Source organism: Ambystoma mexicanum, chromosome 6p, assembly GCF_040938575.1.
Source record: "Ambystoma mexicanum isolate Mex_15411 chromosome 6p, UKY_AmexF1_1, whole genome shotgun sequence".
Classification (NCBI taxonomy): domain Eukaryota; kingdom Metazoa; phylum Chordata; class Amphibia; order Caudata; family Ambystomatidae; genus Ambystoma; species Ambystoma mexicanum.
Genome location: NC_090935.1, coordinates 117,791,402 through 117,863,490, shown reverse-complemented (window position 1 = coordinate 117,863,490; position 72,089 = coordinate 117,791,402). Strand labels below are relative to the sequence as shown.

The 72,089-nt window shown below is 45.4% G+C and overlaps 1 protein-coding gene across 1 annotated transcript; it reads left to right on the top strand.

Moving 5' to 3' along the window:
* The first annotated feature begins 18,020 nt into the window (after positions 1-18,020).
* On the top strand, positions 18,021-64,017 carry LOC138511267 (C-C motif chemokine 19-like). Its single transcript, XM_069626818.1, has 4 exons — positions 18,021-18,179; positions 45,353-45,473; positions 55,285-55,480; positions 63,077-64,017. Exons 1-3 carry the CDS (start codon positions 18,113-18,115, stop codon positions 55,463-55,465), a joined length of 369 nt encoding a protein of 122 aa, XP_069482919.1. The 5' UTR covers positions 18,021-18,112; the 3' UTR covers positions 55,466-55,480; positions 63,077-64,017.
* The last annotated feature ends 8,072 nt before the right edge of the window (positions 64,018-72,089 follow it).

Sequence of the window (72,089 nt, the reverse complement as noted above, 5' to 3'; positions counted from 1 at the left end):
TCGCTGTTCACGGCCCATCGCCTCACAAGCCAGATCCTTTGAAGTATTTCACCTCGCGACTTGGCGAGATTCCTTTTGTGCAGAGATGCCTAGAGCAGACATACATCTGAGGCCAAGAGCCTTACTTTCATAATGTTGGAATGGATCCAGTAAAACCATAACCGTAGCATAACTGACTTTGCTTGTCAATGTCTGCAAGAATAAAGGTTCACCTTTCCTCCCACATCTCTATAGGTATAAAATTAAGAGCAAAACATTCTCTCTCTCTTTCTCTCTCTCTCTCTCTCTCTCTCTCTTTGTCTCTCTCTCTCTCTCTCTCTCTCTCTCTCTCAATCCCTCTCTTTCTCTCTGTCTCTCTCTCTCTCTCTCTCCCTTGCCCCCTCTCTCTCTCTCTCTTTGTGGGATCAATATAATGAGTGTTTGCAAGAGCTACTCCAGCAACAAGGGCAGACAACAAAAGAAAACATGCTACTTATTACTACATTCTACTTATTACTACAAGAAAGCAGGGGTGCTGATTTCTTGTATGGTAACATGTAGAATGGGAGCAGCTGAGGCATCACCTCAGGTGGTGTTCAGCCTGGTATTTGGCAACATACATTAATATCATTTGTTCTGCAGCAATGTCGCCATCACATTGAAGGCCCACTGACCATACAGGAGAAGGTGAGAAGGAGGCAGATAGGCTGCGCGCATTGGAGACGCGTGCTGAACTCTTCCACTGTCTCGGTGGGATGCCTGATGGCACTGGTTAAATATATATCGTTTGTAGTCCCTGTTTGGCCGGATCATGAGTTTCTTGTTCAAAGCTGCCACTAGGTCATCGTAGGTTTTTCTCTATTCTGCCGGGTGTGTCTAGATGACAGCCATTGACTTACGTCCCTGCCAGATTGATGAAAATGTCCTTCAACACTGGTGACTTCTCCTCTGCTGCCGCTGTGATAAATCCACGCAGTTAATCTGGGGCCTCTGCAAGGCTGTGGTTGTAGGTTGAAAGTGCAAGGCATTCTCAGGAAAGCAATGCTGCTGCTGGATGGCTGTGCCACTGGGTATGCAGTGTAAACTAAAGGGTTCCTGGCAATTCTGAGATCGGTCCAGGTGGAAGGATAAATACTAAAAAAACAAATGATTATGACGAGTCCGAATACATTATGACCCCAGAACAAGGATTTTTTATGAGTTTCCTTATTTTAATTAGTTAGAAGGTAGACGTCACAATTTCATATGTCAAAATAGTGTAAAACATATACAAACAATGATTTTAACGAAGTGTGTCACAGGAAAGGACAAAATAAAGCAGCATTACAATGTGAGCATAGCAAAATTAGTTGTGTAAAAAAACTGCAAACATACATTTTTACAAAAGCAGGAGAGCCCCATTACATTTATTGGGAACCATTGGGTACCATAAGTCATTCTATTTGCTGATTTGCTGAACAAATCTGAAAAGATCAGCTAAATGGACAGTATGAACAATCCATAATGGAAGTCGGCACAGTTATGTTTTGGCCACAAGAAGCAGCTGGAAAATGCTGTTTGTAGGGCGGCCATCATCAGGACGGGTAAAATTGATCGGTATTCAGTTTTGAAAGTTCATCTGGGTATCTGCAAATAATCAAAATGTTTGATTTGTAAGTGCAAGAGGGGAGTCTGTATTCGATATTTTAAGCAGCATGATTTCTGTAAAGCTATTACTGCTTTTGATATTTCTAATTAAGAACAAAACCCTGTAAGGGCTTAGCATGTACGTGTGCCTATACATGGCTGTCAGAGTTCCGCTAGTACTCGTTTGTAGGGGACCTGTGAATATATAAATAAATAAATAAATAAATAAATACCAAAGTGTCTGTGTCACTACCATTGGTTAGGCACAATACCTGGAGGCGTGCGCGGCTCAGCAGTTCTTGGTGTTCAGGTTGCATAAAACTGAGCTTGCCACAGTCTAAAAGGGTTGTAGAGCGCACTTGGACAAAACTAAGGATGGAATGGTGAAACTCCTGAACATAAGTGCCACCATATATAGTAAAAGACTTGCACAATGATCATGTGTGCTTGCATGGATACTGTGGGCCACTAGAGAGACGAGTGTCCCGTCTGTGCCAATTTCATTACATGTTTGGCAATTTCTCTAAATCTTCCTGAAAATGGTTACCAACACCCTTCTCTGTGGTATGTCTCTATTCTCTACATGTATCAAAGTAGTGTGCATTTGGAGACGACACAACATTTGTTTACAGAATTTGCGGGGCTGGGCCCAGAGATTATGACCACATTTGGTAATTGTGTGCATTGCTATGAGGCCATCCAAACGGATGCATTTTGGGCATACTGCATGAATACCGATAATGTGAGCATGCATCTAGCTTTGTTTAGGCTATGGGGAATTATATGTACAAAGCTCCTGTATAATGGTAAAGAGTGGGGGTAACGATCTCTCTTTAACATCTAAAGGGCAGAACATTCAATACTCCCATTTGAATAATGAATTTAAAAGGGGTTTAATTGTCTAGACAATGGTCTAGCTTTTTACTATTTATTGTTTTAAATATTTCTATCATGCATTTAAACATTGGGCCTCATTACACGGACGTCGGTGGACCAAGGTGCTATTAGCACCTTGGTCCATGCCGGTAAAATACTGGCACCGCCTTGGTGGAAAGGGGAATTACTGCCCTATTCCAAGGTTGGTGGGGCAGTAATTCCCCTTCCCCCATTGCCCTTCCCCATTCCCATTTTTGCCCCATAGGGCATAATGGGAATGGGGAAGGTGCTAATTACGGCACCGCAAATTGCGGTACCGTAATTAGCTCCCTGGTCCCTTTGCGGGTTGGTTTTTAACGCCTGCAAAAAGCAGGCGTTAAATTCTCCAACCCGCAAAGGGACCTCGTAGTAAGGCGGTAAGGTTTTACCGGTACCGGTAAACCCTTACCGCCGTCCGTGTAATGAGGCCCATTGTGTTTTATACAAGACTCTAAAATGCATCATTTTTTAGTTTGGCCAATTGCGTGAATCTCCAATTTAATTTTTTTAAATATTTGGGACAATGTTACAGATGAATTTAAATGTGCCATTGAATGTGATTTATAATTTCTATGTTTTAGATGAATTGTATTTTGTAAAAGTTTTATAACTGATTACAAATAAATATAAATAAAATAAATAATTTATCAAATAACAGACTTATGAAAAATACTAATTCTAATACTAAATAATAAATACTAATTCATCATCTGAGTACTCATCCTTAAACAAATCCTCGTCTATCAAATCTGTAAGCCTGATCCTCCACTGAGGGCTATCACTATTCTCTATCCTCTTCCCTTACCATCTGACCCATGAAGAACGGATCAGGGTTGAAAGACCAAGGTAGAAATGTTCAAGGGAGAAAAGACCGAAGATTATTTTTCCGAAATAACCTTCGGTATTTTCTCCGCTGAGGATTTCTGACTTGGCCCAAACCCCTACCCACACCCTCACCCCCCTACTTACTGTCCTTCCAACTTGCTGTTTCCCTGCGATGCCTGTTCCCTTTCAATTCCGTGATCAGGAACCACGCTGCAGGGTCCTTTTTCTTTTTTTGTGTTTTTTTTGGGACGGCTGCAGGGGACACCCCTGCAACACCTGCAACCCTCCTTTTTATGGGTGAGGTTTCTGCAGGGAACATCCCTGCAAGCCCTGCTCACAATAAAGTGGCAATGGTGCAGGGGACGCCCCTGCAGCCCCCAGCACTGAATGAGTGATCTGGTCAAACTTTTCGGGCGTTCAGATTTTTTTCAAACAGCTGAGATTTTGCAATATCACGCATTCGGTCATTTTTTTACAGTCATTTTGGCCAATTCCATGAAGAACCACACTTTCCTCTCTGACCACTGCTACTTCTAACTCCAAGGCATTAATCGGCCCTTCTACATCATCCATAGGGATTTCCGGTCTGAACAACAACTCATCAGGTATTCTTAAAAGTTTACCTATCATTCTGCGCAACCATGATAATAAAACAGTCACTCCATACAAAAATACTTCTGGGTCCAAAGGGACCCCTCGTAATTCTTGCTGGTCTGTAAAGGCTAATATAAACTCTCTCACATTCATATAATGTATCCCTGGAGTTGAACACTATTCCTTTGTCATTAAAAGATATTGTCATGTTAAGTTTTGTCATTAGATTCCGCCCTGGTATGTTGACTGGCGTTTGCCTAGAATATAATAATGGCATCGACATGTCGTGTTCTCCTATAGAGATTGGTAATTCATCTGTAAAAGGAAGTAAACTCATTGCCCAAGTTAATCCCTGAACATTTTATTGCAATACCTAACATTGGATATTTCCCCTCATGTAAAATGAAAGTATCTTGCCTCCTATTGTTACCTTGATGCTGGTTCCTCTTGAGGGTCTGGTATCACTGATAGTACTGAACACATCAGGTCTCTCTGTGGACTGTCCTATTGTGGATATAAATGCATCCCTATACCTGAGAAAGGATTTCCTCCTACCACAGTCACACTCCCTAATTTGGTTGCAGGTGCTTGCTGGACTCATGTAGTCATATTCCATTGTGGTACCATGGACTGCTGTGTCTGTGCTTACAGTGTTTGTACCTGTTGTGTCTGCCTGGGGACTTGCTGTGATTGCCCTTGTGGCAAGTGCATTTGTAATGGCGCTTTCTGCATTTGCTGTGATTGCAACGCATATGTCTGACCCTGCGTGTGGACTTTGGAATAATATTCCTGTGGCTCTGTATTATACTGCAGAGTATAGCCCATCACCCCTCTTGGAGGTTGCCAATTTTGCTGGATGCCCCCTATGCTTCCACATATTCTGGCTATGTGTCCTATTTTTCCACAATTGTTGCGTCTGGTCTGTCCGCCTTTAAATCCTCCTCTTCCCTGAGGCTTTTAAAATCCACCTCGTCCTCCTCCACTAGGTCCATTCCCTACTCTTGGCCAGACATTGTACCCACTCTGATCGTGGGATACATTACATTTTTCTGCTGCACTGATTTGCGCCCTGGATGCCTGTGGGCTTTCGGCGCAATATAAATTCATAAATAAATAAATAAAATCTCCTGTGTCACCCCACCTTCATTACTTGTCAATACTGCTCCCTCCATGGCTATTTTTGAGAACTTGTCTCTGGACTAACTTTTCCTCTTCAAGCTTCCTGCACTCAGCTTTCTTCTTATTCTTTTCCTGCATCAATCAGCAGTGATGTACGGTTGTCAATTGGATTTCTGGCCATGGCTTCACTTCCATTCCCACCTGTTTCTTCAATTGCTGTTGCACTGGCTCGGGCAGTCTCTGACACAACATGTGGTAAAGTAATGCTACTGTTTTATCCCATGGTGCATGCGTCTCAAGGCACCATCTTTATTGACTATCTCGAATTAAAGCAACAGGGTCTTCATTCTCCCCCATTTTCCGAGTCATAATCCCTCCCATATCTGATGTATTAGGATATTGCACTCTGAGCATCCGCCATATATCTAATCTGCAATTATTAAATGGCGCTCCATCGTGTGTCGTGTTTTGTGCAGTCACACCTGCATATCCTGCTCACTTCCAAATGTCGTCAACTCCCTCCCCTATGATAGCTGTTAGCAAGCCTTTTATGTCACCTAGAACTAATATCATTCCTGATGTTATTCTCTGTAGCGCATAGATCCATTTCCCTACACCAGAAGTTAAACTTGGTCATTTACATCTTAAATTGCCTTTGTACATTTGTGCCCACAGTATATATTGTGGTCGTCCTTTCCCTTTCTCTAATAATGGGAATTGTGAGAATCCTGGTCTGCAATCATACCTGCCTACACTTCTCGTCTTCTAGGCAGGGCTAAACTCGCCCGTTTTTCTCTGTCCTGGTAGTGCCATTAATCTGTTTACATAAGGCATGGACACATCCCCTGTACTGCACTATCAGGCTTGTGGTCGCTCAATATATAGTGTCGATTCTGGTGTTCTCTCTTCGGGGTTCTCTACATCTGACCATTTCACCCCTTCTTCTACCCTCAATTCTTTTGAAAATCTGCATGAGCTTTCCCTTCTCGCTCTTTCGTTTTCTTCCCTTTCTTCATCTGACATTATTATACCCCAGCTTGTATGACTATTATCTTTTTCCATATCATCAAGATCCAGTCTACTTAAAGAAAGTGTTCTATGCTCATCTGTCATGGCGTTATCTGTCCTACCTACAGTTTCTCTCGAACAAAATCCTTCTACATTATCTTGGGTTTTATGCCCTTGTTTATACTCATTTGCCTATATAAATCCCCAATTATTTTTCCTATGTCTTCTTTATATCGCTCATCAGCCCATGTTGGTGTACTTGGTATCCCTTGCAGGTCCTTGCGGGTCTTTTGTGACCCTCTATCTTCTCAAGTCGTTCTTGTGCTTTGGTCCGGACTATGTTTTTATTATGAAGATAATCTATCTCATCATTTTTAGTCCCCTACTTCTATTCATTTCTGCGTCCCTTCTCATCTCCCTTAATTCATCTTCCACTCGGCTTCTTTTCAACCTGTGTTATTTTATTCTTTGCGCTTCTATCTCCTCTCATCTCTTCTCTTCTAGTCTCTCCTTTTCTTTCATCGCCTCCTACCTTCTTCGTTCTTCGTTCTTCCATTCGCCTGCATTCTCTTTCTTTCTCTGCTTTCCATGCCCTCTCTTCTCCCTTTTCTTTCTTTTCCCACACTTCCCTCTCTTTCTCAAACCCCATCAATGCCTTTATCATCAAGCTTGAGTAATATTTGTCCTCCATTCCATTTGTTCTGTGCTATTGTTATTCCCTTAGCTTTGTACTTTATTTCTTTCTGCTTCTTTGCTTCTTGCTCAAGGTCCATCAGTTTATCTTACCTATCCTTTCTCTCATCACCCTGTTTACTTTGATCGCGTGTTGAGATATATCTCTGCATTTACTCTCTTCCATATTGTCCTCACAGTTATAATTGGGGTGCTCGTATGTCGGATTTAAGTACCCCGCAGCTGCTCTCCATTCCATTAAAGGATAAAATCCGTTCTCCTCCGTATCTACGCTCTTGTTTTTAGGAGGGGAAGGGGGAGCCTAAGGCATTTTATCCTCCCCTTTATGCTGATTAAGCATCCACTCCTTCTCCACTGGATCTTCCTTCTCGCTTTAATACATCTTCCATAGCTCTAAAACTTCCAACTTTTTCTGTAACTTCTTTCCCTTATAGGTAGGATGCAAACACCTTGTCATATGCCGCAATACTGTTTTTGACAACGAACCCTTCTGAGGCCACGGCATGAGTGTGTGCCTTGAACCCATTCCGAATGATATTTCCTTATGTTTGTTGTATATCTCGGCAATGTCCTGCATAAGTTTAAAAGAGGAGTGTCCCCCATGAAGACAAGTCATTTTTGACTGTCTATACTTACCCAATTTTTTATTCTTCTCTTTATTTTTTCTAATGTACCACACTGATCAATTTGAGCAGGCACCATCAATCACTGCTTATTTATCCAAAAATCTAAATATTTTATCAGCTTTTAAAACGTATATGCAATGATGTTCTTGTTCCTTCGTTTACACTTTCCGTCAATTTTTTATTTCTCGTTGTTTTATCGTTGACATTTTAGGTCTCTTCTTTATTTATTTATCAGTTTCGTTCAATTTGTACCCTCATGATTGATGTCAATCTCTTGATATCTATTAGTTTACACCAACACAAGCTTTACACTGACATATTATAACCCCACACACATGTGCACTTCAACAAATGTTTCTGCGCACACCTTCCTTTACTGTATTTAGTAAATTTATCTCATCTTATTTTTGCTCCATTTTGGAACTTGATTGCACTGTTCTTGTTGGCCTTGCCTCAGGAACCTTAACACCCCTATCTGGAGTCCTTTTAGTGCATAACCTTCTGTCTCCTTGGAACTGGGAATCGAGGTATCTACTTCTCTTCTTTATAATCCCTGAAAAACCTGTTACATTTATATTAATATATATATTTACTACAAAGTCCCTCCCACTATTTTTTCCACGTTCAATGTTCTACTTACGTCCGTGACTCAGCTTGAGTCATTCAGCATCGATTCTCCCTCAACCAACCAGCTCGCCTTGCATCTATGCGGGGACCGGACAGGAATTTCATCAAAGGAGGTCCTGTCAACTGTATCTTCTTGCACATGCTTTTGCAGGCCTTTTTCCACAGGAAGCTCTGCAGTCTTCTGGTGTTGATGAAGTTTTCCAATCCAAGATGGTTTGTTGGTACGGATGTGACACGTGGGTGGTACCTACCTCATTCCAAAGCCTGATGTTGAGCCACGCCCATGACGTGGCCAATGCGGTCATAGGCGGTTTCACCACATTAGAAATCTTGCAAAATCTTTCATCGGGCCAGTGATTCGCTTCTCTGGAGGAATCAAATACATGTTGACCGTGATGTGCTTGTTTACCAAGTGGGTAGAATGTCTTCTGCCCCGAATTGTAAGGCGGCGACAGCTGCCGCACTAAAGATCAACCACATCTTCTCTCTATTCGGCCTTCCCCAAAAGATTGAGTCGAACTGACGAAGTCCTTTTACCAGCAAGGTGAGGACAAAGATATGGGAGATACTAGGGGTAAAGAGAAAACTCCACATTGCCTACCATGTAGCCTCAAGCAGGAGAGTTAAAAGGTATAATAAAACAATTGTGGGCATCTTGAAGAAGTTTTTGGTGGACTCTGGACCAAGTTGGGGGATCCGACTACCGCTTGTCCGAATGGCCATTAGGTCCACACCATCTTCTGCAACCAATGGTTCATTTGACTGGATGGAAATGGTGCTACCTCAGCATCTGCTCTACAGAACTCAAGAACAGACCCTGATCAACGCGTCCACTACCCGTGTGTCCATTGAGAATTTACCTTCAGCGCGCTTTTGCTTATGCTCAGCACAATTTAGAAATGTCAGCAGAAGGAATGAAACCCTACTAGGACTAAAAATGACCTAGAAGGAGTATGAAGTAGGAGACGGGGTCTATCTGTACAATTTCCAAAGAAGGAACCAGACCAATGAGTGGAGGTTCCTCACCTCTTGGTGCGGTGCCTTTCAAATTGTCGATAAAATCTCACCTGTCGCCTGTAGGATCTGCATCCCTAAAGGAGAACATATGGAAGAGCAATGGGTCCATATCAATCAGTTAAAGAGCTGTCACCCCAGACAGGCGCTATGACTGATTGAAGAGCCCAGTGAGGGTAGAGCCCAGGAGTCTTCTGAAGAATGCAAGGAAAGGATGGAAACCCGGCTGGCGAATATCGCACAATTTCAGGGAGTAAAGGATTTTACAATCACAAAGAATGTGTAAAAATCAGAAAAAATAAATAAATAATATGTGCAGAACTGTTAATGTAAGGGAAATAAATGTCAATGGGCCTCATTACACGGTAGGCGGTAAGGGTTGACGGTCACCGGTAATGGTACCGGTGACCGTTAACCCTTACCGCCTTACTACGAGGTCCCTTAGCGGGTTGGTACTTTAACGTCTGCTTTTAGCAGGCGTAAAAACCAACCCGCTAAGGGACCTTGGTGCTAATTACGGCACCGCAAATTTGCGGTACCGTAATTAGCACCTTCCCCATTCCCATTATGCCCTATGGGGCAAAAATGGGAATGGGGAAGGGCAATGGTGGAAGGGGGAATTACTGCCCCCCCAACCTTGGAATAGGGCAGTAATTCCCCTTTCCACCAAGGTGGTGCTGGTATTTTACCGGCATGGACCAAGGTGCTATTAGCACCTTGGTCCACCGCCTACCGTGTAATGAGGGTCAATGTGTTAGGTGATGTTGGCCTAATTACTGGGGAAAGAAGTACTGTATAATATACTTAATGTCTCATTTACTCTCTGCAAACTCAATAACACCTTACCTTCACAACCTCGGGGTAGGAAATTCAAAAGGTGAAGTGTTCCATGGCCAAACCTCAAAATCTAAAAAGAATGGGGTGCAGACCAGAGCAAATTCATGGATTGTGCCAAAGCAAAAAATAAAACAAAAACCCCACTCTCCCTTGATCTTTTCTACGGATCAATTGAGTCAAAGGCCTAGGGTGAGGGGTGAAAAGACAGCTCCAGAGCGACAGAGATGTAGAGGCCATGCTAGGCCCTGTCGTGAGAGTTAAGCTGGCTAATATGGAGTTCCATTAAAATAAAAAGAGCCAGTACAAAACAGTGATTATCGACATAAGGCCGTGTAAAATGGAACGAAATAGGCCTAGTCAACTCTACTAAAATGGACAAGTGCGCAAGTGAAGAGGAATCTACCCGAGAGCTTAAAACTGATGGATATGCCAAATGAATGGGTAATAACATGTGGTGCTGCCGATGCTGACTTCATGTAAACTGGGAAAATGCACCTATTGACAGGTTCAAAACTGCAGCAGCACACATGGGAAGATATACATGGAAAGGATAGGCATGTGAAAAATGCCAAGGTGGAATTGTGCCTTACACTTAAAAAGTGGAGCCAAGTGACATATTTCGATGAGAGGTACTTACTTTTCACAAATAAACTGACATTCAAATGGAAAAGCCAACTTGTTGGATGTTTCTATGTAACTGTGGCCTATGTGTGAATAATATCTGAAGTGAAGTTACATCTGTCCAAACCGTCTGTCAAATAAGATAGTAATTCAAACAACATGCCCAGCTATAATTTTTAAATGGTACATGTAAGCACATCTTGTTGATTTAAAGCTGTATTTTCTGAAGTATGGGTGCAGCTGGTGTTTTTCCCACTAAACGGAAATATCTGTGCCAATGAAACTTTGACCTCAAGACCTGTGGGCTAGGCCCACCTGGAAAAGCAGGCCTGGTTCAGTTATAAATGCAAAGAATTAACAGAGCATTTGATCAAAATTGTAGGAGTTGTAGATAACACAGCCAGCAGAAAGGACTTTTCAGGTCAGGCCTCCCCATTAACTGTGCATTAGTGGCCAACATAAGTTCCCTTTCATGGCTAACTCGACCTCAAGAAATGGCTTCAGAGCCACATATGGATGATCAAACATTGTGTATGAAACTGATTGCTGATAAGCAGATGTTCAGGTCAGGTGATGATCGAGAAATACAACTTAGGAATAGATGGGGCCTATGTGAAACTGAGGGACCCATGTGATGCCTTGCTATATGATTAAAATTAGGCCACCTATTCTTTAATTACAAGAGAATCGTATGTCCAAGTGAGCTCACCCCGGGCTCAGATTAAATGGGATACAAAGCCTGTCCGTACCATGTAAATATGAACCCTGTGTGATGTATACAATTTAAGTTATGAAGAAATGTATGATTCTGGCCTTCTCATAATTCTGAGGGAATAGAAAGTTGGTGTGGTGATGATAGGTTATGGAAGTAAGGTTTGACTCAAGAAGGGGCAGATTTTTGACTATTTCGGTTTAGGGCTAAATCGATAAAAACGTTCGCTCTGCTCAGGAAAGACGAGCCGAGATATGATTAGTTTTTTAGGACTCACCATAAAAAATAGAACTCAAAAATATATATGTGCCTGCAGTTATCTGAAAAATTAGGGTAGCTGCCATGTTGTTAGATTTTAAGGACACGGAAAAAGTTAAATCCACTTGTCATTTTGGGATGATGTATCTTTCTCCGCCTATAGCCTCCATCATTAACACCCCATAGCTCCTTGTCCTATTAGCAGGCAGTGGCCATTTTGGGGGGAGGGAGAGAACTGGCCAATCTGTAGCGTGGGAAGTATGCTAATAATGGAGTGTCATCATCCCTATAAGAGATTAGTTTTCAATTTGAGAGGGATCTTTCTTTCTTTGACTTTTTGACTCTTGGGACCTTTCTTTGGACTTGTGATTTTTCCCTTAACTTTCCCTCTCTATTGCTGGAGGCAGTCTGCTTCTGGATTATAAAGTACTATAGAGAGACAGGAAGGGCTACCAAGGCGTTAAACATTGCAAGAGAGGCATAGACTGGGAAATCTAGAAGCTAGCTGTGCCTGCCTTTTGAGGATCCAGAGGAAGTCTTGGTGCTGGGGACGACCCTTGACAAAAGCCTTTTTGGGATGCATTTATAGGCCCTACCAGAAATCCCTGTCACCTGAAAAACTACATTAAACATTGCCCCCACAAACGTCTGTTCTTTGTTCCCTGGCACATGGGTTGCAAGCATTTGAACCCTGCATTGCAGAATGGCCCTGCTTTTGCTGTATTTCATCTGAAGATGTGCTACTCTTTCATTGGCATAACAAGAAGTTATGCACTGCACTGAAGAATGGCCCTGCATCTGCTTATTGTTTTTGAATGTCAAAAAGTATGCACTACATCAAGAAAACAGCCTTGTCCGACTGTTAATTCACATGAAAGGTAAGATTTTGTTTCCCTTTCATGTAAACCGTGGCGCTCAAAACACTGCAAATGGGAAGAAATCCTGTGCAATTCCTTTCCGTGTCCATGAACAACAGTAATTGCAAACCCATTCAAAAGGTTAAACTAAAAGAAAATCCCATGACCTACAGAACGGCATTTCCATCATTAAATGAAATACGGCTTGCACACGTGTGAAAGAACATAAGGAAGAATTACGTTTGAAAGCCAATGTAAGACGATAGCTTTTGCTTGCACAGAAATGTCAGTGTGGGTGGGGGGTTGGCTACACATCTACTGTATTTTCTCCTCCCACAAGACTTCAATCCCCTTGAGACTGAGAATACCAGTAAAACCCGTTTTGGGTTGACTGGAAGGCAGCACTGGCAGGGGTGACAAAGAAGCAAGTGTGACTAAGAACTTGACCAAGAAGTGCGAGTTCCTTTTGCACCCACTCCAAAGGACGAACTGACTAATTCCAAAGGTTTTTTTTGCAAGCTTAGCTGGGGAGAGACAGTTTGCTGTGGGGGGTGAGGCATCACCCTCCCATCTGTGACAGATCATCTGAAATGACATTAAGAGACTGATTTATTTTACGAATTTTTCCCAGCACTCAGAATAAGAAAATAATGTTGTTTTATGATATTTTTCCATGCAATTTCCAGGTGTATGTTAAGAGGCTAAGTACATGTTTCTAGTACTTTGTGGACTGAAATGGCCCGTAAAAGCTTGTTCCTGGCTAATCTATAAATGGGACAAAGAAGAAAATATGGTGAACAGATGGGAAATGTGGTTATGAACATGTCTAATTAATTGCAGAATTATAACTATTAGGCATTCCATGAAAAGGGCAAAAATACACCAAAGAGCTATGCTACTTCGCACATAGTTGGCGATCGGACTGTCTAATTCCCTGTGGCCCACTGACATATACTTCTTATGGCATTGGCTAGTATAAGTTTGGAGTTATGATGCATAACTCAGTTTTGCTAAAAAGTGGACCTGAGAAACAAATAACTGTCATAAATGACCAAACAGACAAATGATGCTCTCTCCTCTGAACCAATAAGACCAGGATGCGGAGAGAGGAATGATAGACTGTCCAATCGTGGGGATAGGGATAATTCTAGAGTACTCACCTAGATTGTAAAAATGAGTGATGTAATTTGGGCTAAATAAGGGGGGGCTGTACCAGACACAGGACATACACAAAAAGATTCCAGGGAGACAGGAGAAAGGGGACAGAGGGAACCCTGAACCTTACCATCCATGAGTGCAGAGACCAGATCCCTTGCCTAGCTGATCCCATCCAGAGAGTCCAGAGATCTTGACTGGCTGTTCAGTGTCCTGAGCTCCAGCTGGCTGTCCAGAATCCCATCCTGGAGAGTTCAGAGACCAGACCCCTTGCCTAGCTGTCCAGATGATCCTGAGATCCTGCTGACTGTCCAGAATTCCAAACCAAGGCATACTTTGTAAGTAGCAAATCACCCCAGTCCCAAATTGCATACCCCTTTCCTTTTGCAACCTAACCCCATTGAAAATCCCAATGCAAATACCATTGAAAGTTCCAAATTGCCAGAATAATTCATTCACCCCTCCATAAAAGAATCTGTATTAGCCTGTGTGTGTTAGCATATTTATTTGATAAATATTTCAGTTGCCCGTTTAGGTTGTTAGTATCATTTTGAAATACATCAATTAATTCCCCCATTGAAACTCACGTTCACTATTGTCGCTATTCGAAATCAACAATTTTGTCGAGTTTTTCAACTAATTATCGTCATTAAAGTATTGCCTCAAAAGGATTAGTCTCCTTGTCACTGAAAACTGCATTTGTCTGCATTCCCCATGAAGTCCTATTTGCATCTGTACTATTAAAAACCCTAAACCGTAGTCCCATTGAGAGCAACCTCTTTTGCTAGAATCTTACCTGTTATGCGCCTCTGTTCTGGTCCGTGAAAACCGATTTCCGATTTTGACAGCTAAGCCCCTTTCCTTAGCTGTCTATAACTGCAGATCCCGTATAAAACCAATTTCCATTTACCGTTTATATTTGTCTTTTGCATTTGCTTTCTTCCCCAAAACCGATATTCCTACCGTGCTTCCACATTGCCCTGGTGTGCTGATTAATAGTCTTTAAGCTTCCTTATCTCCTCAAGCGTAGCAACACAAGTTTCCTCTCTAGCTGTCCCATAGCCGTTGTGGGTAGCTGTGCGAGCAAGCAAAATCTGATTCTGCCGTTTTGCTCATAAAACAGGTTTTAATTTTCTTTTCTGGCTTCCTATCTTGGTGTGGTGGGCCATATTCCAAATCTGTCTTTTCTCCCTCTATCCTTACTCCTTACCACTGCCTTCCATTCACAGGAAATTCAGTAAGCTGATGTTTGGGGGTGAGTGTTGCAGGGGGTGTTTAACATTGGTGCTATCTACTCCTTTAAAATTGTTTTTCCTGTTTTGTCATTAAAGATCCATGTGAACTATGTAAGGATTTTAAACCAATTGTTCTGTAGGAATCACTGTATTTGTGGTGCCACAAACGAGGTGGCTGTTGTAAAATTATATTTTGAATATTTTTCCTTTTGTATTAAACTATAAATTAATAAATATCTTATTGATACATAGCGTCCTGGTTCCTAGTCCATTGTGACGCGGGATGTTTTTGTAAAGGTGGGTGCGAGATGGGTAGAGGGCCTACTCAAAACGAATCTGTGGTTTATTCAAGATAAAAGAGCATCTTTTATTGTGCGCCACATTCATTGTCAAGGGAAGGAGTCCCTGGCTGGAGTGTGCTTTTTTATAAAACCGTGACACCTTTTACCAGATCTGTGCTGTCTTCAGAGGAGCCCTGCTGTTTCCCTGGATGCCCCATAAATAAGGCCTCCCATGTAAGTGGAACATGTGGTGGGAAATCTGCCAGCCTTAATTTCCATATTGCATAGCGGGTAGAGGGTGGAACTGGGGAGACCTTTGGCACATTTCATTAAATCCAACGCAAATTAATTCCACTATAGAAAATCATCCTATCCATTTAAATTGAATTGTGTTGGGAACTGCCTGCCTTAATCCTTTCCATTGAATTGTGGGGAGGGGGTAAACTGTGCAGATCCTTAGAGCATTGAATTGAAGGTAAATCAATGAATTCCCATATAGAAAATCACAGATAAGTATTAGAGTTCGAAACTAACAAATTTCATGGCCAGCGTGTTGGAGCCGGTATAGACAATAAAGTACTTGGGTGACTCTACCTTTCTGAAACCCCTGTTTTCTGTACCAAAAGGGGAGGTGTCCATAATCCCTAAATAAGTGACCCTAAAACACTGCAATTCAAGTGAATGCAGAGTGTGCAAAATGAAATGTCCCATTTATTTACGTGCATCCCAAATCGATTTTCCCAAGGCTGTGCATTCCATGCAAATAAAAAGCCCAAAATGATTTTCCCATTGAGTTCCTTTCTTGACTTTGCCTTTCAAATAAAAAATCCAAACAATTTCTTTTTAATTGTATCTATTTCTCAAACCCTGTCTTTTAATTAAAAGCCAAAACGATATTCGTACTTTATTCCCACTCCCTGCACCTTACCTTCTAATTAAAGGGTCATATATAACTGTTGCCTTGGGGTGGGTTTTGCTTGGTGAGAAGAGCATTGTGGTAACCCAAGCAATCACTGGGGCTTGTTCAAATTTAATAATTGTTAATGTGCAAGAAATCATCTGTGTGTGTTTGATGTACATTCTCTAAATGTTACATGTGTGTTGGAGTATCTGTAAGCTTATTAGAAATATAAATCAATCAATTGGTGCAAAAAATGTATTTGAATTTGTGATATTGTGTTGTGCCACAACATTGGTGGCTGATGTTTTGGTTGCTATTATTCTTTGTCAAACCTTAAATAAATATATATTCTTACTATGCACCGGCCTGGTTCCAAGCTCATTGGTGGTACAGAGGGTATTTGCTGAGGTGATGCGAAATAGGTTGGAGGCTTCACTAAAGTTGAATCTGAATAAGCTGAGTTGAGAGTAGCTGCTTAATAAATCGTGACAGTTACTATCTGAAAGAGTTACTGTTGACCTGCAAGCGTGCATTTGTGTGCTTGCCCCATCTCTTGACAATAGGAAAGGTCTGTGTGGACAGGACTGTGGAGGCTACTCGGTACCCCAGACCCTTACTACCCATGTATTTCCTTGGTGGGGCTAGCCCACGTCGATTAAGTAAATAAAAGGACACTGGGAGACCCGTGGGTGGCCATGATAGCTGATCTAATATCAGAAAGGAAGAGGATGGATTTTGGGTCATTAATGCAGATTTTGGGGATACATCGGGACAATTTCTGCTACATGTGGGCCTCCTGAGGAGACTTGGGGGAAGATAGGCTGCTCTCCTCGAAGGCATGGAGCCGGAGTAGGTTCTTTACACCATTTATGATGTACTAGAGGGAGGGCACGTAGTCTCCAGAGTGTATGAATTGGTTATAAGAAAGCTGGACACGTCGGAGCTGAAAGCTATGACACAGTGCAAATTGGACCTGGGCAGATCCTCCACAGATGCAGAATGGGCCTGGACTCTGCTTTACACCAAGAGAGTTTCTAGAAATGGCCAACACAGTACAGAGCATAAACGACTCTGCATACAATCTCTCAGTTTCAAGGGGTGGCACCGCAGTTTCGCCCTCGCTACACGGATGAGAGGGCAGATATGTTGCATATGTTCTGCCATCCAAAGCTTGGCAGCTTTGGATGGCAGTTGCAGATAAGGTTGTGCAAGGTGGTATGGGAATGCCCGGTTGGCCACCGGGGTCATGTTTGCTGGGGATGTTCCCAAGAACCGCAAAGCACACCACACCCCTCACCATGATGAAATATGTGGCTTGTGAGTTGGCCAAGCACAGGATTGCGATGGCCTGGAAGGCAAGTGAGGGTCCAAGCATAGATGCATGGTGGTGTGACTTGAAGAGATGGGCAGGTGCTCAGACGACTACCTGGAGCAGAGTTCTTTATAGGGGGTTATGGACAGACGTGACTGACCCGTGCACACCTGGGTCTGAGGCAGGCTCACATGTGACTGGCAATACCCAGAGCCTGATGCAACTTGGTTCATGACTGGGCCAGTTCTTGGTTTGACTGACTGTCATCCAGCCCGACTGAACTTTCCGAGATGCAAACATGCCTGGCATTGGCACACTCAATGGAGGACTTGCCTATAGGGAATTCTGGACATTTCCCAGTAGGTCTCTGCATCCTGGGCCTCTTTTGTGTAGTATTTCCAAATGTTTCCCCATGGATTCAACATGCAGAAAATGTGTAATATGGGGCCACTTTGAACATTATTTCCAGGGCCTCTATTGGTCCCCACTACACAAGTGTGCACACACCCAACTGCGGACACACCTCTATCGAGGCTGGGGGACTTTCCAGGATATGCCAGTGCACACGAGCTACGGGCTCGGCCACTTCATTACCCGCCCTCAGTGTATAGTAAAAAAAAAATAGAAAAAATAGTTTTCGCTTCACAGAAGTAAGCTGCAAAAGTCCTGTCAGAATGGAATCTAACAACAACGTCTTCCTGACAGGCGCCGAAGTCATAAATCAGATGTGAGTGGATTGTTCCGGTACAGAAAAAGGGCTGATGGCCAAGGGCACTCTGCAGGGAAGCCGAGGTCTGGGCTTGCCTTAAATAGAGGTCTGGGAACAGGCCGCCGTCAGAGCGTCCTCGAGCCTGCAGTGCAGTGAAGACAGGTGAGCCCAGTGACTGCAGACTGGTGGTGCAAAGAGAGAGCGCGGCATGCCGGTCCTGAAGCACGTCACGTGCCTCTTCCTGGCCGTGCTGCTATGTGTCATATCCGTCCACGGTAAGTGCGCCAACCGGGTTTACCCGGCCACACCTTGCGCAACGCAGACTTTAAAATAACCAACCCCTGTGCTCCGTGAGCTCAATGCTGTCCTCGGATATCTGCGGCAGTCAATCTCCAGCCAAGGTTTTCAATCTCGGCAGACTCAGTCTCCAACCATCCGCTGCGAAGACAGTGCTATAAAAATGGCATTGCGTGCAGTATTACAACTTGCCCCTCCACCACCATGGGAAACACTTCTATACCTTCCTGGCAAATTAGCCAACAGCATTATGGGACATGCAGTGCTTCCTCGTTCTATATAACTAAGAGCCTTCAGGACAGTGGTCTTAAAACAGGGGAGGTGAGAGGGAGGTATTGTACGGGACTTTTACGTTTCGACTTCCACATTTCAAACGTAGAAATCTCTAAATGATATGATATGATATGATATGATATGATATGGTATTTGTAATCTAACACTTCAAAGCAAACACGGGACTGGATGGCATTCTCGCGCGTGGGGATCGTGACAGGTCTCTACATGTGCGCTGGGAATGGTAAAGCAAGTAATATTGCACAAATACCACCTGTCTGTTTTACCATACACATTGCAGGTATCGGGGTCAGGGGTGGACTGGGAACGAAAAGAGGCCCTGGAAATAATTTTCCAAATGGCCCCATATTGTATTTTTTTCAGCAAACCCAGCTCTTTTCCTATAAGAACATGTGGAAATAAATTAGGTTACCACACATAAGAGCTCCAGAGTGCAGAGGCCTACCAGGAAATCTCCAGAGTTCCGTATTGGCCAGTCCATCCCTGCCGATGGTGCCGAGGCCTAGTGTGAAATCTCCAGAGTTCCCTATAGGCCAGTCCACTCCTGCCGATGGTGCAGAGGCCTACCGGGAAATCTCCTGAGTTCCCTATAGGCCAGTCCACCCCTGCCAATGGGGCAAGGACCTACCTGGAAATCTCCAGACTTCCCTATAGGCCAGTCCACCCCTTCCGATGGTGCAGTGGCCCACCAGGAAATCTCCAGAGTTCCCTATAGGCCAGTCCACCCCTGCCGATGGTGCAGAGGCCTAGTGTGAAATCTCCAGACTTCACTATAGGCCAGTCCACCCCTTCCGATGGTGCAGAGGCCTAGTGTGAAATCTCCAGACTTCCCTATAGGCCAGTCCACCCCTTCCGATGGTGCAGTGGCCTACCAGGAAATCTCCAGAGTTCCCTATAGGCCCGTCAACCCCTGCCAATGGTGCAAGGACCTACCTGGAAATCTCCAGACTTCCCTATAGGCCAGTCCACCCCTTCCGATGGTGCAGTGGCCTACCAGGAAATCTCCAGAGTTCCCTATAGGCCCGTCCACCCCTGCCAATGGTGCAGGGACCTACCCGGAAATCTCCAGACTTACCTATAGGCCAGTCGACCCCTGCAGGGTTGGACTGGCCTATAGGGAACTCTGGAGATGTCACACTAGGCCACTGCACCATCGGCTGGGGTGGACTGGCCTATAGGGAACTCTGGAGATTTCCCGGTAGACCTCTGCACCATGGGGTGGACTGGCCTATAGGGAACTCTGGAGATTTCCCGGTAGGCCTCTGCACCATCAGCAGGGGTGGACTGGCCAATACGGAACTCTGGAGGTTTCCCGGTAGGCCTCTGCACCATCGGCAGGGGTGGACTGGCCTATAGGGAACTCTGGAGATTTCACACTAGGCCTCTGCACCATCGGCAGGGGTGGACTGGCCTATAGGGAAGTCTGGAGATTTCACACTAGGCCTCTGGGATATTGTGTTTTTCCAAAAGAACACCTCCATTGCTAATACTAGCAGCATGCAAGGGGAAATACCACTATATAAATCTTCCAAATTGTGTGTCCACCACGGAGCGAGAGTAAAGCTTTTAAAATGTCCCCTAATGTGTTTAAATTCTTGTTGTTTTTGGCTACTAGGTGGCCCTTAAGCAGCATCTATAAGCCACAACTATTGCATTGGAGTAGAGCTAGGGCGGAGATGATATGTGAGGAGGGACACACTGCTTGCAGATGTTTTTATTTATCCATCCATGTTCTGCCCATGGCCATGCTAATCCCTACGGCCATTCCAACCCGTTCCTCTCCCCTCTGGGGACAAAACACCTCCAGCTAGGATGTCTTTGAGCTAGCTCTAGCGAGCAGTCACATCAAACATTGGCGGCCAGTGTTATTTTTCAGCAGTCTGCTGAGAGTAATGGCTTATTTACTGGCTGAATGGGCTACTGGTGTAATGCAAATGTTTTAAGGAAGTGTGGCTTCAGCCGCTTGATTCATGTCTGTTCTTTGCACTGAAGTTGTGTTGAAACAAGCATTGACAAAGCCTACAGGGTTGTCTTGTGTATAGGTATTAGCAGGTTTTAGCAAATGCTTATCATATGCCCAGCCACTCACACCATGTTCCAGCTGTTGCCAATTTACGGCCAGGTAGAAGCATTTTGATAGTGCTTGGCCAATGCTATCCCATGCCTACAACACAGCCAACAGTATTGTTTGTGCTCATTCTTGGTCTTCCCTGATGGAAGGGAAACACACGCACTTCCATCCCATACAGGCAAACTTTTTTCTTGGGGACTATAAAATAGGGCGGAGGAAGTAAATATTATTGATGCCCACTTTTTCGCCACCTGTAATGCATAAAAGATACAATGGAACACTTTTGTACATTCATTTTAATACAGTAGTGGCAGTTAAAGAAGATGACGTGTTTCAGTGAATCCACATCGACTACTGCACTGGGGGCAGTATTGCCATAATTGGGCAGATTTTCCAGATTACCACCACGGTAAAGGTAATTACAGCTGGTGCAATGTTAAATATCTAGCTATAATGTGCCCTCTTTCTGCAGAGGCAATGCAAGCACACCTGGAAGCACATCTGGAACATCACTCACGTGCCTACACACGCTGCTGAAATGCTAGCGCTAGTTTGCACGGTCCAGTGGGTGTGAGGCAGAGCTTAATGTGATGCTGGTGTCCAGTGACTTGAGCTTGGAGGGAGAGAGGGGGGTCGGAGCAGCGAGGGATCCAGCCTGGAGGGAGATTCCCTGTGTGTGACATGCAGGCCTGGGGCACTCGGGTGGTGCCCGCTTACCACCCTGGCTGCAATTCACCATTATCGCTTCAGGAAAGGGAGCTATTTTCCAACAGTTTTGTGGTATGCAGTAGACAGGAAGCAAGTGGGAGTCTGCATGTCGTCATAGCACGTTCTTTAAGTGCATTGTCACAAGTAAATATTACGTACAGAGCGAGACACACCAGCCCCCACCGCACAGGTAGCCAGCTCAAACTGGCACACACCCATGGAACCCTGGGCGGAGAACATTCCATGGGAGACCTAACCAACACGTGATATCACACCCTCCCAGCACAGACATACCACAAGTTCCAATCTGGAACAGTGCACGCCCCGAACTCTCTGTATAAGTGAACTGATTTCTCCCAAACATGGACCAATACTGTTTTGCTAAAGTTATGGACCGTGCTGTGTTATGTTCCGTGTTTCTTTTTAGAGTGCGTTATTGGGTGGCACGTGCGCCACCTGTAAGCAGAAACTATTGCATTAGAGTGCAGATAAGGATAAACGGCATGTGAGGATGGGCATACAACCTGCAGGTGTTGCTTGGTTATTTGCCCACCCATCGACTTCCCCAGGCCATGCTAAACCCTGTGGCCATTCCCACCCAGTTTCTGCCCCTCCCTGCCCAAAACACCTCCTTATGGGAACTTTTTGAACTCTCCTTATTCAAGCCTTACCATCAAACGTTGCACTCCGGGCTGCCCGTGGTTTTTCAAAGCAGTCTTCTGAGAGTTAATGACCTAAATCGAGCTGTAAACACGGTAATGGCATAACAAAAATGGCTAAAACAGGTCTGCCTTCAACCATCCGATTTACAAGCACTATGCATGTTCCTCACTGGCGTCCTGTTCAAAAGAAGCATTGGCAAAGCCAACATGTTTGGCTTGTGTGTAAGTATTCGACATTTGCCAGACACTGCTATTAGATGCGCAGGTACTTGCACCATTTTGCATCTGTTACCAAAATGGCCGGTTAATAACACTACCTCAGTGCTTGGCAAGCACCTTTCCCAGGCCTACTCACAGGCCAAACCGTTGGCATTGCCAATACTTCTTTAATTATTTGGGAACGTTGTCAAACGTTTGTGAAAATAGATGCAGGACTGGGACACGTAATAAAGCAATACCTAGAAGAACAAACTGGACTGCTGCTGGGTCAGATGATATCAGCACCATTTTGTAGGCCTGAGAAATAAAATGCCATTTGCGCAACTCTTGGAGCCATCGTTTTTCGGAACCATTGTACACAATACAAGGCATTACCTCAACGCAAGCAATATTCACTTGGTTGACTTTGAAAGTATTTAAGACTGAGCCGGAATGCTGCTGTTTGAATTTGCAGCTATCAGATTTGTGTCCGGATCCATGCAGCAGGTACTAACCTACTGAGTTATCTCACCAGCCAACTCTTTTCAGTACCATCACGTGGTCAGGAGTTTATTTTTATAGCTGCAGACATAGATATTTCTGAATTGGGAGTATAGCTCAGGTGCAACGCGCTCGCCTTCGAAACAAGACGAAGCAAAGCAACACAGGTTCAATCCCCGGGTTCGCGCGTCATAAAAAAACAATCAAACTGGAAAATTTAGTACAGATACAAACTAGTTATATTTGAAAAAACATACGCGTTTCTGACCCTCTCGTCCGTTATTCACTGTGTTTGCTTACGCTTAAAATAATGTAGTGAACAAGAACTTGTCTTTGCCCTTTTGTTGGCTGTGGTAAGTGTCATGACAGCAACGTCAAGAAAGCAAACGATTGCTCTTCTTGGCAGGCTAGTTATGTGAGTAAATATTTATGAAAAAGCTTAGGCTGCTTGTGGATTTATGGCAGCACGTTTAGGATAGTTAAGCTTTTGTTTTAGTAACTGGGGACACGTGTGAGCCTGGTGTCCTTGTTTATTGTGGCACAGGCAGAGCCGCCCTTGGAGATGGGATAGAACACATCTAGAGTATATGATATGATATGTTATTTATAACGCGCTTAATAACCAGAGGTTCCTAAGTGCGGACCCAGGGGTCGAACCTCTGTTCCTCCATGTCGTCTCGCTTCCAAAGCGAGCGCTAGGCTCTTAAGCTATCCTCCCAAGTAGTTTAGGCTTAAGTGAATGTTCTTTACGATGTAAAGTATCATGTATGTTATGGGGATGTTGCAAGACACAGAGGAGTTCTGTCCCCATTTGTGGTGTCCTTGTGCATTGGGAGTATATTATCCCTCATGATTATCCACCCCACCCCGCCACACAATACTTGATGGGCCTCATTACGAGTAGCCCGGTAACAGCGGGTTCATTACCGGTATGTAGGAACGTGCAAGTCCGTGCCCGTATGAACCTGCTAACAGCGGGTGATTACGAGTGCGCGAGTACGCGTGTTCCCCCATGCCGGTAGTGGCAAAACCGCCATGCCGGTAAAGGGCCACCAACCCCCCCTATACCGGCATTGCGGGTGCCGCCCATTGCGTAACCGCCTCATAACAACCCCTAAATACCGGCACGGTAATACCGCCACGGTATTACCGTGTTCGCAAAAAAAGGACCCCGCAATTACGTCATCGCACAGGAACGGGAAATGGGCCGGCGGCCATCTTTAAAAACACAATCCATTGCCATCCTCCATAACCACCACTTCCCTTGTGTTGTTGTGTGCCACAACAGAAGCAGGATGACTAAGGCCACCAAGAAGTCCTCCCAAAGGAAGAGAAAGCAGTGTTTTTTAGACGCAGAACTCACCATGCTTGCCAACACCCTTGCACAGCATGCAGATACGATCAGGAACACTGACCTGAAGCATGCGGCCCAAACCAAAATAAAAGAGGTCTGGCAGGAGGTCGCACAGAGGATGTCGGCAGTGAGGAGCACCCCAAGGAGTGTGCGTGACTGCCGGAAGCGGTGGGATGACCTCCGCCTCCGGGTGAGTAAGATCCTGGCGGAGAACAGGAGGGCCGCAATGGCGACAGGCAGGGGCCCACACTCCCCTGTGAAGTTGCCGGCATAGGAGGAGACCGCAAGTTCCTTCATCGACCCTGAATCAATTGAGGGAATTGGAGACCAGGAGGTTGGCGCTGCATCTACCACAGAGGAAGGTGAGTGAACCATCACATCCATGTAGACTAAACCATGATGTGGCACAGGGATGTGGAAGTGAGACTAGGCAAGGTAATGCATGTCCCAAGGCCACATCAACATATCCATTGAAGAATGAGTGCCACACCCTGCACCACATGCATGCTGAGTGCCAATCCCAATCCCAACAGAGGTGCAACATGACCCAACCATGCCCATGGAACTCACCACACAGACACCAAACCAATGCCATGCCACCAGCCATGCATTGATTGCCCACATGCCCCCTCAGAACACCAAATGCCACATCCCAGAAATGAACTGATGCCTGAATGTATGAACATATCACACCGCAATACATCATAGCTGCCATTTGACAACATCACAGATATCCTGCATCTCCTGCATCTCTTCTATCCCCCAGGCACCGATGAGGAAGATGGAATGCAGGACAGGGGTGCAAGCACATCCACTGCACGCAAAGGGACCAGGGCCACCGCCACCCCCCAGCCCAAGAAAATGCCTACATCAACAGCCAGTGTGCCATGCAAGGCAGTAATCCTGCAGGGGACACCTGCAGCCACAGCACAGCAGCAGGCACCCACAACAGGGAGCCGTTTCCATTGATACTCCGCCAGCCACCACGGACGTTGCATTTACAGAGGTGGATGATGAGGCTGAAATCATGTCTGGCACACCCACCCCAAGCCCCATTACCAGCCCCCCCCTACAGAGTCTGAGAGCATGGACGATCCGTGCCTCCATGACTCGGACCTAGGAGAATCTGACATTGGCATCTTTGAGGAGGACAGTGCCCTGGACGAGGGCCCCACGCAGGTGCCTTCCACCACCCTGCCAGCCACCACCCTGCCAGCCACCATCCTGTCTACCGCCACCCTGGCCACCAGTACTCCTGCAGCCGACAACTCTTTCGAGGCTCGCCTGGCAAGGGTTGAGGCCCGACAAGAGTCCATGCTGGAACTCATGAGGCAACAGGTTGACACTGGGAATGAGGCCAGGAGGGCCATTGCCACGGCCATTTCAGCCAATACTGCTCCTGTGGAGGCATCGACGTGTGCCTTTAGGGAGTGTATGGGGTCACCCACACAGGCCCGTCTTGCAAATCTGCAGCAAATGCAGGGCCCACACCTTGGGCCAGCCATGGGACTGACCATTGACACCTCCACTGCAACAACCCCTTCCACCTCGGCCCAATCGAGTCCTGTGCGGTTAACGTGGAGGAGTGCACGGCACTTGACCATGGCACCCCCAGGCCTAAAAATTGCCAAGAAATAACAGGACAGGCAATGACATTTAGAAAAAGTACATTGGTGAAGGGACCACAGTTTGTTGGACATATGGGGACATTTGGGATCTATGGGGTGGGAGAGGGAGTTTACTGGGGTATTTTCTGGGGTTTGTGGGGTGGGTGAGGGAGTTTACTGGGTGTTTTGAGGGGATTATGTTCACCATATCATGTCTGCTGAAAATACACCGTTGTGTGCTAGCAAATCATTGGCTGGACATCGTTCTTTTTGTACATGTACATTTATTGTGTGATGGTGTAGAGTGGGGCAATTCTAACCAAAGAAGTGTGCATGTCCAGATTCAGCCAGTGTGTCGCAGACACATTACTTTCATTGTCCCTGCGTTTCAAAAATATTCGTCAATTAGTGCTTGGCGTACAGCATGGCCATCCCGTGCATCACGTACTGGCAGGGGGGCTCCTTCGCCTCCGTCTCCCTCCCCTTCATCCTCACCCAGCCCATGCCTGTCAATGTCAGGTGGCAGTGGTACATTCCTTCAGGCGCACATGTTGTGCAGCATGACACACAGGCCATCGTGATCTTTGCGACCTTCTCAGGCCTATATAGGAGTGCCCCACCAGACCTGCTTAGGCAGCGGAACCTGCTCAATCACTACACGGGTACGAGTGTGCACACGATTGTACTCCTCTTCATGGCTGTTCTGCAGGTTCCGCACAGGGGTAAGTAGCCAAGGCCTCAAGGGATATCCTCCATCACCTGCAAGCGGATACAAATAGGTGTGTGTGACACTGAACGGCCACCTTCAGGGAGCACAGTCATGGCAGCAGCTACTTGGTGTGGGCATGCATAAAATAGTCACCTGGATGCAATGTATACTGTAATGAGGTGTGGTACACTGGATGGGGTCCAATAGATGATGCTGGGTGTAATCATGCATGCTCTGGCAGATGTGCTGTGGTAGTGCGAAAATCATTGGCCTCCAAATCATGCTGTATATTCTTTATTATGTATGGTCACACTCGCCGCATTGCCACAGTTGCCATCCTATTCAGTCATGCATTGCTTGACATCACCATGGTGCCCTGGTTGTGCTTCTTACTTGTTGTCATCCATCTGAAATATTTGTGATATGTGGCCCAGTGATGTGTTATGTTCTGTTTGGCTGGTTTAGGTGAGGAGTGTTTAGCTCTGCATGCATTCTCCACTCACTGGCCAGTGCAACCCAGGTGCACTATTTCACCCCCCCTTTCCCCCCCAGGTACACTATCCCCCCCCTTCCCACCCAGGTGCAGTAGCCCCCCCCCCTTCTGCATCCGCACACATCAGTACCCCACAGCATGGCCATGGGCCTGTTGTGCAAATCACAGAGCAGCCAGGCACGTGGGCCAGCATGTCGCTCCATGTGACGAGGTAGCGTTGAGTTGCACAGTACCATGGCATCATGTGTGGATCCAGGAAATTGGGCGCAGCAATGGGTGATGATCTTGCTGGAGTCACATACCATTTGCACATTGATTGAGTGGTATTGCTTGCGATTGCGGTACCCCACCTCTATGGCATGGGGGACTACCAATTCCACATGGGTGCAGTCGATGGCACCAACACAATTGGGCTTGCCTGCCAGTGCATGGAAGCCTACTTTGGTTTCGGCTATTTCCTGGGCAGTCCGTGGTAGGGATATATGGGTGCTTGTGTGCTTCAGGAGGGCATCCAGCACTTGGTTCAGCACGCGTGAGAATAGTGGTTGTGAAATGCCATGCAGCTGGCCCACTGTGTGTTGGTAGGTGCCTGTGGCCAGGAAGTGTAGCACAGACACCACCTTTAGTAGTGGGGGGATGGCAGTGAGTATTTCTATGTGGCTGGCAATGTCATTGTGTATCATGTCCACTATGGTGGTGATGGTGTCACGGTCCAACCGGTACAGGGTGTGGATCTGCTCAGGGGTTCGGATGAATGGGCTGGGTCTGGTGCGAGAGATTGGTGGCTGCCTACGAGGCACTGGTGGCTGCGCTGGTGGTAAATGCTGGGCCTGTCTCACCCTCCTTCTCCTCCTGCGTCTCCTCTGTGCTGCCTGATCTTGATGCTGTTGTTGTTGCTGTTGTTGCTGTAGTTGTAGCAGTATAGGCATGTCCTCCAGCGCCATGATTGCAACTGCTAGTGGTAGCATTTTGGTGTAGGAAGGGGTGTGGTGTGTAGGTGTGCTTCTTTTGTACTGGGCCACTCTACATTGCCTACACCTGTGGGGGGGCTGTGGTGTGTGGGTGTGCTTAGTTTATACTAGCACAGCCTCCATTGGCTCCACCTGTGGGGATTGCGTGCACCTGTGGCAGCTGCCTTGTATCCTGCTTGCTGTTTGCGGGTGGTCCGCGATGCCTGTATGGCCGGCATCGTGCATCCCGTGATTACTGGCTTTGCGATGCCAGTATTTGCATGTATGCGTGGGTTGGAATAAACCCCTATTACCGGCATGCCGGTATTTGCTCCCTGAAGGGGCGCGTGTACGCGCCTATGCCGCTATTAGTGGCACCGTTGTTTAGTGTTCCGCTAATACCAGGTTTGCGGGTCGGAATGCAACGGGACGATGAACCATACCGGCATCGATTTTGCCTTACCGGCATACCTCGTAATGAGGGCCGATGTCTTTTTATTTTCCTTTTTTCTTTTCTGAAGCTTTCTCTCTCCCATAGTGCGCTTTTTCTCTCAAATTGGTTTTCTAGTGCCGCAGTCTGTTGCTTTTTGTCTTTCTGTTCATCTCTTTCCATGAATTTTACTTCTCCTTTTTCGATTTTGGGAATTTCTGCGCATTTGCACCACAGTATTGCCTGCACCATTGTTATAGAAGAGAGAGAGGGAATGCAGGTTCTGAACTGAGATAATCTGGTTGGCATAGCAACGTGCAATGCCATGGCATGGAACTGCCAAATGAATTGAATCTTCTTTTCCAAACTCCCCCGCGTACTACCCAACGAGAAGTTCCCTAACGTTATTTGCTTAAATCAGCAGCTTTGTAAGAATCAAGTTGGGTGCCGGTCTTTCCGTTTCCCAGCTGCACAGTGATTTCGTATTGGGCTATTTTCTGGAGACAATTGGGCTATGTTTGTGCTATTTTCAACTGCAGATCTGTTTTTTTTTTCCTCAGGCTTCCTTTCTACACTCTCCCCATGCCCACTCTCTCCACCCGCCACCCCTAATCTTTCTACCCACTCCACTACAACACCCACACACACCACCCCATTATGTGTGCTGGTTGGGTTTTGTTTGGGCGATTTTGGGCTACTTTTGACAACTTCTTCCGATGCTGCTTTATTTTCCAAGTGTTTTGCCCCAACCTACTACCATCACCCACCCACCCCACCCCCGCTCTCTGTAACGGTTTATTGAGAGTCCACACTCAACACAGGGAGTTCCTTCCCTCCCCAATCAAGGTGTCACGCAACAAACTGTTTAATGTTTTTTTTTTATTCAACCCTATCTCCAATTCATCTAATAACCTTTTCATCCCGCTTCCTGAGCTACCAATGAGCCAAGAACCAGGCCGGTGTACAGGAAATATATTTATATTTATTCTAATTAGATGTTACAAAACTGACACTGAAATGTCAAACACCACTTTATCCATGGCACAACACAATACACTTCTCTCAACATTTATTCTAATTAGATGTTACAAAACTGACACTGAAATGTCAAACACCACTTTATCCATGGCAGAACACAATACACTTCTCGCAACATAAATAAATCACACAAGTGAGTTGAAAAGTTGAAAAGAACACAAATAACACGTATTTACTTTCTTCAAATTTCACTTCAAGAAATAATTAGCACTGGTTAGTGAGCACGTACTTTTACTAGCAACTGCCATAATATATTTCTTTTACGATTCAGTTAATCATGGGGAATTAACTAAGATGACAGCCCGGTCTACACCAATTTGCATGGCTGTGTGGCAATTTTCTGCTGTTTTTACCAAAAGCATAATAGTTAGGAAAATGTCATTTATTACCCATATTCCTAATTGTACCCTCCACCCATCCATCAACGCTCACATTTGGAACATTTTCAGATCAGCCAGAAACCCATTTTAGATAGCCATTACAGTTCCCTGAGTCCTAGGTGGATGAATTATATAACACCACAATCGCCTGGGAATTACCTAAAGAATGAGACATAAATAAAGAAAATCTGACTCATAGTTGCTGAGAATAATGCCTAGATGATAATAGTCCTTTTAAAGAAAGGGAATATCCATCTGTGCACATACAACCTTTTCTTCCTCCAGCACCATTTGCCATTTATGGGCTAGTGTTTTTATTAGTCTCTTTGAAGTTGGTTGGTTGTTTGAAGTTGGAGTTTCAGCACATAAATAGGGGATGCATTTGCTACGCAGAGATCCCCCACTGTAGATAATGAGCTGGGCCAGCCCCTGTGATGTCACAAGTCCCAACCTCTTATCTGGAGGTGACCAATATTTCGATCTGATAGGCATCCATTACTTGCATTTCTTTCAAAGTTCAGTTCCTCTTAATTGTATCCCCTGTTTTTTTTTACACCTACTCTCTACATTCTGGTCATGCTCCAGCCAAGGGAAATTGTCCTGCAGAGACAGCAAGTCTAAAGGACACTTTGTTTTCCACACCTTTCAAGCAAGCTACATTTTCTTGCAGATGTAAAATAGCTGGGCGATGTAATCCAGGCTTTCCATGAGGAAGTTCTTTGTGACATTTGTCACACAGCAAGCAAACGATTTGCCTCGTGCCTACAGAAACGTTTTAATGGAAATAAAGTGAACTTTCCTTTTCAAATGTCTGCTGGTATTTTGCATGCAAAACATAATATATCACCTTTTGTCAATATGTGCCATGTCTTTTTCCCTGACATTTTTATGTTAGCAGGAGTACATTTTTCACATTTAAACTGCTTTAACTTGCAAATACAGATGCAAAGACGTTTTTGTGTCAGTATTTAAACATCCTGTTTTTCATGTGAAAGCAACCTTTGATGTCCTTCTTGTTTTCTGAATTAAAGTGCTGTTTTTGCTTTGGTATTGACAGGTAGGCCTTTTTCACATGACCTTTAGTTTGGGGCCTTTGATTACACCCCACATCTCTCGAACCACACCCACCCCTATACATCCTACCCCCACCCTCCCACCCTATCCCCATTCTCTCTACCCCCACCCAATCCCCACTCTCCAACCCTCTTGCAGTCTAGCATCACCTACCCAACTGACTACCACTCTCCCTCACCCCACTCACCTTATCCCTGCTCTTCTACTTTAACCCGCACTAACTCTGCTCTCTCGACTCTACCCAAACCCTGTGCTCTCTAACCTAACCACCCACCAAACTCTCTATATCCCATCCACCCTACCCCTACTTTCTCTCTACCCCACCCACCGTACCACCACTCTCTCTATTTCACCCACCCACCCTGCCCCCACTGTCTCTACCCACCACACCCATACTACCACAACTCTCTCTACCCCCACACACCCACCCTACACTGACTCACCCTGCCACCATAACACCCACCCTACCCCCACTCACTTTACCCCCACACTCCCTACGGTGAGAAACCGGATGGTATTCTCCCGCATACTCCCCCAGGATCTTCCATTCAAGGTGGACAAGCAATGGAGGATCACCTGAGTGGAGGGTCACAGGAAATTGGGAGGGGAATACCCAAGGGCAAGACATGGTATTCCACCTTCCCCAATTATACACCAACCCACTGTCCCTCAACCTTAATAGGGTATTTCCAATCACACCCCATGTCCCCTCCCCATTTCCAATAAGTAATGGGATGTAAAAGAGCTAATACAAATCATGCTTACCATCTAACACCTTGGAATTGTCTGACTAATGGAGTCAGGCAAGGTCAGGCACTTTTCCCCAACTGTGCACACCTGACTCCAATTGACTCTCACCTGCAATATAAAAAGGGTGGTACTGCCCGAATCATTGAGCAAGCTGGGGTTGCTGGATCGAACCAGGAGGCCAAGGAGCAGAAGGCTGCAAGAAGAGGAGCCTAGATGGACCAGTGAAGTGCAGGATGCCGAGACGCTGGCCCAGTGTGTGTGATGGGCTGTAGTGTGACGAGGGAGCAATGTCTCCAGGAATCCAAAGTGGGACGGAAGGCAGTCTATCGGCCTTGTTTTGTCCTGGGCTCATTCACCTGTGACATGTGCAGGAACCCGGGGTATCTCAGGGTCAGTTGGTGAGATTCTGACCTCGACCCAAGCCCATTTGATCTGCTTTCTGATGCTAGACTACTGTTGGTGAGTTTCATGAGATAAAGAAAAAGTCAGTAGCGTGTGGGTGGCTGGAACGGGAGCAGGAGCGTTGTGGAAAGAAGATCCCGGTGAGCAAAAGTGTGACAAAAGCAAGCAAAAGCTGGAAAGCATTGAAAGAAGCAAAGCGAAATGACAGAAAATGTGCACTAGAGGCGCTGAAATAATGAAACACAGCAAAGTGCGCTGGCGGTGAAGAAACAGCTAAGTATGGCTTTGAGAGACCCGAAAGTAAGGAGAGGGGTGCAAGCGACCCAAAACCAAGAGAGACAGCAAAGAGACAGTGAGAAGGAAAATGGACAGTCAAGGAAGTGAGAAAGAGGGTTCAAGCCAACCAAAAGTAATACAGAGAGTACAAGAGGCACGTTAAAGGGACAATGAAGGTGCAAAATAGCATAGTGAGAAAATAATAGTGCAAGAGAGCACAATGAAAGGCAAAGAGAAGTGTGCAAGAGGCACAGAAAATTCAAAAGGAGGTACAAATGTGGACGACAGTAAAAGATGGTGTGCAGGAATCACAGTAAAGTGAAAAAGGACAGAGTTAAAAATGGCACAGAAGAGGAAAAGGTGCCAGAGATTAAGGAGAGAGGCTAGAGGTCAGAGTCGTTGTGCCTGGGTGGAGGAAAGGGCCTCGATATCTTGAAAGTGTCTGATAAAACCCCTGCGAAAGAACTGTACAATGAAAGGTACATCATGAACAGAGGAACGTTTTGTTTGTGACCAGAGAGGCCTAGGCTTGGGGAATGGAACCCTAACAAGCCCGCTAAAGACTTTGTTGATTTTCGTGAAGAGAGGCCTAGACTTGGGGAAGGGAACCCTGAGAGGACTAACATGAACTGTTTTTATTTTGTTTGGAACTAGAAGAAATTAAGCTTAGGGAAGTGAAGCCCCAAGAGACCCTGAGATATTTTGAACTCTACTGACTTACTGAAAGAGCCCTACGTGGAAGGCTCCAAGGGCAACCCTTATGTGAGTTGAACCATTTTGAACTGTCAGAACAACAACTATTAGTAAGACTATATGGAACCAGCTGTGGTTTAACTTTCTTTTTTGAGACACAATTTTTCCTTTAAGAAGAACCCCTATCACATTTGGTTTAGGAGTGAGTGCAAGCATAGGCTTGGACACAGACAAACTTTGGTTTTGGACTTACGGACATCAAAAGCCCTTAAAAGCATCAGTTGAGGGAACAATCCACTCAGAGTTAGGGCCAGGTAGACATTACACCAACCCCAAAAACTTTGTTAATAAAGGTTTTCAAACTGTTGCTTTTGAGTCTGTGTTTCTCTTGACACCATGCCTGTCTCACATATGGTATCAGGGTGGGATATAACTCAACCACAACAGGTTGGGGGACCCTGAAATATGAGAAATTAAGTAATGGAGCCTCCAACCCCACAGTGGCCACTAAAAGGTTCTATTGGGTTTCATCTTTGTAGTAGCCGATCAGAAACCAAAATGCCAAAACAAAGACATCTCATCCCTACTGATCTTGTCCGTATTCCACCTCCAGGAATCTACATCAGATTGGCACACAAATCAGGACTTGCTTGGAAGTTTGGCAGGGGCGATCGACCCTGATTTTAGAGGGGTTGTGTAGTATTACTCTACAATCATAAGAAAGAGGACTTTCAGATCCAGGGAGAGGATACAATAGCCCAGGGGATACTTGAAAGGATGTTGCTTCCTGTCCTCAAAGAAAGGGCTGAGAAAGATACCACTGAGAGAGGTGCTTTAGGCTTTGGGGAACCTGATGCCCACCATAGTTCTCTCCAACCTCCACCCATCAGAGATGAAAGTTCTGACATACTTCTCGATTTGGCCTTTGCTCAGCGAAGGATGCCTTACTCGCTGAACCCCTTCTTCAAGTTGTACCTGAGTGTGAGGGTCGGAAGGGAGAGGGAGCATTTTTCTTTTTAAAGAAATGACTCCTGTTTAGAGGGAATGTTACTTCGGAAGGGATACCTAAGACACAGCTAGTGGTTCCCCAGAGTCACAAACAAATAGTGCTTGAGATCACACCCTCACATCTCACTGGAGGACATCTGGGCCAGGCAAAACTCAGACCCTCCTAGCCAGCAAATTCTACTGGCCAGGGATACATGTCAACATGAAAAATGTCATCCAGACTTGTGAAATATGTCAGCGTACCAGCACTCAGTTGCCACAACCAGCCACTTTAAATCCATTACCCATCATTGAAGTACCATTCTCAAGGATTGGGATGTAATTATCAGGACCCTTGAAAAATCCAAGTTAGGGAACACTTATGTGCTAGTAATACTTGAATATGCCACCCAATAACCGAAGGCATTTCCCCTGTGCAATAATATTACCCATCAAATAATAAAGCATTTACTTTCCTTCTTCTCTCGAGTGGGCTTCTGTATAGAAATCCTAACTGACCAGGGTACCACCTCTATGAGTAAGCTCATGGGAGAGGTAAAAGAGCAACTACATATAACCACTTTGAGAACGTCTGTTTACCATCCCCAAATGGACATATTAGTTGAACAGTTTAACAAGACCCTTAAGACCATTCTTAGGAAATTAGTCGAGAAGGACGGAACCAACTGGTATCAGATGATTCTGTGGACCTTCTTTGCGGTCTTTCATAAAAAAAGAACACCTCAGGCCTCCACTGGTTTCTCAGCCTTCGAATTACTGTATGGGCAAGAACCCAGAAAATCTTAGACATGCTTTGACAAACATGGGAAGAAAGGGAAGAAGCTCCAATACCACTCACCCAGGCAGCCTCTCGGTTAAAAGAACATGGGGTGTGGGATTATCTTACTCCAACACCAATCAATAAGGACACCTCAATGGTTTGGCAAAGGGAAGTCCATTTAATGGCAAGTACAAAACCAGGGAACTAAGGGGAAATCAACAGTGATGCGGTCGCCCGTCTCGCTTCAACTTCCAAATTCTTCATTCAGACAGTGATAGTTATAGAATATTCTCGTCATCATTGACGTGTAATACTCAAAAGTTTGGCATACAATTCTATTGGTTAAAAAGACAATTTAAGTATAGGTGCTATATCTGTATATGGTGAGAGAATGTGAGGATTGGATAACTCTTATCGGGTGGGCGTCTACGCCCATCCCTCTACATCACTCATGTTAGATGTCACTACAAGTATGACGTCTCATTGGTGCTACTAGCTATAGGACCCTAGATTATTTGGTCCATTGTGATTGGGTCAGTTACACCCCCAGGCATAAATCTCCACTTTAATTAGCAGCGTGCAGAATGTTCACCCAGATGCGGTGTGCCCCACAATTCACCCTGCCTCCCTTCCATCCATCAGTACCTTTAGGGCTATGTGTCAATTAGTTGGCTGAGGTTGGCCTCAAAACTGAAGCTTCTATCAGGAAAAGTTATGGCATCCTCTGGTGTTGGGTGACATCAGACGTTGGTACCTCTTCACGCCTGGCTGGTCACGTGTTAGTACACTGTGAATCTGCTTCATTTTCCCTCTATTTGTGTATTTGATTCTCCCTTCGGCCTTGCCACCTGCCTGGTACTCCTTATCTCGACCTTCACGGGTCAGGCTGCTATGCACTTAAGTTTCGATTCTTCAAAGTTGCCGCTCTCCTCCCTTCCTTGGGTTGACCTTGAATTCCCAGACATGAGCTGCTTCTTGCTAAGTTTCGATTCCGCTCTTTCGTCTGGCTTTGTGCCTGTTTGACCCTTACTATCCTGGGCTTAATTCCACTTTTTGTAAAATGGAGTCGCACTTGTATAATGTGCTTTATTGAGGTAGATATATAGTTGGCGCTTGCCGCTCTATTCTTCTACTAAGCATAGCAAGCCGCACTGTTTTCTTAGCATCTTGCGTTCAAAGCCTATTTACAGGTGTTAGCTAGTTTTCATCCTTCTTCATGGTTATGTTTCTTACATTTCAACATTGTTTCTTCTTCTAAGTCTATTACATCGTTATTCCTTACATTTCATCTTTGCGTGTCATCTTTTGCTTGTCGTTTCGTTCATCTGTACGTCTGTACGGGCCCTTGTGTCGTCACCATTCGCCTTCAATTAAGGCCCGTAAGGTCTCTTCGGGGACTGCTTGTAAGTAGTCTTCATTTTGTGTCAGCTGCTGGTACGGTTGTCTGAATGGGTATTGTGCTGCCCATGGTTGTCTGGTTATTGGCACTTCAACAGGTATTGCTCTACTGATGGGCACTGGGCGGAGCCCTACTGCTGCTCTCTGTTTGTTTATTTGCCCCTCATACATCACATATCTCAGCAAGTATGTTCCTGGTGTTTCGAATTGGGTGGCCTCTACAGATCCCTGGTACAAGAACACCTTGGTAGAGCCCAAAGCCAACAAAAGGCGCTTTATGACAAGAACATCTCCCTTAGGTAATTCTCCATCGGGCAAAATGTCCTTGTACCTATCCCTACCTCAGACACCAAGCTTATTTCTAAATGGCATGAGCCATATGAGGTTTTGGAGAAGACAGGGCCATGTAATTATAAGATCGCCCAACCAGACCGTCACCAGAAGACGCAGATCTACCATGTAAACCTGTTGAAAGAGTGGAAGGAGAACATCTCTGAGTTTAATGCCATGATGTTATCTTGTTTGATTCCTTAAGAGGTGAATAATAACACTCTAATTCTCTCTGATATTACTAACACTCAACAACAAGATCTCCTTGAGTTGCTAGAGCAATGCCCATATGTTTTCTGTGAAGAGCCTAACCGGGTGAAAGGAATATACCATCCTATCAGCACCCCTGCAGGCAGGGTAGTACATTTTAAACCATATCGACTACCTGAGGGCCGTAGAGGGCTCCAGGCCAACATAGTTTAACCAACTACCAGTCCCTGGTCCTCTCCCATTATGCTAGTGGAAAAACCAGATAAAGGTTGGAGGTTATGTATAGACTTCCAAAAGGATAACATCTCACTCCTTGAAGCCTACCCAATGCCTTGCATTGACAATCTTATTGGTACAATGGGTAGTCCTATCTATTTGTCCACCCTAGATTTAACCAACGGTTATTGGCAATCCACACTACATGGACCAGATAAAGAAAATACCCCCTGTGCTGCCCGATGGGTCTATATCAGTTTAAAGTCTTACCCTTCAGGTTATATGGTACCCTAGCAAAATTCCAAAGGTTGATGGTTAAGATTCTACAGCCTTAATCAGAATTTTGCGGGGCTTACATCAACAACACTGACATCCACATTCCTACCTGGGAAGACCATTTCTACCATCTATAAACTGTAAAAAGAGCTTTAAGAAAAGTGGGATTAACAAGCAACCCAAGAAAATGCAAGTTGGCCCAACTTGCCATTAAATATCTCGGATTTTCTGTCTGAAATGGCAGCATTCAACCTTAGGAGGAAAAGGTCAGAGCTGTCTTAAAATCCCCTAAGTCCAAAACTAAAAAGGATTTAAGATCTTTCTTACGATTAATTGGGTATTATCGGAGATTCATACCTAAGTTTTCCAGTAAAACTGCCAGAGTAACCGACAAACTATGAAATGCAGAACCCCAGAAACTTAAATGGGATGAAGAGGATGAAGTATGCTATCAAGTCCTCAAACAAACACTATTCCAAAGCCCTATTCTCAAGGTAACAGACTTTTCAAAAGACTTCATAGTACAGACTGACGATTCTTTGACTGGTTTAGGTGCACTATTATCTCAGAACCATGACGAGCAGGAACATACCATCATATATAATAGTTGAAAACTGTTTCCCTGGGAAATTAACTACTCAGTGATCTAATTAGAAACTTTAGTGATCAAGTGGGCTATTATTTTTTTAATGTATTTATTGTGTGTTTTAGCTCAAAATATGTGCTTTTCACACATTACAGCGGTAACAAAATTGAAAACATTATTTCATCAATACCAAACATTAAATAACAAAAAGCAAAAACAAACAAACAACACATTTTCTGTAAATACCGACTGGTTCTAACACATTTAAAATCCATCAGTTTCCAAAAAGTCTAAAACCTTTAACAATAAGGACATTTCATTTGTGTTTAAAATCCTGCATCCGAGCTGCTCTTCGCAACCATTCTCATCAATAATGATCTTCTTTTCCCTTCGCAGTTGAGCAAGGGCTGGGCACAATAAGCAGAGATGTTTTGAAGATTGGTCCTCGTTTAGGCAAAAGCGACATAAATGATAGCCCCTTGGAAAATTCCCCTTTCTACCCAGAACCTCCATTGTTGGAACGAGGTTTACTTTTAATTTCAAGATGTTTCCCCTGAACTCCCTGGGTGGATGCTTCTTCAGAAAGGCATGCACTATATTAAAATATTTAATTATTGACCACCTAAAGTGGTCATTAAAACTGTGATAGGCCATTACCTCTGACCTTAGTTTAATACAAATATATCCATACCATTCCATACCATTTCATTTTGGTTCTGTTCTGATTGCCCAACAATTCCTCAGGTGTCGACTCAATTTTTAATAACTTTTCTGTACACTGTGCAAATCATTCGTCCAGAACTCTTCAAGCGGAGTTAGACCACATATCATTCAGGTATGCAAAAAAGGGGGCGCAGGGGGAACCAAAATATTTGCAAACAATTGTAAATTCCCCCACTCAATAAATGTTTAAATTGGGAGTTGTCCCAATTCATGCAATATTCCACACAAAGGCACAGAAACAGGTAGACCAAACACCGTCTTCAGCAATAGGGCCTCCAATTTAGACCAGGGAATACAAGTTTCCTGTTCTTCTTCACCAAAAATCAAGCGAGGTATCATTGTTTTGTTTATAGAGTTTCATCAAGGGAAGCACGGAAAATCTACCTCCCAAAACCTTTGATCGAACTGCCTCAGCTGAGCTACTGCAGCAATGCATTTTGATTCCATGTCATTGCAGGGACTCATTTCCCTTTGGAAGCGTAGATCATACATCCCATGTACTTAAAGTAATTTACCATTTAGGACCGTTTAGGGCCCATCTAAAATGTTTCCATTTAGAGCTGCCTACATTAAGCACCAACATTTTGGATTTAGCTGCATTGATTGATAGGTCAATGTATTCCAAAAAAGCCAAAATACTTTCCAGTACCCACTGAAGGTCTATCGGGGACATATACAAGATAACCATGTCATCCGCATAGTTCAAGTATTGGAGTTTAACTCGAACCAATATGATATGATATGATAGGTTATTTATAACATGCTTAATACCCAGAGGTTTCTAAGCGCGGACCCAGGGATCGAACCTGTGTTGCTCCATGTCGTCTTGCTTCCAAGACAAGCAAGTTGCCACTGAGCTATCCTGCCAGTAGCGGGGGATTCGTCCTTGCCTTTCCCAGCATTGCGCCATATCTCTGATGTAGTATTTAAAGAGGAAAGGGGCAAGGACGCATCCCTGGAAGAGACCACTATTGGTATCAATCCAAAAAGAGGATGCCTCATACGAGGCTAGTCTGAATTTTATTTTTGACCCAGATGTAAAGCTTCCAACATATCAATAAGTGGCCGCAGGCACCCGTCTTCATTAAGCCTTTGCCACAATGTTGCTCTATTGACTTGATCAAAGGCCCCAAAGCCTGGCCTGCCTCTCTTTGTTGCCTGCTTCACCGGCAGAGATAACACTAGGCTGTTCAAAGACACCCATACCTCATTTTTGAAACCTGACTGATACCAGTCAATGGAATCACACCCTTCGGCCCATATCTAAATTTCTTTCCATAACAGCCTAGCAAAATCTTGTTGGAGACAATTTCCTTTGCACCAGAATATTTCCAAACAATGTTCAGAGGATGGCAGCCCAAAGAAGAGGATTAGACTTTAGGGTCAGGTTTGCCAACCCGTCCGGGACAAGGGCACCGGATTTCTTGCTGGACTTTATCAAGGAGAAATCCTCATCCTCCCAGTTTAAAGTTCCTACCCAGTTCATACAGCTATGCACCCAACCTTTCTCTGGGATGGCTTGTAATTGATTGCAGTGCTCAAAACCTCTTGCTTTAATAATTTTCCAAAATGCACTGGATGAGTTCCCACTTATGCAGGTCAGTATAGTCTCAGCCGCCTTGATACCCCTTAAAAGTGAATGACCCTCAGCCAATTTTGATACTCCCTTTTCACAGTAACAATAGACTTGTGTTTGTTTCCCTGGATCCCTAATCGTATGTTTGTTACAGCGACCCTCATTCGTTTTTTGCACCTCGGCATCAAAAGTATGAGGGTAATTTCCCATTTGTTTAACACCCTGCTCCATGTGCTTTGCTGATACAATGACACCTAGCGAGGCAATCAATGTATGACAAAAACCCCCGTGAGACACCAAGGCGCTAACGTTGTTTAAAAAAATCGCTGCCATACGTTCCTCAAAAGCAAAAGCAATCTTTGGTGACGATTGTACTGCACATTTTCTTGGGCCTATTTCAACCATAAGCCCTGGTGGGTTATGTGACCCTACAAATAGACCTGTAATGTGACAAACCACCATAGAGTGATCGCTGACTTCAGAGTAACTAATCTCCAATGGCATTCCCATCCCTCATAGATCACAAGACGCAAAAAACAATAGTCCAATATGGAACGAGAACGAGAATGATGATTGCACCATGTAAAAGCTGGGGGAATGTCACCCAAACACTTGCCATTTAAGGCAATCAAGTCCCATGCCTCCAATTCTCGCACGATACATTGCCCTCTCTCGCATGCCTCAATTGAAGTTTTCATTCTATTGGGCCTGGTAGCAGATATCCTCCAGGCACTCTGCATTAAAATACCCTAGAATGATTGTTGAGGCCCCTTCCTCCCCCAAGAGTGTGAATAAAAGAAATTATAGAAATTATAGAAACTCCAGTAGCCTACTAGAATAAAGGTTTACATACACATTAAACAACAGGCGTTTCGCCAGGACATCAGAGCCCCTCACTGGAACCTCGAGACGGGCTACCAGCATATCTGTTCTTTCAAGCTCTATTTGTCTCAACTTTAGGCCCAGATTACGCTTTACTGCTTTCAGGAGACCCCCATACGGACGCCCCCTCATCCCTCATTGTGCTTTTACATAGAGGACCTCATAACCATCAATCAGTAGTGTGTCCATCAAGAGGGTCTCCTGAATACACATAAAATCAAACTGAGCCAGCTTTGCCTGGCAATCCCTAATACTTGGAAACTCTATGGGGTTGTAAGACAGCACTATATCTAAACTACTTCAGTCATCCCATCCATCCACCCGTCTCATACCCTGGGCATTCGAGCTCACTAGAGTCAAGTCCCTTATCTGCGGACTACATCTAGACCGCAAACCCCTCAGCAGGTCGGAGGGAGGACCCCCCAACCCTATCCTCACCCTGTACAACTGCCGCCCCAGGCTGAGTAACCCCTGGCCAAATTGAATTCATGTCCGTGGGCCTCCCCCAATCCAACACTTCAAAACCTAGTGAAAGGCACAGTCTTCTCCATTTGAATCACATTTTTATTATACTAGATCGCAAATGCACGTTTACAACATCTGAGCAGTCACAGTGTAAAAACCACACCATTTCGATGTCTTCAGACATAATCAGCCGAAGACTCAGAGGCCCTCATTACAAGTCAGGCGTTAAGGGTTTAACGGCGCCGTCGGCTCCGTTAACCCTTAACACCTGATTCCCACTTTAACGCCTGCTTTTTGCAGGCGTTAAAGTCCAAGGCGCTAAGCGACCTTGGTGCTAATTACGGCACCGTAATTTACGGTGCCGTAATTAGCGCCTTCCCCATCCCCATTATGCCCTATGGGGCATAAATGGGAATGGGGAAGGGCAAATGGTGAATGGGGAATTATCGCCCCACTCACCTTGGAATGGGGCGGTAATTCCGCCATCCACCATGGCGGAATCCGGCATGGACCATGGTGCTAATAGCACCATGGTCCACCGCCTGACTTGTAATGAGGGCCAGAATCTCAAACAACAGTGCAAGGATATATGATCGAATTCTGCTCGAACTTTCAAAGAGGCGACTCAGTAATACACAGTTGATGTCAGACACCATCCTCAGCCTTTTTGTTTCATGATTCCCTGATGGCTGCCCATTTCTTTTCTTGAACAGATTTTTCGGGACACATTTGCTGTTGCTTTGTGCCCAGACAGGCGTTATAAAACCCTTGAGGAAGCTAACCTTCCCCGAAAAGGTCCTCAAGACCTGTCTAACCTCGTGGAGTTCAAAATGTAGGGATTCATAGCCCCTATCCATTGTGTCCAACAACCGAGACAGAACTGAAAAAGACAATACATCAACGATTGTTTTACTTGCAATCCCTGATTTCAAAACCTGTGTAGACCCACTTAATTTGTAACTATTGACTCTTCCCTCAGATATACTGTCCAAGTGTTCTCCCTATTGACACACTCGGACCGACTCCCCAGTACCAGCCTACCGGGAGATTTTCCTTGAACCGGTGAACCCTTATCAATAATACAACCAGTTTCACCATGATCAGGTTGATACAAGAGTACTTCAGAATAGACATGATGGGATGCAGGTACTTCTGGTAACAACCAGAATTCGCTTCAAAATCCAGGGAAAGTCTAACACGTTTCCCCAGGTCATGGGAGACAACCGAAGCAAGTTTCGAGACATCAGAAACCAAATCCGGCCCTGAACCCCTGTCGTCTACCGCCATGTCATGCATGTTACCTTCCAACCTAAAGAAGGCCTGGTCCAATTTCCCAGATAATTTTTCCACTGCATCTCCCATTTTCTCCAACTGGCCCTGCTTCAGTAACTTCAACTCCGACTTTTCACAGGGGGCCACAGTCGAGGCACCTTCGTTACATGGCATCTGATCTGCCCGGCCCTTTGGTCTCCTTAACCTCCCATCCTCCTTGCTCCAAAGCGTTGCTACCTTGCCCCATTGGACACAAAAGCTGCCAAGTAGGCAGACTCCAACGACGTTCAGAGGACGGAGGTCCAAAATCCTTATAGCCGCGATGAACAGAAGATGGCCTGAGAAAAATATGGGTACTTGTACAAAGGACCTTTTTAGTCAATTGGGAGTTCAAGCTACCGTTAACTCTCCCCAACCAAAAATCACATCAGAAAAATCCTTACAGTTTGCCGAAAGGTGAGCTACATAAAGTGCTCACCTAAAATCCACAAACTAACATTCATGTACGTTTTGAAATAATTAACAACTGGTGCTAGGTATGGTAGGACATGGACCCCCCCCCTTTCTCCAGATCCCACACTCCTATCCACACTCCTGCAACAAAGTCCAGGGAAGAATATTGAATAAGCAAATGTACCGCAATGGGTCTAACAGTACAGCGCGGACAACCTACGCAGAGACAGGAGTGAGGTGTCTGGCCAGTGAAGTGAAACGGGAGTCTACTTCTCCACAGAACAAAGCAGCGGACGCAAAGCAGGAGCAGAAACCAGCAGAAAACAGCAGCAAACACGGTGAAACACTCCTGCAGCACTCTGCTGCACTTCACTGGCAAGCAGTATTATTAGTTAATAGACTACTGCTGGGTCCGCCTACTTGCAGTAGAAACAGGCAACTGACTCAGACTTCCACAGCTCCAACATGGTAAAACACTCCTGCACCAGTCTGCTGCGCTTTGCTGGCAAGGAGTATTACATCTTCATAGACCACTGCTGTGTCCGCCTCCTTACAGTAGAAACAGACTGAGAATCCCAGAGCTCCAATGCAGTAAAAAAAAAAAAAAAATTGCAAGTATTATGATAATTTCATTATTGCGGGATGTTCTTTACCCATACTGCACAAAGTAAAAACGCTTGGAGTGTACTTTGATCAAACTATGAGTATGAAAGCACAGGTCAATTACATTAACTCCACCTCAGCCAATTATATCAGGCTGTTATGGCAACTTTGCACATTTCTGAACAGAGTCGCACCAGTATTGCAAGGGCTATAGTGGGCGCCAAGCTCGACTACTGTGGCAGACTATTGTTGAGAACTGGCAAAGTGGAAATTAATAAACTCCAAGTGATTCAAAATAATGCAGTATGAGCAGGACTGGACTGGATTGGAGAGATCATGTAACCCAAGCCAGGAAATCCCCACACTGGTTACCAGTAGAAGCGAGAGTCGTCTTTTGTTCAGTAACACTCAGGGCTTTAAGTGGGCCGGGGCTTGCCGGGGCTGTAACCCGGCAGGCTCCGAAATGTCATTTTGAGGCGGGGCCCTGCCGAGGCCCACTAATCTCCCCTGGCAGCCCCGGCCACTACACGAAAAGGCATTTTTTTCTACAGCCTGAAGCTCTCGCTCGTGAGCGAGAGCTTCAGGCTTCAGAAAAAAATGACTTTTAGCCATAATGGTGGCGCCGCACCTACGAGTCAATCCTTTAATCAAGTGATGCATGCGGGCTGGCGCCACCATTATGGAGAAAACGTGAGGTCGCTGGAAGCAGAGGCCTTGCTTTCTAAATACTGAAGCTCCCGCGGATTCGCGGGAGTTTCAGTCTTTAGGAAAAAGGCCTCTGCTTCCAGTGGCCTCACCCTTTCAGCCTTAATGGTGATGCTGACCCTCCCCAGCTGGCAGAATCACCATTAAGGCTCGTTGGCGAGGCGCTGTCCCCTGCCAGGCAAGCCTATACAAAATAAATGCAAAGATCAGCACCCTCTCCCCCATTGGGGAGAGGGTGTTGATCTCTACAAAAGGCTGCCTGGCAGGGGTGCCAGAAGCCCATTGAGCCGGGGCTCGTCAAGGGGGCGTGGCCTAACGGGCCATGATGACCCTCGTTGTTAGGCCACGCCCCTTCGATGAGCCCCGGCTCGATTTGTAGTGCCACTTAAGGCACTGCTAACACTGGTGTTTAAATGGCATTTTGAGAAAGGCCCAGAGTATCTTGCAGAAAAGCTCTCCTGGTTAGTGTTGAGATCCAATATCCTGAGCTTATTGAAGGTCCCAAGAGTCAACCTAGCTTTGGTTAGACAAGGGGCCTTCCATGTGAAAGTCCCTAAACTATGGAATGCCCTGCGACAGTGTGAGTCGATAGGACTGTTTAACAAATCACTGAAGACACATTTATTCACCTATGTTTTTGGCTCATAGATAACTGCTTTATGGATCCCTGATTTGCTATTCTTTTGATTAGCACCCTGATGCCTGAGGGCTTGTTTACTGACGCTATATAAGTATAAAATAGAATTGAATAGAATTCTATGGGCTGCAGCCTAATCCATCCCAGACACTGCTTTGGTCTCTATGAGTAGGATGGCACTGGTGCAGCAGAAAGCAAACTATTCTAGTGATAAAATGAAGACTCACGAGCGAGCATCTCTGTTGTCTAACGCAAGCCTCCATATTCTACAGAAGTTTGCCATGCAGCCAAAATATTGTCCTGATGTTTTCCTTTTATTAGAATACTGCTTAGAAACAGGTTTACCCCATAGCATAATAACGTGTTTTATGAAAAACTCGGAAATGTACCCTTTCTTCCCTTAGACAGGGAACTGTTTCCTGTGCTTGTCCATCATCAATTTCTGTTCTTTCCCAACCCAGGCAATGAGAACAGTGCCATAGACTGCTGCCTGAAGACCAGCAACCACGCCATCCAGCAGAGAATCCTGCAACGCTATGAGGAGCAGAAGCCAGAAGATGGGTGCCCGCTCGCAGCGGTCGTGTGAGTGCTGATGACAAGTGCTCTTTGGCATACAATGAATAAATAGGTTTAACAGGTTTGTGTGTTGGCTATACAGGAACCGTGCAGGATTAGCATAGAACAATACTTCAGGGATTCTTTACTTCACACTAGGGGAGTCAATTTTGAGTAGGTTAAATGCAGTTATGTGATTTCACCAAAATTCCTGGGGTAGCGGAAGTGACATCACACGACCCTGGACCTCTGATGACATCACAGGAAGTATTGTCATTTGACACCACCCTGAAGTGACATCATGGGAAGCAATGGAACACAACCTTTCACCCCTCGACAAAACAGGAAGTGGCATTACATTACATTGGCCCTCATTCCGAGTAGGGCGGTAACGGATACCGGGCACCGGTAAGGAGACCGGTGCCGGTAATCCCTTACCGCCCTACTACGAGGTCCCTTAGCGTGTCCCTCCTTTAACACCTGGTCTGACCAGGCATTATGGACGGGACCCGTTAAGGGACTTCAGAGCTAATAATGGTACCGCAATTTGCAGTACCGTTATTAGCGCCTTCCCCATTCCCACTGAGCCCGATGGGGGCTCAAATGGGAATGGGGAATGGCTTTTTCAATGGGGATTTACCGGTCCTGCAAAGGTCGGACTACACCGGTAAGTTCCCATTGAACCATACTGGTGCCGGAACCGTTATTGGAGGCAGTCATGGCGCAAGTGTCCAAAAGGCCCTGTCTAATAAAGTAGCAGGCCTTCAAATCAAAATTTCCAACAAGAAAGATTCCCCAACCAACTCTACCAACTTCACTAATACTCCCACACACCCAACACCACACCTCACGCCTCAGAACCCGTTACCTAACCCACTCTCCCGCTCCAGCTTTTCCATAATCTCTACGCTAGAAGTGGAAAAAATCATGCTCAGCCTTAAACCCTCAAACTGTCTGGGCGACCCTTGCCCCGCACAAATCATCAAAGACTCAGCTAGAGACCTCTCACCATTCATCACCAAACTTATTAACGCCCCCTTCTCATCAGGTACCATCCCTAACAACCTTAAAGAATCGTGGGTCCTCCCTCTACTCAAACCCCCCCTAGACCCAACGATACGCACTAACTACAGACCCATTACCACCGTCCCCTTTTTGCTCAAAATATTAGATAAGACAGCCTATCAACAAATACAAAAATATCTTGAGCAAAACCACCTCCTGGGAATCCGCCAATCAGGCTTCAGATTCCAACATGGGACAGAGACAGCTCTCATTGACCTTAAGGCCCAAATCGACACTGAGAGATAATGGGAAAACGGCTCTATTGCTTCTTCTATACCTCTCCGCAGCATTCGATCTAGTGGATCACAGAATTCTCTGTAACCACCCAGGCTCAGCTGCCCACTTCTCCCAAGAAGCCATCGGCTGGTTGAGTCATTCCTGAGCAACAGATCCATGCGTGTCTTCTCCACCTCAGCCTCCGCCGACCCCATCGCCATCACATGTGGGAATTCTCTGATTGTATGATTCCTGTTTGGCAGTGATGATTTCCTTTTTGTAAGTAGAGACTATTTTGTTGAGGGTCTGTTTGTTGATGTCTGTTGGAGAACGTCTCCAAGCTTGTTCTTTTAAGCGTTTCTCAGCTCTGAGGGCTTTTATTAGAGTAGAGAACCATGTGTTCAAGTGTTTTTTCTGCTTGCATTTTCTCAGTTTTAGGGGTGCAATAGTGTCTAATGCTGAGCACATGCTAGTGTAGCTTTCTATGAGGTGGTGGAGGTTGCTGGATGTTGGTTCAAGGTTGGGAGGATAAGAGGGATGAGTTTTACAGCTGTGATGTTTTTCTTGCTTCTCGTATGGATGGCAGTGGCTAGTAGGTTATTAGTAATGGGGCTCGCAGCTTTCAGGTTGAAGGCAAGGAGATGGTGGTCGGACCATGGTTGGGGAGTGTTAGCTGTGATGGAGGCCATGCAGTTGTGGTCAGCTACCCAGTCCAGGGTTCTTCCTTTGTTGTGAGTGGTGGAGGACACTCTTTGGTGAAGCCTAGTTCTAGCAGGTTATTGTTGATGAGGGTTGCCTGTGGGTATTTAGGGTCTGTGAAGCCCAAGTTGTAGTCTCCTAGGAGGAGGCTCTGGGAGGTGTTTTTTTGGTTATTAGTGATAGTGGTGGTGAGGTCTTCCTCGAAGGAACCAAGTGGGCCAGGGGGTCTGTAGAGTAAGTGGATGGTTATAGTTTGGGAGTTGGCAGTAGGAAGTTTGGCTGTGAGGGATTCGCATAATGGGAAGTGATTGGTGGTGTTGAGTCTGATGTTGAGGTTTGTTTTGGCAATTATAGCGAGGCCTCCACCTCTGGATTCTGTTCTATCCACTCAGAGGATAGTGTAGTCGTCGGGGACTGCTAGTGAAAGGGCAGGTCCAGCGGCTGCGTGGAGCCATGACTCGGTAATAGTTAGGAAGTCTAGTTCTTCTACTAGAATGAGGTCTGCTACGTCTGTGGCATGGGCTACTAGTGATTGCGCGTTAATTAAGGCACCTTGCATGGGAGCGGTGGTGATTTTGGTGTGGGTGGTTGTAGTGGTTAGGTTATGGACCTTGTGCTGGGTGCTAGTTTGGCCGTGCTTTGGTGTGTCCAAGGCGGCAGTTGGTAGAGGGGATCGAAAGCATGGGTAGGGTCCGGTTGGACAATTTAGACTGGTTAGAGTCTCTGGATGGGGGTTCATATATTTTGGGTAGTCTGGCACATAATTTGGAGTTTGGAGGCAGAGCTAGAGGTAAGGCGAGGTTGGCTGGACAGGAGGATGAGGTGGAGAATTGCTCTCAGCAGTGCTGAGAAGATACCTGGTAGGTACATTCTGTAGGTCAAGGTGGGAGTCAGATGATGAGGCGAGTAACTGCTAGATGCATCTTGGGTGGCCGGGGTAGCTATTCAGCCAGAGTAGTTGGTAAGGAGTGAAATCACTGGGTACAAGTAATATGGCAGCTAAAATTGTCTAGGATCGGCCATCACCGAGATGGGCTAAAACAGTATGCAAGCAAATGATAGCCAATGTGGCAACAGGGTCTGCCTAGATTTGAGAGTCACAGATTGAGCTAAAAAAAACAGTATGCAAGCAAATGAGAGTCAATGTGGCAACAGGGTCTGCCTAGATTTGAGAGTCACAGATTGGGCACTATGCAAGCAAATGAAAGCAAAAGTGGCAACAGGGTCTGCCTAGATTTGAGCGTCACAGATTGGGCTAAAAAACAGTATGCAAGCAAATGAGAGCCAATGTGGCAACAGGGTCTGCCTAGATTTGAGCGTCACAGATTGGGCTAATAAACAGTATGCAAGCAAATGATAATATGACATCAATGACTACCTAGGTTTGACATTCAGAGACTAGGCTAGGTACAGTATTATCATATAGTGGTGGCGGTAATTACTTGGAGGTAGGTGAATGCCCACATGTGTACAGTGAGGTGGAGTAGACAGAGTTCTGTAGGTGATGACAGAGGTGTTCACATGGCTTGGAGGCAGGGGTAGCAATGGTGGTCAGACAGTGATAGTATCGCGGCGGCTTACAAGGGGATGCAGAGTTACCTTTGCTGTGGTCTGGTGCAGGGTCATGGGGGCTGGCAAATGGCATACACAGCGAAAACAGGTGATGGCCTTGTCTCTGTGGGCCTTGGGAGGAGTGGGCCGGCTTCGCCTGCCGGAGACCAATGGGGGGTGAAGTAGGCCGAGTAGCCAATCAGCAGGCTGCTGGTGGCCACGTTAGGCAAGGGGGGCTCTAGGCATGTCGCGGACGGCCATCTTTGAACTCCTAGGTACCTTGTGTACCTTAATGGAGGAGAGGTGGTTCGCTTTGGTAATTTAGCCATAATTGTGCACATGTGGGGGTTTCCTTTTGCAGGCTTTGCTAATCACTCGTCTGCAGTGATACACAAGTTAGGAAGGCGATTTCTGGAAAAGTGGCGCGGGTGCATCTGTAAAAGCCTGCCGGTTGCTTGGCTCTTCTACCCAGGGAATCACAGCCTGTTAATGAGGGCAGGCTTCCTGCAAGTAGCTTCCTTCCCTAGCTGAGGAGAGCTGATGAGGGTCCAAACTCAACATGGAACTTGTAAAATGACCCACAGTGCACAAGGTGTGTTACCTTTGACAACGCTGATGAATGTGGTGTCTTCCCTCCCAAGGATTAACATAATCTTCCATGGGACACCGCGTGCGCATCTAATGGGAATCGAGGCAGGGGCGTGTAGGGGAAGGGAGAGATGTAACATGCACATTTCTGAATAACCACATTCCCTAGCTCCATGTTGCTTTTCCCCGTGGTACGTTTCAATCTGGCAACAGTGGAACCGGCGCCAAGGTGCTGAAGATTCCTGTGCCTCCTCGCTGCCTGTACACTGAATCTGCCTGCATTGCCCTGCCAAGCAAACTGGATTGCTAAAACTGGATTGCTAGGCTAAACGGGTGTTGAAGCTCATCACCACTGTGTTAAGTGTGTTCTTGGAAAAGGAATCGATCACACAGCTGTCGTCTTCTTATTCACGTTTGTTTATTAGGAGAGTTCCCCACTGCGTCCGCCATCTGCCTTCCTCCAGCCGAGTCTCTCTAAACGAATCTCGGCTCGAGGAACGCGTCACCGAACCGCAGCATGCAAAGGTTCTATAAACCTTCACATCATAACATCTCCCCCCCTTAAACAATCCCAATAATTACATACAGAGGAAAGGAGGGAAATGGAAACAAAAGCAACACAAACATAAAATGCAGAATCTCATCAAAAATGTTGCCAGTGAAAGGATACTCGTTGTCTCATCTTCATTAAGTCATTGGGTTACATAGGTCTCATATAACCCGATCAATAATAATAAATGAAGTCTTCTTTCACCCGTGGCACCCTTCTCCTGGATTTCAACCCAGGGACATCCCGTGCCTCGCACTTGTGAACGCAGTCACATCAACCGCAGCTCTTGCTGGTTTTTAAAAAATGCTCCACTTATATAGCAGGTATTCTCCTAACTGTATTCATAAATTTACTTTCATAGTACTTCTTCTTATTTCAAATTTACATTTCCATTGTGTACCTTTGTTTGAGTCAAATCGTTTTTTTTCCTGTGGTGTATTCCCGTATCATTGGTAGTTGGAGGTTCTGGCCGCCCGCTCTTCTTACAATTCTGCCTCAGGAACTCTCCTTAGTGTGAATCAGGCGGCCATCCTCGTCGCCACTTGTTAAGTGTGTTCTTGGAAAAGGAATCGATCACACAGCTGTCGTCTTCTTATTCACGTTTGTTTATTAGGAGAGTTCCCCACTGCGTCCGCCATCTGCCTTCCTCCAGCCGAGTCTCTCTAAACGAATCTCGGCTCGAGGAACGCGTCACCGAACCGCAGCATGCAAAGGTTCTATAAACCTTCACATCATAACACACTGTTGTATCGGGGCCTAATGCGCATGCAGGCCCTTCACTGTGGCACAAGCCCCCCGCAGCCAAAAGAGTACACGCTGTTGCTTGTCTGGGCTCCACGAGTGCTCTGGCGCTCACATGACGTGTCCCCATTATTTACCCACACGCGGTGGAGATACGTCACTCTGCCGCATATGTCTGTTAAAGACACAGGCACCACAACGAACCGCTGGAATGAAGTGCCTGCTTTCTTCAGCTTCGAGACACACACTGCTGCATCGAACCATGACTCTGCCCATTTTAAAGGCCATAGGAGTTGAAACCCTACAAAGAGACTAGGCTACAGTGAGCTAAAGGCCTTTAACAAGTCTTCTCTAGGTCACCCTTAGCCTTATACCTTCAGCCCCAAAGAGGATTAAGACAGCTTCCCACTTTATAAAGACATTAAACATTAATTTGGACATTAATTTGGACTTTGCATTTCTCGCCCTGCCAGCGGACTCACAGTGTATACAACCTATTCCTGTCTGGTCTGCTAACCTGTGTTCTTGTTTCAGAGTGAGAGTGTTAGCATTTTCATATTTTGAGTTTAAGTACATACTTTTATAGAATCATATTTGAAAATGTTGGTAATTTCTGTACTATTGTTATTCTCTCTCTTGCTGGACAATAGTTATTTCATCACAGAATCATTTGAGTGAGCCTTGCAAACATCAATAAGATTCTATCATTGCTGTACTAATAGTTCAGTAATCTTCAGCCCAAATAGTAGGCTGCTATTCCGTTTTATGAAATGACCCAATTGAAAAGAGCATCTGCACTTCAACCATATGCCAACTGATAGCTGCACAAGGAGTACTGAGCTTTGAGGATCTGCGTTCAGTGTTTCTCCAGGTGAGCTTGGAAACTGAGCAATATCAGAAAATGACTAGGGCAATGTAATGTATTGTACTGAATTTCTAAAGCGCCGACTATGGCCCAAGGGCATATGGGCGCTAAGGAGGAACACTGGTGTACTCAAAAACCGTGGCCGCTACTTAAGTACCCTGCAGTCTCGCGCAGAAAGACAGGCAATGCATTCCAGAGATTAGGGGCAAGGACTGAAAAAAACGGCCCCTAAGCCGAACTTTCTGAAAGCGTGCAATTTTCAGCAACATTTGGGACACTATCAGGGCAGTCTAGGAAAAACGATGAGATGGGCGTACATGCAATTTCAGGAGGTGTGATCACAGCTACATCATTGCGAGAACAGAGGGGCAGAGGACTTGAGGAAGGAAAGAGAAAAGTGGGGGGTCCTTAGGGTATCCAGTAATTTTACTGAATAGAAAACAGAGCATAACACCACTAACTAAACAATAATAACGAACAAATATCGATTTAAAAAAAAAAGTTTATATATGGGGGTGGGGTAAGGGGTTAAAACGGGTGGGGAGGGGGTTGAGGTGGGTTTAAAATCATGGAGAAATGGGGAGCTTGTGGGGGACCCCAAAACATTTAAAAAAAAATATATTTTTTCGTTATAAAAATGTTATTTCATTCTTTGTTTTTTAATTCATTAAAATCACATATATCCTGTCTTTTGACCCGTGAATACTGGTGTAACATAAATGCATCAATCTCTAGCTGCGTAAACCGTACATTCCGGCACTACCCCGGAATACATAGTTATTGGACCAAAATGGAATTTCCGATTCAAATGGTTTTACGGGAGTGGTATTCAACATTTCATGCAGAGGTCCCCCTTAAGTAAAAATGTTTTTGCTGAACCCCCCCCCCTGGTGTATTAATATTGTTGCCCCCCCCCAGATGCTATATCTGCTTATGTTTTCTATTAAAAGCAGTCACCTTACTCCTTCTTGGAAGAGCCTCGTGCCCTGCCGGAGCCTCAGCCTCCATAGGGCCTTGTAGGAGCGACACCCCACAGTTTGAAGACCACTGTTTTAGGCGCTCCAACACATGCTGATGGCTGTATTTCAGAGCAAATCTACCCTGACAGCTTTAAGAATGAGCTGTGGCGGGGTTAGTTTATAAGGATTGATACTTGTGCAGAAATAGAATTTCTGAGGCCCATACGTTGGATGGGATGGCCAGAATGGTGTTCTGGGTGAAAGATATGGTTAGTTGGTGGGGCTGGCGAAATTCTCCTACGGGATGAGCAACGCTCAGGTGAAATACAAGAGCATTTGGTCAAGTTGTATTGACCTGTATTTTACACCACTAGCCTTCTCCTCTGTCCCATCTCTTTACTACCCTTCAGATCAAAAACGTTTTGCTCACATGTTTATTAGCAAATACACCACTACCTGAAGAAGGCCTTGGTTATGAGACACATGCCTTTTTTATTCGTCTATGTATTGGAGAGGTTTGTATATTCGCTGAATAAATGTTGAGGCTTATGTGTAGTGGTATTAAGGAACAGCACAAAGCACACCAAAGAGGTGAGGGCTGGAAGGTTTAGGATTAATCTTAAACCTCTAGCAATTGCTTTTGGCAACCCTCCAAACTATAGATCTTCGCCTGCCGAGCCATTAACGAAGGGGAAGACCATATGCAAAATCAGGCTTGGATCCACCCCAAAAGGGGCAGTCCGGCCCGAACTGCTAGGTCACATCCCTTCTGCACAAGACCACAAGCATTCCCAGACATGCATTGGGTGTCATCAGTGAGGAGAAGCTTGTGTCTCTAGGCCCACTAGGAACGGGATCCACGTCTGGGCATACCCCTCCCACTCCCGTTGGCTAACGTAAAACAATGGAGGTGATGGCTGGAATGTTTAGAATTAATCTTAACCTCTGGGAAGTGCTCTGGGCAACCCTCCAGACCATTGTTCTTCACCTGCCAAGCCGTTACAGAAAGGGGAAGACTCTATACAAATCAGGCTTTCTCCACCCCAAAGGGGCAGTCCAGCCTGAACTGCTAGGTCAAATCCCTTCTGCACGAGACCACAAGCATCCCCAGACATGTTTCGGGCTCATTGGGTGTCATCAATGAGGTGCAGCTTGGGTCCTCTAGGACCTGGATGTGACCTAGCATCTTGGGCTGGATTGTCCCCATGGGGGAGGGTCCAAGCCTGTTTCTCATATGGTCTGTCCGCTTTCTTTCATGGATTTGCAGGTTAAAGAACGATGGTTTGGAGGGTTGCCCAGAGCCATGTCAGAGGTTATGATTAATTCTAAACCATCCAGCCATCACCTTTTGATTTGATTAAGAAAAAACACAACAAAAATGAATTAAAACCAATGTGAATATAGAGGAGTCTTATAAATGATAAATAACCAAAACAAGTGAACCAATGTTTTTTTACAATCTTAAGGCGAAACAAATCTACTATGGATAAATGTGATATACGTTCCATTTTAGTGAGCCTGTTGAAGGCTTTTTGTATTTCTGTAGCACTATTCTGGGCCGAGCTGTTATCAAGGTGCTATGTTGAAACACCGAGCCCAGATTAGACATTGTAAGCCTAAACTATTAGGACTGATCAAACACCCACGTTTTCAAAGCCTTTCAAAAAGGAAAGGCGATTGATCAATGTGACAAATTAAGAAGGTAGTGAGTCCGCCATGTGGAGGACTGAGCAGAGAAGGCCTGGCCGGCCAGCCGCGTGGATTGAAAGGACCTGACCACCAGGAGATTAAATGAGGTATAAAGTAGCAGTTGTCTAGATTGATCAAAAGTTAGCCGCAAGGAATGGTGAACAAGACCTGCCTAGTAATGATGTGCTTCTACTTCGACCACTGTTAAATTAAATGTGATGTGTCTTCAGATGGTGTCTGCTGCTTATGGATCACTTGTGAATAAGCAGGAAAGACCTGAGCCGAGAGAAGCCCTCCAGAATAAAGTGTTGGCTTGGCTGCAGTCTAAAGTTGCGGGAACTCTCTTAGAACCTAGGGCCTCAGATTTCTTCAAAAGGTTCAAATAACGTATTGAGCCTCGATGAAGGATACAGACTATATTTTCATCAGCAGTGGTTGCAGCAACCTTCCACTTTTGTTTGAATGGCTGCAACAAATTGGTAAGTTTGTCATTATCGACAAGCCTAAGAATTGTAATTGATTATTGTGGTTCCTTTCTCTTCGCATTACTAATGTTTTAGTGTAATTTTAAGTCCAGTGCCTGCGTTGCTATTTCTGTTAGTTATTGTTACAATGCACTTGTGTGTTATATTTGTTTTAGCGCTCTGAGGACTATGGGCGAGTAGGCGCTATACACAAAAATTTTAATAAATAAATGTCAGCGTCTTTTGTGCAGAATGTCACCATTACACATAGAGGCGAATACGGTGGGAAGATAATGGCAACCGCTATGCCCTGACACCACCTGGTTCCCCATTATGACCTTTTGTCAGGAAATCTATGTACATGTACCACAGGAGCATGAAAAGTGCATGTGAAGTCAAACGAAAGTTGTGCCATAATTCATATGTGTGTATCACTCTTGCCTCCGCTCAGGTTCATCACAAAGAATGGCAAGCGACTGTGTGCGCCCCCAAACCTACCATGGGTCCTGAAACGGAAGAAGCAACTGGACGTGAAGAAAAGTCAGGGTGGGGCTCAGAAGAAGACACCCAGGAAGAAGCCAAACAAGCCCAACAAACCCAAAAAACAAAAGGGGAAACGAAGCTCCATCTGAGGGACAAGACCGGAAGTAAGGGCCCTGACAAGGTGCACTGTTTGAAAGCTACAGGGGTGGTGCAGGGGCTGCATCTCCCACTCCTTTTTCCTAGCATGGCGAAATGTTTTGCTTCATTTCCCATTGTGGTCTTGCATGAACTCATGTTTGTACTGTATAGCGTTAACAGCATTCTGAAGACTTGAAAACCTGACTGGCTTGAAACCTTGCTCCTCTAGGTTGCAAGATGTAGTGTGATCTAGGCTTAGGAGATATGTAGCAAGTGACTAAGAACATGGATTTCAGCTCTTCTGGGAAAGCTGGAACTTGGAAAAATCACTGTGTTTATTGAATGATCAATAAGCCTCAAAACGCCTATGTCTTGAAACAATGCCGCTAATCTCTGCACAGGAACGTGACCTATCAAAACCACGACACATGATATATGCCACAGGTTCATAGGAGCTCTGCTGAAGATGTGTGCTTATAAAGCTGATTCTTCATATTAGAAAAGCTCCCACGTGGCTATTGTCCCAAAGGGGCGAAAGTGGAAATGGAATATGGGGAAAGGGTAGAAGTGAAAGAGTAAAGCGAGACCCTTAACGTAACCTTTTTTTTAAGGTTCGACCCAAAACCCCCAAACTTGCTCTCATTGTAACAGGCAGGTCATGTGATGTCTCTATTTGCAGAGGCAATTTCCTATGAGATGTTTCTAAAAACCTCTGAGCTGTGAACACAACTCGAAAGGAAACCTCAGCGATGCCCTAACCAGGGGGTCTCCAACCTTTAGCTCTCCAGATGTTTTGCACTACAACTCCCATTGGAGTTCTAGTCGAAAACATCTGGAGAGCCACAGGTTGAAGGCCCCTGCTAAACTTTGCAGTATGCCGCCGAACAGTAGCAGGGGGGCAAGCTATTTCTTTCATGTGGGTCAGTAGCTCAGTGGACTAATGCACCCACTGCAGGGGCCTGTGTTTGACATCATGCTCACAGGTTCGAATCCTGGCAGGTCTACTCAGCCCTTCATCCTTCTGAGGTAGATAAAATGAGTACCATTGAGTTGAGTAACAATAAAATCTGTTATTAACGCCACGATGCCCCTTCGGGGGTGACCGTGTGCTTTACAAATACGCCAGTTATATGTGATCATTTCAAACTCTGGTCAGGAATCAACAGCACCTAGTTGCCAAATCGTTATTTTTCACTACATCTTTGAGGAACATCTCCCTGTCAGCTGCTTCAGACAATTACACAATTACTGTTCCGCCACCACTGGTATCTTCAGTGCGTGGGATGCCAGTCGGAAGCTGCAATGCCCTCCTAATCTGAATGCGGACAGATTCATTCTGCAATCCCACTTGAGAGTAGTGGTGGAAAAAAGTAACTACTGGAGAAGCGAAACAGACGAAATGCCTCTCCTGCTTTGCCATTGGAGCAGACATTTTCGGACCCATCCCTTTTAGGAGAATTTGGTTATCTTGTCCAGAATGACTGTTTTTAGGCATTTTTATCCAAAAACAAAATGTCAGACAGGAAAATGTCAAAAATAGGCAATGTTGCTCTGTGGGTGGACCGTGCCCACAATTTGCCAAATCCTCTGCAGAGCAAATTTCTGCATGGAAGACCATTGTCTTGTATATTTCAATGTGCAGGGGCTTTCCGATGGAAGAAGGGACCACACACAAATATCCCGTTCACCATTGTTCTCGCATTTCATAATATTCTAGCTTCAAACATAACATTATCACGTCTCCCACCACCTTCCCATGGAAATCCAGAAAATCTACCATTCGCTCCTCAACAATGCCACCTGCCACTTCAGCATCCAAAATTTTGAAATATACCTTTCCCATTTACCTTTACTAGTGCATTTCTTGCCTCAAGAGTTGCTTTGGTCATCAGCAACAGCTTTTCTACCCTGTAAAGCTCGTATGAGTTGCTCCCTATAGGCCACAAGACTTGTAGTCTCTTTAGAGTTCCCAGTTATGACCTAATGGAGTTCTTCATCAGCTCCTCCACTCTCTGAGCACATGGAGGAGACTTGAAAAAAGTAGTTTCCGTCTTTCCTCTGACCCTCCCCTACCATATCTCCACTTACCTCAGGCAACATCACTCTTAGCCTTTGTCCAGACCCAGCCCTGCCCTAGCATAACCGGTCTGGACTGCAATTTTCACCTTTAGTAGCACATGGAAATCGGTATTGATCTCTTCTCAGCCAATCAGAATATTCAGAGCGCAGTCAATAACTACTGGTATTGACTGCATTCTGAACATTCTGTTTCCCGAAGCAAATAGGCAAACAACAATGCAACACTTCCTCTTTGAGGGGCTTTTTTTCTTGCTGCAACATGCTAACTAACACACGAAAGAGAAAGTGATAAACATTGGAAAATGTTTTCATGCTATCATAGAGAAACCATTTACTTTTACATGACACCTCATGCATGCTCATGTTAATGCGGTACCAGTTCAACCACATTGAAATTAAAATGCTTAACGTGGAGATAACCATGTTATTTAAATACTACTACAAAAAAACCAGATTTGATTTACTAGCTTTTGACTATTTACTTTACTCTTAAAGCACCAATTTTTACTTGTGCACGAAAACTCCAAAATATGCATTGCTATTTCCACCATCTGATAATGGCCTTACAGATCTTGGGAGGCGTCAATATCGCTTGGGATAGTGACCTTTCCCCAACTTGGTAGCTGGTCATTATCCGTCGATAACGACCGCTCCCTCAGTCTATAATGGTACACATGTTTCACTATGATGGCCCCTGGTCACCCGTCAATGATCTCTAAGCAGAGTGGATTGCGCCATCCAACTCTCAGCCCTCAATGCTCTTTTCTGGCTGTGTAACCTCCCTCCCATCCGCGGAGAGCTCCTTTTCGCATCTCTCAACCTCATTGCTGCTTGCGAGGTCGATAAGGAGACAATCTGCATCTGTCCGCACAGCTGCAGTCCTCCACCTGCCTTTCATTCAGATTTGCTGAGGCACTGCTGTGTCCCACCCTAGAAGACTGTGCGCCCTGGGTCTTGGTTACATGGGGGAAACAAGAGCTCCCAGAACCTCACCAGAGCATAGAGAGAATGGCATGTCCAGACTCATTTCACTGGGCCTGCCCAAGTGAGGCACTGACCTATACAGGGGCAGCATGAAGTACGAGTGTGCAAACACAGACACACAATGATCACAGTTAAGGATAATGGGTGGCAACTGGGGTAGCCAATCAGATTCCAGGAGCAGCACGCACTAACCCAGGCCACTCCCTGGACACGCCCTTGCAGACAGAGTGGTGCTAGAGAGCAGTCATTGTTTGGCTTTGCTCTAAAGAGATGTCTTTTAAACTAAAGAAGTGACAATGCAAGAAGCATGTTCTTTGATATTCTACGAGCGGATCATGAGAAGGCTTTCTTTGGAGTTTTAATTTAATTCATCAGGGCACTGTGCAAGGCTTGCTTCAGGTGTTGCTAAATACATTCTATTGTAATATTTGATAAAGTGAGGTGATCTACATGTGGTTTCTTGTCTCCATGTGGGAGCGAAGGAGGAGCAAACTGCTCTCATCGCTATGCTTCTGAGACAAGTTGAGCCGTACAGTGGAGACATTGCAAGCGCAGGACAGGCTGGCTTTGCAGAATCCACCGGGAAGTGCTTTAAGGTCATACGTCTAGTGCAGGACTAGAGTTTGAGCCACTGATAGAAGGACTTTGGTGATAATAAGGGACACATCTTTCACAAGAGGCAACATTCTTCGATCACATTAGCTCTGTGAATATATAGAGGCAGATACAGAAGAGTTATTAACTGCTTTGATATGGGAATAATACTGAGGTGATTTTAACCAAACCAGCGGGCCGACCCTGTCGGTAATGGCTTGCCACCCTTTACGTGAGCGGTGGTAACATTACCGGCAGGATCTTCCCGCCACCATGGTTAATATCGCCATTAGCGCCCATGTAGTTCCTGCACGGGTGCTAATGGTGGGGGTTTTATGGAAATGAAAAGAAACAGACCATTACAGTGTGGCCCGGAGCCGCGCACTGCTGGTGTGCTTGAAGTCAGTTTTCAATGTTGAAGGCTGTGACGTCATCAACAATGAAAACGGATTTGAGGACACCAGCACTGCACGGCACCGGGGCTGTGCTGTAAAGATACTTTTCTTCTTTTTTTAAAATTGAAAATAAGTCACCATTAGTACCCATGTAGGGGAATGGGGGAGGGGAGGGGAAGAGAAGGGAAGAGGTTGCTGGATAACCATGGTGCTCGGAAAGCAGACTTGTTTCTTACAATACAGCCTGTGTCCAAGCATCCTGACTGGGTAGCACCCTTTCCCAGTGTGCTATTGTGGGGGACCAATAATAAAGCACCCAGGGAGGTAGAAGTGAACACATTAGCGGGTGAGGGATAGCAGATCAACAGTAAAATACAGAACATCGTCTGTTTTGGTTGGACTTATTTTGAGATGCAAGAGGCTTTTCCAGTTCACCAGATAACACCTGCTTACAGTATGAATGCCTTTTTAAGTCCATGACCAATTTCCACAAATTGCATCTGCTGCTTTCTTCTTCATATCAACGTCCTACACAAGGGATTGCTGCCAGACATCCCTTACTGCAATCGGTCAGATATAACCCCAAAGAGAGACCCAATTCTCCATAGTACCTGACTTTTACACAGCAGAGGTTTACTTGTCAGCCTATGTAGATCCTTCCTGAAAGTTAAATTAACCCCCTTAATACATAAAATATGCTCATTTGAACCCTTCCTATGACAATATTTTCTGACAATCCTGGGAGACTGCAGTTTATGCATTGAATCCGAGGGGCATAAGAAGCTCAGGAACTCTCATCAAAAGCATACACCCAATTCATAAATTACTCAACACAGTGATACCAATTAGGCAAAACTCAATATAATTTGCATTAAAATCCATCACCCGCTAGTGTGTTCTGAAAACCAACGACTACCATATTCCCTATATAGCAGCACACCGCAAGGAGTCCTAGTCGTCATTTAATTCGATTTGAATTGATATGGTGATTCCTAGTCTTAGGTGACAAGAGGATGCACACATCTTAATTGTCTCTGGGTGCAATAATATTAATAATAGAATAGTGATAATGAAAGTCCAGTTGAAAAGGAAATTCCCAAATTCTCTCCTGAAGAATGTCAAACAAGGGAGTACATGTATGCTAAGAGGAAGAGCATTCCAACGCTTTGGGCCTTTCACTAAGAACCTCCTGTCGCATCGAGCCTTAAAGAGAGAGACTGTGCAAAGTTGCAAGTCCATGGAATGCAAGACTGCTCCAAGGGCATGGGGATACAGTTTCCTAATAAGACAGTCTGGGTCCAGGGCATGAGGGAACTTCAATAAACCAAGCAATACATCTGAAAGGAAATACAACTGTGAACTTCAAACCAGTGCAGTTCGCAGGAAAAGGGGAAATGGAATCTGATCTCTGAATTAAGTGCCGGAGAGGGCATACCCTACAATGTTTCCTTATGGGAATCCAGGACAAACATACACGTCCTTAGCACTTAAGGATAAGCCAAACTACTGAGTTATGGACAGTTTGGCACATCTGCAGGCACCGTCCAACCTATTTATATTAAGTGTTGCAACAATAATCCAATGTATCTCCTTATGAATTATTTAAATGGTGTTTGTGCGCGCGTGTGTGTGTGTGTGTGTGTGTGTGTGTGCGCGCGTGCGTGTGTGCTTTTAGCCGATATACAGGTGCGTTTGGGATAGGGGTATCTTGTAAATAGGATCCACTCCCCTATCACCCTTGTGTCCACCGAACCCCCTTGACCTATATAATATATATATATATTTCTGCGGGTCAAGGTAGTGCCCAAAATGACTGGACACTTGGTCTGTAATCAAGGGGCGATTTTCTTTGAAGCTGGGTATCACAATGGTCTTTTCTTATGTTATGTAATCTTATATTTGTATAGCCCCTCTTGCCAGATGCGCTGTAGAAAGCATGGTCCTTCGGGAGACAGTGGTCTGCGAAGACAAGAGAGAGAAGAGCAATGCATGCAACAGAAATTGTAGTTTAGGAACTGTACAGAAATCGGAAATGTCTAGTGCAGAGACATTCAAAGCGGAAGAGCAGAGAGGCCCAGACTGTACTGAAGATGATAGAGACAAAGTGACCGCTGGACGGAATGTGCTTTCCAGGGACTCTGCTGTAAAGCTATGGGGTGCAGTGCTAAAAGTGAAAAGTACAGCTAAGGGTTCTGCTATACTTTACATGCAATGTTCATGCATACCGTACAGACTATGTGACAGTTGGGACACATTCCTATGAGAACTAGCTGTGGGGAGCAGTGCTACATGCAGCGTTCGTGCACAGTGAATTATATGCAGTCACACACGCAAGATATTGAGCAGATATCTTACATTGACTCAGTATTGCTGTTGCAGCACACTTTACCTGAGAGATCGTTCTACTTCAAACTCCTGTAAAGGTCTCCCATCGCTATGCACCCCATAGTCCTCCCACCACACCAATTACGTCACTCCACTGCTCTCACTGAAGCCGACATCTGCGCCAAGCAAAGCCGTAGGTATCAGAGCCCACCAGAGTGAGACTGGTGTACAGCTTGGGCGCCTTCCACATTGTCTTGTTGATCTCTTGTCAGTTGAAGCCCTTTTCCCGTCATCTTGGGCAGCAGTGTCAGACCGTGCTGCACCACACATGGGCGTCAGGGGCAGCTGCGCAGATCAGCTCCTCCTCCTCTGTCCTTAGGGAAGAGCCCAAGATCTGATAGACTACAGTGCTTTGGGTCTGTTTAGCTGCTGAGGTGGCAGAGTGCAATAGGGCTAAAGAGGAGGGCTTAGTCGTGGCTCAGTTAGTGTGTAAGTACTAATGGCTAGGCCTGTGATTGCCGTCTATGAGTTTTTTTTGTGTGTAGTGTAAGGTGATCAGAGAGCTTAGAAGGGAATCAGTTAGCAGCGGAAAGGGGAGTAGGCCTTACTAGAGCAATCTGCAAACCTGCACTCCTACCCTGGCCATTTGCCAACAGGTCCCACTTCTCTAGCTCCTAATGCCATCTCTCTCGCTTTCTCTCTGGCTAAGTTTCATAACATTCAGTTTGCCAACATTGTGCCGACTAGTATAAGACCTCAGCAACGGTAGGCATTGGCCATGATTTACAAAACCCGATCACATCGAGGACTAGAATATTTACCCAAATACCATTTACAGTCCAGAATACAGACCTCAACATGTTAAGCCGCAGCAATGGGTCCCAAAGAATGTCTCTTTCTATTTTCAATGGATGAGACGTCATTCATGTTCTCTGTCGCTCTTCCTACCTCCTCTCTCTCCAATTGCACCTCGTGCTGTTCTGCAGTTGGCCAGACTGTGAATTGAGATCCAATTTTGAACTCCTGGATTATAACTATCACGGTGGATCTAGTACCGCCCCCAGACATGTTCTGAGCTTCAAGTTAGCAAATCATTTTGAGTTATAAAATAAATTGTTGTAAAAACAATGCATGATCGTTTTAAGAAAACTGACTCTCGGCTGAGACCCATAATATGGTGCACGTACTTTCAAATGTTCACTCAACCATATTCAATTTCATCGTCGTTCTTCTTTATTTCTTCAGGGAGGAGGGACATGAGTCTTTGTATTCCGAAGCCTGTCGGACACATCTGGCCAATGGATATCCTGTGCCTTATGGGCTGAAGTAATTATCTCTTGTTCCTGAGATGCTTCCTCTCAAGTGTATGCAGCTCATTGTTTTTGGACTTTTGTCGACAAACTGAGGACCACTGTTTGCCAGGTCTCTGCGACACGTGCCAAGGTTCCAATGTCTTTCCGGAATGGAAGGAAAGACACTTTAGCTCTGACCCCTTTGATGATATAACAGACTTTTTCCAAGGAGGTGCTTTTCTTGGCATCTACTGTTTCTTGATCTTTGCTAATTTCGATTTATTATTTTTTCTAGGAGCACCTTAATCCACCTAGTTCTCCCCATGTCCTAAGCACAACCACTGTAATAGTGTACCCTATTTGGAGAATATGATATATTCTACAGTATGTTGCCCTGGTGAAAAGGTTCACTGATCAATGGATCCAGCAGGAGATGGTCAAGTTTCATATTCAAAGGATGTCCACAGTTCGTTTTCTTGTGCACATAGAAAGACCCTCACTGCCTCACAAAATATATGTCAGTGTACTTGCCAGTATCCCACTTCGAAATCCCATGTTTATCCTATAAAACTAAATATACATGCATGCATGACACAACATACATCTTTAGACATGGGAAATGAGCCAGGGCACATGGAATGGCATCACTATATCTATTAGATATGAGGGCGCCGTTCTCTTGAAGACCATCATGGAATTACCATGTTGCAGCTCTCTGGACCAGTGTGGTACTTTCTGCACCAACAAAGCGGTATGTGTATTCACAGACACATCCAGCCCAAAAACCAAAGGGTCTCAGGAATTAGGCAGTGGAATGTGGAGGAATCAAGGCAATGCCACGAGATGCCTCAAATGTATAAAAAGCTATACCAGAATAAAATGTGTTTGACTGGAGTTTGGGGCGATACAATCCGGTTCTAATCTTTATATGTGACAATATAGCCACACTGGATGAATCTAAATGGTGAAAGATGCATGTTTATGAGTAAGGGAGCGGGGGAGGGAGATCGATGGAGAGCGGGCAAGACTCAGCGTATAGACGAACACAGGAGTAGGGATTGGGACCTAACAGATCAGCACTGCTTCATTGCAAACTATTGAACAAGCTAGTCCCAAACTGAACACCTTTTCATGGTTTCATGGCTCTGGAACCTCAGCGGTGGAGCCAGGAGTGAGGCGGGTGGGGGGGTTGCAGCCGCCACCCTTGTGTCCCCTCTGCTGCCCAGTGCGCCCCCCAGCCTCCCGCCGGTGCCCTTTTATCCACCTGCCCCCACCCCCCGCTGGTGGCAAAAGCTGCCTCCGCCACTTTGGAACCTAGCTGTAGGTCGGAAAAAGTGGGCTTTACCGATATATCTAATTTTAACACACACATCTTATGTATTATGTATGGGCTTTATAAAGTGCAGACTAAACCGGAAAGCAAAGCAGCACTGTACTAAAGGGACGCTGCCAGGGTGCTAAAAGTAGGGTGCTGGTCTAGCAGAAGAGCTAGGATGAGTAGAAGGATCTCGGTTTTGTCCCAAATCTGAAAGATGCAATATTTAAGAATACCATTTCCACCTAATCTCGGAGGTCCCAAACCAACATGATCGTATTGTTTTGTGTCCTATACATTTAGCAAGTTTGCTCAGACAATTCTTTAGTCTGCCTATGCTGACTGTGTGGCTTATTTCCAGAGCAAATGAAGCCACCTCTCATTGCAGGCATGTGAATCAAGGCATAGTATGTTCTTCACACTAGGCAAGCACAAACTATGTGTGTCCTCGTGGACTCGTTTTAGAACATGGGAGCATACTTTTCTTAATTGACTTTTATTATTTCTCTAATAAACACGAAAGTACTAGACCGGAAATGTCTTAAAAAAATACATTAAACACTCCATGGTTTCCTGGAACCCCAAAACAATAATTAATCAAGACCAGGCCAAGAGAATTGGTGCTGTCTTTTTAAACTCTGGGTCATCTTGTGATTTGACAATAGTTTTAATGTTGACATTAAACACTGTAGGTAGCGGGAGAGTATATTTTGAATCGCTTTGCACTGGAGTACAGCTATTTTACCAAATTGTAAGGTTCACTGTGAATTGCTTCATGAAATCATGGACACCAATGCCTACTAGCCAACATGGCCCATTCCAATCTGTAAGTGCGTATCCAGTCCTGTTTTTTTCTTTGTATTCTGGGACTTGTAGTCCGAGTTATATAATGGGAAAAGTGGAACTACAAATCCCAGAATATAAAGATAAAAAACAGGACTGAACAAGCCCCTGCAGATTGGAATGGGTCATGTTGGCAAGTATGCCAATGTACCCCAACTGGTCATACCTGGTACATGCTAACATGTCATTGTTTCTGCCGACCCTCTGGAAAGTGTAGCTTTTAGCTCCTAGACAGACCCTCACATGTTTTGTGATTCTGCATGTAGGTCTCCAATAGCCCTGCATGGAATCATCTGCCCCTCGCATCCGAATGGACCCCCGCCCCACCCCATGCCAGAAATAACATTCATAGAGCAGCCCCTTAAAGCCCTTCAAGTCCGCTCTCTAGGGACCGGCGCAAGGTTCCTGATGGGGACGCCTGATATTGCCCATAGTCCTTCATTCAGAATCTAATGTCAACACCTAGCCAATCAGAGTGCACCTGTGTTAAAGGGTGAGGCTTACGCACAGGTCTTGTACTGTTATGTGTAGCGTGAGATGTACAGCTGGTCTCTGCCTTTGCCTATTTGCTTTGCATGGCTGTACTTGTTCTGCAGCGAAGGCAGTGATTGGCAATCGTATGAAATGGTGGTCTCACGGCCGGATTGAGGACCTGGCCCCCCAGGTGATCGCCCTGTGCGCAACATTAGCCCACCTGTCATGCCAGCTTGGGGGAGTATTTCAAGGGCTCCCCTGGGCTGAAGTGGTGGGTGATGGCACGGCAGGCGCCCTATTGTAATGAAATTTGCACCACTTTTCTGCTGGGGCTGGGTGCGCCAGCAGGGTGCTTTTCATTGCAATAGGGTGCCAATGCTAAACCAGCACTTGGCAGCCCAATGCTAGTTTGACAGCCGTCCTCTATTGAAGTGACTTACTCCCCACTCCTGAATGTCAGCGGGGAGTTAAGCGCTTAATTAAATAGAGCGCTACTGCTGGTTTTGCGGTGGCGCTCTAATTAGCAAAGCAACTACATATTTGGAAGGAGCCTGGATTTCTGGGAAAAAGGTGGGGGCGCCAACCTTTTGTTGACTCGGCCAGGGCACCTTCGTAGCAACGTCCGGCCGTGGTGTGTTCTAATTGGCAACCTGTGGCACTCTAGATGTTTCACCTGTGACTCCTATAGCCAATGGTAGTTCCTTCACCATTGAATATATTTGCTAGGGCTGATGGGTGTTGTAGTCCACAACATGTGTGGGGTTGCCTGTTGCCGACCACTGGTCCTAAATGCACAAGACTAATTGCAGGTCAAATACTGAATGCACAACACAGACATTTGGAGAACCATTTTGCAAGAATGAGTCTTGACAATGATCACTACAAAAGCTCAGTGTGATGAAGCACTCACTGCTGAAATCTGTGCGAAACCTACAGTTCACAGGCTTGAAACCAAGCAGCACCATTTCCACCTTTATTTCTACCAATAACGATCAAATGAGAAGCATGGCCTCATTATTTTCTTCATGCTATTGTTACCCTAGGATGCATCTAAATCTTGGGGGGGCTGAGCCAGCGGGTTTGGCAAAACCCTAACTTAGGTCCCAACCTTTGTGTTACTCAAACATATCTACACATGTTCTCTCATTGTTCTTCCTTATGACATTTCACCCTGACCACTCTCACAATGCTTGCTACTCCTAATGAATAATTCTAGACTTGACCAATTACAGGGCGTGATTGCGGGAAACGGCCCGCTGACATTTTGTGGGGGCCTGGCTAGATGACCAGGGAATTATCTCAATCCTGATTCTATTATGATAGAAGTTATTCGTCTAGATCAAACTGGAAACAAATATGGACAACATGTGCGACAAGAACACAGGCCAGAAATTAACAGTGAGGCATCCAGATCGACTTGCATGAGCTTCTAAACTGTGATTTATCCATTTACCCAATGAAATTAAGAATTTTCCAGAAGTATTATGTTATGTACAAACTGAAAATAATTTAGTAAAGAAATGTGCATTTATAAGAAACGCTCTTTGGACATAAGGGTGTGATGCATTAGAAGAAGCATCTGTTTGTCCTATCTCTGTTGTATTCCTAGGGCCCGATTCATGGAATAATCTGCGTGGGAAATAGAGGATGTGCGCGCTAAACTGCACGTAAATCCGCTTACATCGATTCATGGAGCCGAATGCGCAGGACTTTCGTGGAGTTTGCATAAGCCTGGAACTCCTGTGCGAGCCGTCAAGCACCTTGCGCAAGATACCATGAAAAGCGTGAGCGTGGCTTGCGCAGAGAGCTGGGAAGCTGGCGGAACTCAGAAAATGGGGAAGAACATGTGAAAAAGTGGCGTTACGAGGATCGGCCGCAGGCAGTCCCTCGCACGCCCACATTTGCACAAAATGACACGTATTCATGGAAACACCCACGCAGCCTCTCGGCATAGGAATGGCTATGCAAATCCCTCCATCACTACGCCACCCAAAGACAGGCATAAGTACACTTGCGCATAGTATTCGCAGTGCAGAGGTGTGTTTGCATGTCTGATTTAGGGGTGCTTGTATGCAACCGGGGTTCTGATCTAACTTAGGGGTGCATGTAGGCAGTGTAACGAGGTGCAGGAATGGTTTACGGGGGTTTGCACGCAGATTTTCTGGGTTTAGCCAGAGTTCCAATTTTTCATACGCATGTTGTTGGGCTGCGGGCAACAGTCACGAGGTACCCTGCGTAGGGTCCCAGAGATGCAGGCCTGCTTGCGGGGGACCCCACACGCTGTTTGAAGGGTGCGTGTATTAATGTGTGGGGGAACACACAAAGGTAGCTGTACTGGTTGTTTATGCTTTGTATGTGGGCGTGTCAGGGGCATTCAGGGCGCGACTTGCGAATATGGTTACTTTGCGCAGTGAATTTCATGAACATGAAGGGCGTGCACTTTTTATTCTGTGCGCAAGCTCGCGCCATGTCCTTCACTGCGCACATTTCCATGAACCGGGCCCCAAGTGTTCAACAATCTCAGAAGGTTTTGTTCTCGGTGGTTCTATATTTTACAGAGGAACTAAGTCAGGGGTCTGCAACTTGTGGCTCTCCAGAAGTTTCGGCCTATGACTCCCATGATCTCTCCCTCTTGACAATGCTGGCTAGGGCTAATGGGAGTTGCAGTCCAAAACTAAAGCTCACAGACCACTGAACTAAGGGAACTGTTATATGAAACACCACTTTAAATATCTCCACTCTCCACTGTTAGTTGAAAGTCGGTGCTCGCAGGGTTTTGTCAAGAAATGGCAGTGTTAAAGTCTCCCAAAATCTGTTGTAGTAAATTGGAAGGAAACTGGAAATCATGTATTCACACAGCAGCGTCATGTATAATCTCATGAGAACAGGTGATGTGAATTCCAAGCATATCCACCAGTGCAATTAAAAGTCAACCTGAGGCTGAAAATGATCCAGCGTGTCTGAAGAATTCTACCTAAAAGTGATCGAAATACAAAACTGGTTTGCCCTGTATTAGGCTAGGGCAGAACCCTACAGTCACTACATTAAAAGTAGGCATACAAAAATAGATGACAATGCTCCGCTGACCCAGGACATTCACAAAAGACGTGCCCCCTCTTGCCAAGTAAACAGCCGGAGATATGGAATCGGAATACAAGATTGCATTTTATGAAAATCAAAAGGAAACATTTAAAATGGGGCATTTAAAAAGGGATGATGGTTAGAAATGTCTTTTGTGGTATATAATAAAATCACTTTTTTAGTGCATTAAATGAATGTACAATTACCTCATAATTGTGTATTTGTGTATTTGTGTTGAAAGGACGGGTCTACTCAATGGTAGTGTTGCTTTCACACCCAAATGCGAAGTTGTAATAAGTATTCCTTAGTGAACTAATTTAGCTCAATACCCAACAACCACTGCAGAAACGAGCTGAAAAATGTAAAACGGTTGCACCTTTCGAGTAATTACATTCAGGTTAGTCATATGTGACAAGATCTGATACAAACTTGAATCACTAGCATTTCAGAGGCTTTGACAGGTTTGAATTTTGTGGACTTTATTTGAGGTTTTGATAACAGAGATACAGTGAGTTTAATCTTAATCCGATATAACGTTTCTTTAAGGTTCGCATCAGTCGCAAGAAGGAGTTTGGGAGGGAGGCAGTCAATCTAATGTAGAAAGGGATTCGTTTTTTACTATAGGATTATTATTTTAGTATATTCAAGTAGAATTACATTTAGATCACGGCTCTTAGTTAGGAATTAGGGAAGAACACTAAGTGATACCTGATTCCTTTTGACTGAGAGAACATAACACCACAGAGAAAGACATTTGACTTTATCCCCGGGAGTGGGGCCCCATTTGTGTTCCCTGAGAGAACATCACACAGAGGGACATGTATTGTTTTTGTCACGGTTTATTTATGCGGTCATGCTCAACCCAGGGAGTTCCTTTCCGCGAAAAGCAAGGTGGCGCACAACAAAGCACTGTTTATTTTATTTTAGGTTCAATTTGGTGAGGTCGCCAACCGGTCTCGCACCCGACCCCAACAAATACCATATGTCACAATGGACTAGGAATCAGGGCCATGTGTAGAACAAATACATATTTATTAATTTATTGAATCAAGATTTGACAGTCTAACATTAGCTACCAATTCTGTGGCAACAGCCAAGATCACACAATATCTATTTTTTTTTTGATTGATTGATTGATATTTTATTTCTATCACGCTCGTACACAAGTGTTTCAGAGCGTGACTAGGCAAGGGAGAGGAACAGGGGAGAACAAAACAGCAATTTTACTAGGCCCAGTGACATTGAGAACGTGCAAGTGCATGGGAGAGGGGGGAGAGGAAACGTGCATGGAAGGGGAAGAGGTGCAAAGTGCGAAGCAGAGGAGAAACAGATAAATAACAATAAATAAATAATAAAGGCAACAAACAGTGGTAATGCAGCCAGCAATTTGCAAGTGCTAGGTTTAAGGCAGGGTAGGTCTGATAAGTGCAGGAAGAAAAAGGGGGGGCTGTATGGGTACAGATACAGACCCCAGTGCAAGGGGTGGCCCGGAGGCAGTGCGGGAGGGTGGCAGGATGAGCAGGTACCTGGGCCCAAAAGACAGAGGGTGGCCAGGTGCCAAGAGAGAACAGATCAGCAGGGCAGAGGGGGAGCGAAGGCAGAAGAAAAAAGGAAGGTCTTGAGGTGCTTCCGGAACCGTAGATGGTTCTCCTCAAGTTTTAGAGTGGCAGGGAGGCTGTTTCAGAGGGAGGCCCCAGCCGAAGACAGAGATCTACCCCCAGCTCGTTTCTTAGAAAAACGACTGATCCTGAGTGAGTTAGAGGTAGAGGAGCGAAGAGGTATTTGCGGAGGGATAGTTGAAGGTATTTTGGACCCAGGCCCCAGAAAGCCTTGTGGACAATGCAGAGGGTTTTGAATTTAATCCTTGCATCCACTGGGAGCCAGTGGTGATATTTCAGAGCTGGAGAGATACGATCCCAGGGCTTGAGGCCAAGGACAAGTCTCGCAGTCCTGTTCCGGATTAGTTGCAGAGGGCGGAGAGTAGAGGCAGGTAGATTTAGATAAGGCTGTTACAATAGTCCAAGCTACAGAGAACCAGAGCTTGAGATACCATGAGCTTCTGGGGGAAGGAGAGGAAAGGCAGAGTACCTCTGAGGAGGTGCAGTCGGAAATTTGACTTTTTAGAGACCTCAGAGATGTGGGCGGAGAAGGAAAGGGTGGAGTCAAAGATGACCCCGAGGTTCTTAGCCTCGCAGGTGGGGGTAGGATGAGGGCCAAGGGAGGCCGGCCAGAGAGTGAGAGGAAAGGATGGTGAAGGTGTGCTGATGAGGAGGATCTCCGTCTTGCTGGCATTCAGACAAAGATCATTGGCGGCACACCAATCTTGAATGGCAGTTAGGCAATCAGAGATGAGAGAGGGGGAGGAGGTGGCAGAGGGCAGCCTGAAAATGAGTTGAGTGTCGTCAGCGTAGCACTGAAAATTTGAGCAGAAAATGGCAATGCAGTGGGCGAGAGTTGCCAGGTATTGGTTGAAAAGCCAGGGGGCGAGAGGTTAGACCCCTGGGGAACATCACAGGTAGAGAGGAAGATAGATGAAAGGAAGGACCCAAGTTGGACCTGGGAGGGTCGATCTGAGAGGAAAGAGGTCAGCCAGGCCAGAGCCTGATCAGTGATACCCAGGTTTTCATGGAGACGGTTGAGCAGGATGGTATGGTTGACCGTGTCGAAGGCCGAAGAGAGATCGAGGAGGATGAGGACAGAGGGAATGTTAGACTGGTGGTCATGGAGACAGCCAATAGAATTGGAATGAAGGTTAAGCTGAGAGATGGCCAACTTTTCCAGGAGTTTGCCAACAAAAGGGAGTAATGGAAATTGGGCAATAGTTAGCTGGACAAGAAGGATCAGCTGTGGGTTTCTTGAGAAGAGGATGCACAAAGGAGTGCTTCAGAGGGGAGGGGAAGGATCCAGAGGCAAAGGAGTGGTTGCAAAAATCAGCAAGGGCTGGAGCGAGGGTGTCAATGTGGTCCTTGATGGTTTTAGAGGAACAGGGATGAACCTGTTTTGAAGAGGCTTTCATAGATCGGACTTGTCTAGCAACCTCGTCAGGGATGAAAAGAGGAAAGGACGAGAAGGATGGTGGGAGGGTGGCTAAAGGAGGGTCAGCAAGCACAGATGGAGAGGGAAGAGGAGGAGTGTGGGCGGAGAGGGTGGACAGGATGTCCTGGGTTTTTGAAATTAAGTGAGGGGCAAGGGCATTGCAAAGAGCCTGGGACGCAACAGGAGGGGTAGAGACTGCAGCAGGGTTGGCCAGCTC

What these genes read in the sequence shown, in the direction of transcription:
- LOC138511267 (XM_069626818.1), top strand. Translation starts at nt 18,113, where the DNA reads ATGCCGGTCCTGAAGCACGTCACGTGCCTCTTCCTGGCCGTGCTGCTA. An exon ending in ATGTGTCATATCCGTCCACG is followed by an intron (nt 18,180 to 45,352) that starts GTAAGTGCGCCA and finishes TTCCCAACCCAG; the next exon opens with GCAATGAGAACAGTGCCATA. An exon ending in TGCCCGCTCGCAGCGGTCGT is followed by an intron (nt 45,474 to 55,284) that starts GTGAGTGCTGAT and finishes GCCTCCGCTCAG; the next exon opens with GTTCATCACAAAGAATGGCA.